This window comes from Akebia trifoliata, chromosome 16, assembly GCF_017979445.1.
Source record: "Akebia trifoliata isolate Shusen 1 chromosome 16, ASM1797944v1, whole genome shotgun sequence".
Taxonomy (NCBI): Eukaryota; Viridiplantae; Streptophyta; class Magnoliopsida; order Ranunculales; family Lardizabalaceae; genus Akebia; species Akebia trifoliata.
In genome coordinates, this window is record NC_141390.1 from 20,785,837 (window position 1) to 20,857,925 (window position 72,089).

The 72,089-nt window shown below is 35.9% G+C and overlaps 3 protein-coding genes across 9 annotated transcripts; all 3 read left to right on the top strand.

Annotated features, from left to right (window-relative positions):
• Nucleotides 1-20,962: 20,962 nt before the first annotated feature.
• LOC147382798 (inosine triphosphate pyrophosphatase-like) lies at nt 20,963-24,957 on the top strand. Of its 2 annotated transcripts, none has more exons than XM_086427980.1 (8): nt 20,963-21,177; nt 21,248-21,312; nt 21,407-21,503; nt 21,608-21,617; nt 23,211-23,242; nt 23,366-23,478; nt 24,390-24,466; nt 24,566-24,957. In XM_086427980.1, the coding sequence occupies exons 1-8, from the start codon at nt 21,048-21,050 to the stop codon at nt 24,684-24,686; spliced, it is 645 nt and encodes a 214-aa protein (XP_086284106.1). In that variant the 5' UTR covers nt 20,963-21,047; the 3' UTR covers nt 24,687-24,957. The 2 variants fall into 2 exon arrangements, with proteins under 2 accessions (XP_086284106.1, XP_086284107.1); XM_086427981.1 differs by having other exon boundaries at nt 21,440-21,503.
• A 2,967-nt stretch (nt 24,958-27,924) lies between these two features.
• On the top strand, nt 27,925-34,061 carry LOC147382799 (pavine N-methyltransferase-like). Of its 6 annotated transcripts, XM_086429059.1 has the most exons (10): nt 28,340-28,658; nt 29,258-29,360; nt 29,436-29,512; nt 30,258-30,482; nt 31,988-32,045; nt 32,273-32,330; nt 32,641-32,749; nt 32,864-32,937; nt 33,187-33,278; nt 33,366-34,061. In XM_086429059.1, the coding sequence occupies exons 3-5, from the start codon at nt 29,499-29,501 to the stop codon at nt 32,007-32,009; spliced, it is 261 nt and encodes an 86-aa protein (XP_086285185.1). In that variant the 5' UTR covers nt 28,340-28,658; nt 29,258-29,360; nt 29,436-29,498; the 3' UTR covers nt 32,010-32,045; nt 32,273-32,330; nt 32,641-32,749; nt 32,864-32,937; nt 33,187-33,278; nt 33,366-34,061. The 6 variants fall into 6 exon arrangements, with proteins under 6 accessions (XP_086285189.1, XP_086285185.1, XP_086285187.1 ...); XM_086429061.1 differs by lacking the exon at nt 28,340-28,658 and having other exon boundaries at nt 28,665-29,360; nt 32,273-32,391; nt 32,661-32,749; XM_086429058.1 differs by lacking the exon at nt 28,340-28,658 and having other exon boundaries at nt 28,665-29,360.
• Nucleotides 34,062-40,137: 6,076 nt separating this feature from the next.
• Nucleotides 40,138-42,523, top strand: LOC147382800 (uncharacterized). Its single transcript, XM_086428943.1, has 2 exons — nt 40,138-40,678; nt 40,895-42,523. The coding sequence occupies exons 1-2, from the start codon at nt 40,166-40,168 to the stop codon at nt 42,398-42,400; spliced, it is 2,019 nt and encodes a 672-aa protein (XP_086285069.1). The 5' UTR covers nt 40,138-40,165; the 3' UTR covers nt 42,401-42,523.
• Nucleotides 42,524-72,089: the final 29,566 nt, after the last annotated feature.

The following is a 72,089-nucleotide window of genomic DNA, read 5'->3' on the forward strand; positions in this document are numbered from 1 at the left end:
GAGCTTCTAAATCATAGACACGATAAGCTTTTTGGCCATATGGAAAATCAAGGAATATGCATGGACAAGATCGAGTATCAAATTTGTGGCGATAATGAATGCGATGAGAATAACAAAGGCAACAAAAAATTCTCAGATGAGGATATGATGGTGGTTTGTGAAATAAAAGTTCATAGGGACTCTTGCCTTCTAATAAGGAACTGGGTAAGCGATTAATCAAGTAGGCAACATGAAGCACAAAATGTCCCCAAAACTTAAGAGGTAAACTTTCTTGAAAATGAAGAGCTCGAGCTATTTTGAGTCCATGCCGATGTTTGCATTCTGCAACACCATCTTGTTATGGTGTTGCTACACAAGAATGTTGATGAATAACACCATTATCGTGAAAAAAAATTGAATTTCACATTGAAAAAATTCAGTTCCATTATCACTTCGAAAAACATTGGAACTGAGCCTTAACCATTATAGAGAAAAAGAAGACTTAAGATGTTTGGTTTCAGATTTATGATTCATAAAATAAACCCATGTAGAACGGGTAAAATCATCAACCAAAGTTAGAAAATATCCAGCACCAAAAATGGAAGGAGTGAAATATGCTCCCCATAAATCACACTGAATAAGTTGAAATGCAATAGTACTAGAAATTGAAGGTAGTCGAGTTTTCTTGGCCCGAGGACAAATACTACAATGACTAGGAGTAGAAAATTTCTTGAATCAATGCTAATTAAGGAGCGTAGCTTTGCAGTTGAAGGATGCTCCAAATGCCAATGCCCGAGATTTAGAGGAGGTGTTTGAAAAACTGAAGATGCATGGATGGGTGAAGTTGGTCCTGGAAAAAGGTATAAGCCACCGTGTTCCTCAGCCACTTCAATCATCTTCTTCGAGAAAAGGTCCTGAAAAATACATTTGTCAGGAAAAAATTTGACTGAGCATTGAAGATTCTTAGTGATTTGGCTAACACACATGATGTTATATTGAAAATAAAGGACATAAAAAACATTTTGTAAAGTTATTTTATCAAAAAGCATAACAGAACCAACAGAAGAAATGTTCGCAAAAAGATCAGTAGGACGCTTGACAGGATTAGCGGAAGTGGAAATAGAAGTAGATGATAAAAGAGATAATAGCTTGTGGAAATGTTCTGGTGTGAGTTGAGCGACAGTAGAAGAGGTAGAATCAACATTAGAAGATGAATGAGAAGGTTGCTGTTGCATGTTATTTGTCTTGGAGGAAGATTGTCTTGAGGGATAACCAATCGACTTTTGCAGCAGTCTTTGGTGTGCCAAAGCTTGTGACAGTAGGAGCATTGTTAGCTGGAACGGGCAGCAGAAAAAATAGTATCTTCTGGCAGTGGGATGATGGTATGGAGCTCGCGTTTTGTTTTGTTCTTGCAGAAGTAGAGCATAAGCTTTATTAATAGAGGGTAAGGGATGCATTAAGAAGATCTGACTTCTAACAGTGGTGAAGTAGTCATTCAAGCCCAAGAGAAATTGCATAAGGTGTTTTTGTTGTTGATATTATGTGAGATTCTTCAAAGCACCACAAGAGCAAGGAGTGAAAGATTGATAAGAGGCAAGCTTGTCCCAAATGTTCTTCATCTTGGTTAAGTAAGCAGAAACATAAATCTGTTATTGTGGAAAAGTAGCAATAAGCTTCTTTAATTGAAATATACGTGGAGCATTTTGCTGGGCATAACGATCTTTAAGATCATTCCAAACTTCACAAGCAGTAGTGCTGTAAACCACACTATTAGCAAGGTCTTTGGTTAAGGCATTCAATAGCCAAGAAAAAGACCATATTATTGCATCTATCCCATAAGGGAGAAGTATGATCAGATTGATTTGGGCGAGGAAGAGAGCTATCAACAAAATCAATTTTTTTTGGGCTCATAAAGCCATATATATAGCTCGTGACCAGGTTGCATAATTGTCGCCATTGAGGGGATGAGACACTATATAATTGAAAACATGAAATAGTCAGAAACATTTTATTTAATGTTATATTAATGTCAATTATAAATAACCATAAAATTCCATACAAACTAGAGTTTTCCCAAAAGTCCTATCCTGATGACATGTTCCGTATAGGTTTTGGATGATAACCCTTTTGTTAATGGATCTGCAATCATAAGTGTGGTTCAAACATTTTTAATTGACACTAATTGTTTTTGGACTCTTTTTCCGACAACAAAGTACTTGACCTCTATGTGTTTCGCACCATTCGAGTACTTGCCATTCTTGGAGAAGAAAATAGCTGCAGTGTCATCACAGTTTGATGTGCATATCCCACACCTTACTCACCGCTCCTACCTTTTGTGTATCATGCGGCTTTCATTCACATTAAAGTTGATGTGGTACAAGATACGCAATTTATTCCACTTCCTATATGATTTTAAAGGTTTTGTTTAGGTTACCACAATGCACATCTAACCAGAAGTTCATTGATACAACTCAAAAAAAATTTCCTCTTTAATTTGACTTTCATACTTTACGAACACAGCAACAAGATTTTTAATAGATTTGAATTTAATACAAATGAATCTTGATCTCGATGAAAAACATCTATGGTTCATATAAACACCTTTTCTCACCTTCCATTACATGTGTGGTCCTTGGTTCCTTCCTCTGTATGAAATTCCATCATATGAAACCTCCGACCCCATCACAGTGTGCACACCATTCCACCATTGTATATCATTTTTACAATGATACATGCCTTGTCCCATACTCCAATGGTGCCCTAGAAGGAAAATGATGACATTTTGTCTTTTTATAATAATTTGAGTGTTAAATACACTTTTTTATTGCATTATTGTAAAAACCTTATTTTTAATTAAATTACATAGCTTCCATGATTTTCTTTTTGGGATAAGACATTAAAAATGGTATCTAAATATCTCCTAATAAGAAAAACTCCATTGGTCAAAGAAAAAAATAAGAAATATCCTTATTACTCGTCAAACACGGGTCTTCCCATTACTCCAATACACGGGTAAGAAAAACTTCATTGGTCAAAAGATTAAAAATATATATATATCCTTATTACTCGTCAGACACGGGTCTTCCCATTACTCCGATAACGACCCCGAGTCTGATAGAAGATGATGACTTTTGTAGTCTTTAGAGTGTCAAGTACTCTATTTTATTGCATTATGAACATCCTTATTTTTCATTTAAATTACATAATTACAATTATTTTATTTGATTATTTAATATTTTTTAATTAGATATATCTTACTTTTATTAACTTTACCAATCTTAACATATTGGAGAACTAAAGTATCTTTTTTTTTTTATTAAAATAAAAATTATTGGAGAACTAAAGTATCTTCTTTTTTTTTTATTAAAATAAAAATTATTTTATTAATAATAAATAAATTTAAGCAAATCTATTAATGTTTGTTCCCTTATTCTTTTCAACTGTCATATTGATAAGTCTCATACTTTGACTCTAGAGCATTGAGAGTACCAAATTAGGCTTTCCATCAATTTTTGGTGGACCCAAATTCTAGTTTCCTAATGTAAGGTTAAGATTGGAAGATATTCCTCGATATTCTTCCTGAAGGGATCTTTATGAAACCTATAGTGATCTTTAGGAAACCTATTTTTCTTCCTTGTATCTGGGCTGTTTGCAATATAAAAGGGTGAGCCAACAAACATTTAAAGCTTTTATATATATATATATATATATATATATATATATATATATATATATATAATTTTTTTTTTCATTTTTAAGAAAAGGTAAGATACCTTTCCAAATTTACTTTTGTTGGAATGGACGACCCAAACCATTATTTATTTTAAAAATTCTTTAAGTCCTCAAAGAAAAAAAAATTATCTTTTATACGTGTTTAATACGGGCCTTATCCCATACTCCAATGGTGACCTAGAAAGAAAATGATGACATTTTGTATTTTGTATAATAATTTGAGTGTCAAATACACTTTTTTTATTGCATTATTGTAAAATCCTTATTTTTAATTAAATTACATAGCTTTCATGATTTACTTTTTGGGATGAGATATTAACGATGCTATCTAAATATCTCCTAGTTAGAAAAACTTCATTGGTCAAAGAAGAAAATAAGAAATATCTTTATTACTCGTCAAATATGGGTTTTCCCATTACTCCGATAACGACCCTGAGCCTGATAGAAGATGATGGCTTTAGTAATCTTTAGAGTGTCAAGTACTCTACTTTATTGTATTATGAACATTTTTATTTTTCATCTAAATTACATAATTACAATCATTTTACTTTATTATTAAATATTTTTTAATTAGATGTATCTTATATTTATTAACTTTACCAATCTTGACATGATGGAGACCTAGAGTATTTACAAAGACACAAGCCAACCATATTGCAATGGACGATCCAAACCATTATTTATTTTAAAAATTCTTTAAGTCCTTGAAAAAAAAATTAACATCTTTTTTACGTGTCTAATACGGGCCTTGTCCCATACTCCAATGGTGACCTAAAAAGAAAATGATGACATTTTGTACTTTTTATAATAATTTGAATGTCAAATACATCTTTTTATTGGATTATTGTAAAAATTTTATTTTTAATTAAATTACATAAATTCCATTATTTACTTTCTAGGTCACCAAGTAGTATATGTATTACCAACATCTTACTTTTATATGAATGAAAGAAATATAGGGGTAGTTATATAATTTCAATTTAAAGAACAAAGACTGGAAAAAAAGTTTTTGGCGTGAGAGACACGTTGTGCTCGCTCTGTTTTCTTGATGGGTACACATTGCTGTCTTCCATGTAATAATTTTATTATAAATATAAGATTATTTTTCACTGATAAGTCATCAAATAATATTAATTTTAATATGATGATGATGAAGAAAAAGAGTTTCTTCTTTGTCTCTCTGTTTTTTGCTTTTGTTCTTATAATAATTATACAACAAGAAGGATAATGCTCAAATGGAAAAAGAGTTTGATTTCTTTTAATTCGACCTTAATTCAAGTTAAACTCATATTGAGGGCTGGCAACCCAATTCAACCCGAACACAAGGCAATATAATAATCTACAAACATTTTTATATATTTTAATTATTAATTTTAAGATATAAATTGTAATTTATATTAATTGTATTTTTTAATTTAAATATAAAATTTCTCTTTTAATCAAAAGAAAGTTAGGTTTGTTTTCTAGCCATCCCCTCCCACTAATCCACCCACCCAACAAAAATTATCTAAATCGGACTAACCCAAATTCAATTTGAGTTTAAAAGTTGAGTTTGGGTTAACGAGTTCAAGCTCAATGTTTGAGTCAAAGGTTATGTTAGTTTATAACTTAAGTCGAATTTGGATCTATCCTCCAATATGATCAAAATTATAAGAGCAACTCCAACGCAAATAAACATATCTACTAGACATTTTATTATCGAGAGAGATTTTTTCTATTCAAGGGGATTACATTCCAATCCCACTAACTAAAATGACTCTCCACAAATTCAACAACAATAAAATATTTCATAATTATCATCATTTTTTATCGTTAATAGGTAGAGAAAGAGAGAAAGAGAGATCTCACTCTCTTATTTTATATCTCTCATTTTCTTTCACCCAGAATATTTCAAACTTGAGAATCAGAATCAGAATCAGAATCAGAGTCAGAGTCAAGTGCTTTCAGAGGACCCTAACTCTGTAAAATGATAGGTCGAAGATGATACAAAACCCGAACCCTAGTGCTTTAGAATTGGAGTTGGAGTTACGTTAAGTTAGTGAAATTTATTTTTCTTAGAATTCATATTGTAGTAAAAAATTAAGTCCCTCCAATCATAAAAGAAATCCAAAGATAATTCATCAGCAGCAGAAGCTTTGCTCAAATGGAAAAAGAGTTTGATTTCTCACTCTCACTCTCTTGATTCATGGTCTGATGATCTCACCAACACCACCACCACCACCACCTCTAGTACTCCTTGCAACTGGGCTGGAATTACATGCGACAACTCCTACCAGAGCATCATCAAGATCAACCTCGAAGATTTCAACCTCAACGGCACGCTTGATGAATTCGACTTCTCGGCCTTCCCCAATCTCACCTTCCTAGACCTCTCCGACAATCAATTGTCTGGAGAAATCCCAACTCAAATTGGGTCTCTTTCAAAACTCATTTCTCTTTATCTGAGTTTTAACTATTTCACAGGTATGATCCCTTCTGAGATAGGAAACCTCTTACATCTCCGATTTCTATCTCTTCAATTCAATGACCTAGCTGGTGCGATTCCACATGAGCTTAGTAATTTACAAAACTTACAGGGTCTCTATCTTGCTGTAAACCATCTAACGAATCCAGACCCTATTCAGTTTAAGGGCATGGCTTCATTGACTAATCTCTCCCTCTTTTATAACTCATTGGGACAAGAGGTTCCCCCATTCATCTTTCACTGCCCCAAACTCCAACGGCTGAGTCTGGAAATGAACAAGTTCAATGGCAAGATACCACACGAAATTGGTCTTCTAACTAACCTCACGTACCTTGATTCATCTAATAACCCGTTTACTAGTGGGCCCATACCATCTTGGATAGGTAACCTTAGGATGCTCTACTTCCTATATCTCTCAAATACAAGCTTGAATTCGAGCATTCCCCACGAAATTGGTCTTCTAACTAACCTCACAGCCCTTATTTTATCTAATAACCCGTTTACTAGTGGGCCCATACCATCTTGGATAGGTAACCTTAGGATGCTCCAGTACCTATATCTCTCGAATACAAACTTGAATTCCAGCATTCCCCACGAAATTGGTCTTCTAACTAACCTCACAGCCCTTGTTTTATCTAATAACCCGTTTACTAGTGGGACCATACCATCTTGGATGGGTAACCTTAGGATGCTTAGGATCCTAGATCTCTCGAATACAAGCTTGAATTCCAGGATTCCCCACGAAATTGGTCTTCTAACTAACCTCATAATCCTTGGTTTATCTAATAACCCGTTTACTAGTGGGACCATACCATCTTCCATAGGTAACCTTAGGATGCTCTCCTCCCTATCTCTCTCGAATACAAGCTTGAGTTCTAGCATTCCCAATGAGCTTGGATTTTGCACCAACCTTACTTTCCTCGACCTCTCATTCAACCACCTCTCTGGTCCTTTGCCTCTTTCCATGGTCTCCCTAACTCAACTCCGATCCTTGCAGCTTAATAATAACCAACTATCTGGTCAAATCTACCCACATTTTCTGTCCAATTGGACCCAACTCCTTGTCTTGCAACTCAATAACAATAGCTTCACTGGAATAATTCCTCATGAGATTGGCGATTGCAAAAACTTAACATTCTTGCAACTCAATGATAATGATTTAAATGGTGAAATTCCTGAATCAATATGCAATTTGAGTTCTCTGAATATCTTTCAAGCCTCTCGTAATCAATTGGTAGGATCTTTTCCAAGATGTTTGACTAATTTGAATAATCTAGAAACTCTAGACCTTGGAAACAATAAATTACATGATACCTTCCCCTTCTGGCTAGGGTCATTGCAATCATTGAAGGTCCTTATATTGAAATCCAACATATTTTATGGTCCCGTTGAAAATCCTCTAACCAATTCTAGTTTTCAAAAGTTGCATGTCCTTGATATTTCTTCCAATGGGTTTACGGGACCTTTGCCTACAAAATACTTTCAGAGTTGGAAAGCGATGATGACACCACAACAAAATGAACTTATGGCGGGGGAAATGTCCCCAACGTACATTGGAGAGCAACAAAGTCAATATTATAAGTTCTCAATTATCCTCTCGTACAAAGGACAAGAAAGGGCACTAGAGAAGATCTTGACTACCCTTGTCTCTGTAGATTTCTCCAACAACAGATTCCAAGGTGAAATTCCAAAAGTGATAGGAGATTTCAAATCACTTATTCTATTAAATTTGTCTCGCAATGACCTCATAGGTCCCATCCCATCCTCATTGGGGAACTTGAGACAACTTGAGTCATTGGATCTCTCGCAAAATAAGCTTTCAGGGGAGATTCCTCAGCAACTACTTCTTCTTACATTCCTTGCACTGTTGAACTTGACACAGAACCATCTTGAAGGAAGCATACCACGAGGTAAACAATTTGATACATTTTCAGATGCTTCCTATGAGGGTAATCCACGATTATGTGGAATTCCATTGTCAAAACTATGTCAAGATGTCAATGCGATTTCACCACCAACGACATTCCAACAACACAAGGATTCAACATCTGCAAGTGACCTTGATTGGAAAATATTTATGTTAATAGGATATGGATGTGGAGTGGTTATTGGCATTGCAATCGGATATACCATATTTTGGAATGAAAATGGATGGCTCACGAGGATGTTTGACGGGGAAAGATGCAGGCAAGTCAAAAGGTCAAAGAGGATCAATAGACTCCAAGTAAATCGAAGAGAATAAAGGTAGTCCAAAAAAACTTTAGTTTAAATATAAACAATGTTACCAATGTGTTTGATGAAAATTTGTATAAACTATTGTAATTGGTACCATATATCTATAAATAAAGTCATCTCATTTTTCAAATATTATCACTCCCAAGAAAACTAAGAGACAAATCTATTATAAAGAAGCAAGTCTATGTCTTCTAATCCTTCCAAAATGTCTAGTAGATTTTGATTTCATAGCATTAGATTCTAAAAGCATGTCACTCTTGCTTTTGACTAGAAGACCTTTGTCCAAATTTAACTCTTTCAAGTCTTAGAGAAAAAACTTTAAAAAAAAATGGCATGACTTTTACGACATTTATCAAGATAAATTAATGAAAGTATTAGAGTTTATTCCTTTCTTGAGGACCTATGCTTCCTCAGGCATGGTCCTATGCATTGTGTTCGTTTTGCAACTGTAATATATTCATTTTGTGTACCTTAAGAAGACCTATCCAATGGCGAGGTTGAAAGAAAAAAAATGAAAAATATGAATTGTAGAGGTTTTTTTATTCACCTCAAGATCTACAACTCTTATCAAGATACGCCAATAAATCATTAAAATAATTGAAAATACAAAAAAGAACACCAAAGAATTTTTTAAGTGGTTCGCAAACATGGCTACGTCCATAGGCTCGAAGAGCCGTTTCATTATGTTCTGAATCTCCCTGTTACATGAATATCCCCTTCACTAAATAACTCCAAACCTTCATATATAAAAGAAGTTCCGACCAAAGTCTTAAGTTAGACTTGGATCCCAAAAAGATCAAAAAATTTGATATATAAAATAACTAAGCTTGAACTTTTTTCTTTCACCTACTCTTGGAAAGAGTAGGAGCTCAGTTCCTTTAATGAACCGAGCTTAACCTTAGCCTTTTTTTCCTGTACCCCCTTGAGAATAAAGCTTGGATCATTAAATCAATCTTAACCTTTGCCGTTTGCCCTGTTTTCCCTCGAGAGTAAGGCTAAGTTCATTGAGCCATCCTTAACCCTTGCCTTTTGCCCTATTCCCCCTTCAGAGCAAGCTCGGTTTGTTGAACCGACCTTAAACTTACTTTTTGCCTTGCTCCCCCTCAATAGCAAGGCTCGGTTCCCTTATCGAACTAACCTGAAAATTTTGAACAAACAGAAGTCAATATGATTTATTGAAAGATACTTTTAAAAACACATGTTCATAAAATAATCTTGGTTTTCCTTCTAAATTTGAAAAGATATCAAGTACACTTTTTCTACCTTAATGAAATTTTTAAAGAAAACAATTCTTATTAAAATCTTAATGAAAATACACTTTTCTGTAACCTCGAGTCCAAGTCCTCAATTATACTTGGGCCGAAGAAAACATTCTTATTAAAATCTTAATGAAAATACATTTTTCTGTAACCTCGAGTCCGAGTCCTCAATTATACTTGGGCCGAGCTTCCAATAGAAATTAATCATTATACCCCCCCCCCTCCCCTCCCCCAAGTAGATCATGATGGGTTAGAAATTGATAAATAAATTGAACCTCTCGACTCAACGAAGTCCTTAGACTCGATCGAGTTGGGCACTAGATTAGTCCCCAACCTCATTTCTCAAGCCGACCCAACAAAAGAAAAAAATTAGCTTAAATTGATTAAGCCCCCGTGAAATTTAAATGACTCAGCAAGGTACACTAGTTGATCAAAATCTAGAGCAATAAACTTGACTTGACGGAGTCTTGGGACTCAACAAGTTTTTAATTTAAATAAAATATACCTTATTGTGTGGTAAGAGATTTTTTATTGAACTAATATTTTTATATGCAACTCGATAAGTTGGGTTCCATTAAACCCCCAATTTCTAACGTTTTACCCTATCAAACTCCTAATAAATAAATTTGACTAGCTTGAATCAGTCTTGAACTTAGCCTCTCCGTCACTTTTATGACGAGTTAATTCAAGTAACAATTGGGGGGTCGCGTGGAATCCTTATTATGGGCATGAGCTAAACCGCCAAGCAAAATAATAACTCCGTACAATAGTTGGTCCCTTATCATTTTTATAATTATACAAGTTCAAAATGTGGGTTTGGTTTACATTAAAATTATGCATGGGCATCGCATCAAAATGAATCATTTCACCCTTTTGTATACTTTTCCAATATACATCAATTATTGATACACCTCAAAACTTTTTTCCTCTTTAATTTGACTTTCATACTTTATGAACTCAACAACAAGATTTTTAATAGATTTGAATTTAATACAAATGAGTCTTGATCCCGATGAAAAACATCTATGGTTCATATACACTGTCACGTCAGGATGTGGGATGCAAGATACAATCTTGAGCTCACACTAGCATTATTCAATATAAACACCTTCTCTCACCTTCCATTCCATGTGTGGTCATTGGTTCCTTCTTCTGTATGAAATCACATCATACGAAACCTCTAACCCCATCATAGTATGCACACCATTCCACCATTGTATATGAAATTACATCATTTTACCTCGAATTATAAAACACATTCTCTGCCACACATACCTCATTATGACCCCTTTTTCCACCTTTGTCAGCATATCATAACCCTTTCGGGGCATCCTGTTTTGATGGAGACAAGCCTTGTTGTATCACTGCCTTAGGCCAGCATTAATGCTTGTTGTAATGACGCCCTCTATATATCCACTTTTTACCAACATCAAAATGGAAGTTTGTGTCAAACACTTGATTCCATATCTTTTTAAGTTCATACTTAATTTACAAGCATAAACAATGGGTTTTTAGTGTTTCGAGCTCCTAACAGTCCCAACTCTATTAAATTGACATTTTACCCTTACACCTTACTAAAAGATCAAAATACCCCTAAACCTTGTCAAGTTTGTCTTGGGAGTTGTTACCTAGACTTGAAATCTAGTACATAGTAGATGGTACGGATAATTTTACACTAAACTTCTTATTGAAGCTTACTTCATCATTTTTACACGTATCTTCCTTCTCCATGAAACTTCGACTGTAGGTATTTTGTTCTCTCTTTCATTTTTACACCTATAAGCTATTGATATATTGGTTGTCCCTCCATTTCTACACAAATAACAGCAACGAAGCTCTATTTTTACGTAACAAAGCTTCTGGTATTAGTTCCAACCTCAATACTTTATATCCATTTGTCTCATCTTCAACATAGTAAAAACTGTAATAATAAAAGGTAAATAAGTTTACGATACACATGACGCCTCAACATGGTACGGCGATATACAGATGTTGCCTTTATAAAGTCTGATATCATTAGATAATGTGTTACGTTACAAATAAATTACGTTATGGTACAAAGGTAATGCACTTAGTTATAAAGGCTCTTTGCAATTTTTCAGTTACACCTTCTTCATCATTTGAAATCTTGTTCTTCGTATCTGTGTTTTCAATCTTCTTATGAATTCTCTTTTCTGTCTGAAATATTCATCTTCATTTTCTTCAAGTATTCCGATAAAAGTTTCAACCAAAATGACAGTGACGTGAGAAAAATATAATATATCATGAAAAAGTGTAATAATTAAACCTCCAAAGAAAATAATTTCACATATGAAAAGATGTGTAACAACTTAGCATGGTGAGATGATATACACACAACGCCTTTATAATGTCTAATATCATTAGATAATGCACTGCATTACAAATAAATTACGCTACGGTACAAAGGTAATAAACTTTTTTACAGTGGCATTTTCCCATTTTTTAATTACATCTTCTCCATTTGAAATATTCTTCTTCTTTATATCTGTGTTTTTAATTTTCTTCTAAAACTTTTTATTTATCTGGAATTTTCTTATTCTTCATCTAGAATCTTCTTCTTCATCTTTTTCAACTATTCCGATGAAAACTTCAATGAAAATGGTGGAGAGGTAAGAGAAATATATTATATTATAAAAAAGTGTAATAATTCCACCAACAAAGGATGATAGTAGTAGGTTTAGCGTCAAATAAGAGTAAAGGGCATATTGGGCTTGAAAATATACTTTTTGTTGATGTTGCAACTTTTAAGGGTAAACTCTCAGTTCAGAAGAGAAACTTTTTAAAGTTAGGAGCACGAAACACTAAAAACCCCAAAAACAAAGGGTTTTCACACATCAAATATGATGTATAGACTATACATCAAATCTAACCCCTTTCTACCATGTTTGCCTTAATCAAAGTACATCAGCAAAAAAAAAAAAAAAACCTAATCAGATTGTCCTTACATGAGGCAAGATGGATAATTTCTTGATGAGCATGTTGTATCTAAATAAATTATTGAGGACTTTTTTATATTTGGATTTATTATTTTCATTGAAATTTCTTTAAAAGAATTAAGTTATTCCAAAGTTTTTTTTTTTTATACAAATAGTCATCAAGAAGATTTGTGAATCAGAGTAGAGTAGTATATAATAGAGAAAAGTTTCAATATGAGTGGTCTTCATGTTATTTTCTTTGCAATAAGAAAGTTTTGCAAAATCCATTACAATAAAATTTGTTGAAGGATATTGCAAGAAATCCCTCATATCTACTATATATTTTTTTCAAATAAAAAATGAGTAGTTTTAATGAAATTACTATGATGGTGCATTGTCGGATAGCCCTTTTATAATCTTTAGACTCAAATAAATACAAAAAAAAAAAAAAAAATGTGATTTTGTTAGAATTGTAAAATTATTATTAAAATATCTTTATATTAATAAAAAATGTCCACGTGCACGTGAACTTCCCTAGTTTAAAAAACGCCACTTCAAGTGGCATTTTTTCTAGCATCACAAATAACGCCACTTGAAGTGGCGTTTATTGAGGAGTAAATTAGTAAATATGAATAAATGCCACTTGAAGTGGCATTTTTGGTTTGTATTGGTAATTTTGACAAAATTAGTACCTTTTTGATAAATAATTATTCTCACTGTTTTTTTTGTTGTTGAAAATTTCCCCTTTGTTTTACAATGGTCCAAATGATATAAATATAGTAAATCCCTTTCCTTACTAATATAGTAAGATTTTGAGCCTTCGTAAGGGTTGTTTTGCTCAAATGGATTACCACATCACACCACCGCCTTTCAAGTTTCATCGAACAACTTAGATTAAAAACAAAAAAAAGAAGAATTCAAAAAATAATTTCTTTTGAACTAGATCCAAAGTTTTTAAAATGGACGGCTACCGAACTTCCATGCAATTCCCAAACTTAAAAATAAAATTCAGTTGTAAAAAATAACTTCTTCTTTTTTGAATTTTTTTTTCTCCCAAAATCCATATAATTTCATCCTCTACAACCCTGAAGCATTGATCATGTTTTTGGATGCCAAGAGGTGAGGCCAAGGACCCTTAATAAGGGTGAAATCCTTACTAATTTAGTAAGGTTAGGTTGGCTCATGAATAAATTAAAATGGTATGTTTGATTGTAGGGAATTCATTTTTAAGAAAATATGAATTCTTGGGAGATATGATCTGGGAAAATGAATCTTGTGGAAAAATGAATTCCACCATTTGATTGATTGCTCCTAGGAAAATATCAGAAAGAGAGTTGGTTTTCAGCATAATTTTATAATTTTTCGGGTCTAATTGGAACTCAACCAATTAGGTTCGACTCAATTGGAATTTGAGGTAATTCAATTCCAAAATGCCATGGAACTAACTCATCAAGTCAACTCAGAAAATATCGAGTCAACTTGTTAGCTCAACCAAATCAACTTGTTAGTTGGACCAAGTCAACTAAAAATTGAATGGAGTTCAAACAGAGACTTGAGCGAGTCATTTAACTATATTTAATACTAGAGTTTGTCTGTGCCTACATCATGTTCATTCTCTTTGGGGTTAAAGGGGTAAAAGAGGACAAATATTAAAGTTAGAGAGGTGTTGTTGAATGGAGTTAGAATAGGGACTTGAGCAAGTCATTCAACAATATATAATACTAGATTTTGCCTATAGCTACGACAATTTCATCATCTTTGGGGTTAAAGGGGGTAAAAGAGAAAATACCGAAAAGTTAGAGAGGTATTATTGAAAAAGGGGAAAAAAAGGAAATATGATAAAATTGGAGGGATATAATTGAAAGGAGAGGGAGAAAAGGAATACAATAAAGTTGAAGTGGGGTTGAAGAGAAAAGACAATAAAGAGGGCTAACGTGAACTCCACTCTACTGTAACTAGGGTGAAACCCACCGTTGTTTTTTTATTATATAGATTTTGTGAATAACAAAAATAAATATTTTACTTATATTAAATGATATTTAAAATTTAAAATTTTAATATATTTTTAGGGTCTATGTTTTGGTCAATATTAGAGATATCGCCTATGTTTTCAAACTGATGACATGCCCCCCTTGACCTAGGTTTTGTGTTTGAAACTAACCAAAAATTACTTAAATGCCATTGTCTTCCATCTCTAAATGATTTACTCCCCTAGACCTAGACCAGTCATGGTCAATTTAGATTTTCTCATAAAAATCAATCATATTCAATAGTTAATGTCTTTTACCCTTTTTGTCAAGCTTAAGATCATATTTTCTTGAACATTCAAGTTATAAGAATAAAACATGATATTTTGAAGATCAATGGAATTTTTCGAAAAAAAATCAAGGCAATCCAATCAAATGATGTTGTTGAATAGGTTGAAAAACAATGATTCTAGGGTTTAATAACTTGAACATTGAAGTTCTAAAAAAGGAGTATTGGATAAGTAGAAAGTCAATCGAATTTTGGGTTGAAAAATCAGGGTTTCCACATGGCATTGAAGAAGAGATTGAATAGGTAAAAAATAGTTAGCCTTAAAGGTTAATAGCTTTTAGATTGAAGATTTTCACTTTCTTCCTCAAACCTAAGAATGTATCTTCTTCAACCTTCAAACCCTAAGAATAAGATAGGCTTTCGGGAGGAGAATGACGAATTCTTGAGTAGAAAAATTAAGGAATTTTTGCAATTTATTGAAGAAATAGATTGAAGATGAGGTTAAATAAATTAAAACTAATCAACTTTGTAAAAGATGAGGTTTAGTAAGTTAAAAGTGACAGATTTTCCAAAAGAAAAATGAGCATTTTTTTGCTTGAGGTTGAAGACAATGGCATTTAGGTCATTTTTTGTTAGTTTCCAAGATAAAACCTTGGTCAATGGGGGCATATCATCAATTTGAAAACATAGGGGTATCTCTAATATCGACCAAAATGTGGGGAGCATGTCTAAATCACCTTTTTTTTTATATATATTATTCATTTGAGTCTTAACTTGAGTTGTCAACTTCAACTCGAATTATTGAATTCACTAGTTTTAAAAACTATGATTTTTTAAGTTGAGTGAGTAGGAGCAACTATGAACGAATAGCAATAGGACTTCCTCGTGAGGTGGGATGGGAATCCATTAGTTACGGATAGTTTGTTTTTTTTGCTATTGAGATTTGCAAAATAATTTGACCAATAATAATAATACATATCTCAATTCCACTCACATTCAAAGAACGACTTCATCTGAGTAACAATCATAATCTTGGAAAAGGGGATGAGAGTCGATTTATTGTACCAATTTACTATTGAAAAGGGTGGTGTATGTTCATCTAAAAAATATGAGTGTTGAATCAATGGATTCTTTATCATTGCTACTTGCAAGATATTGTGTAATTTCATCTCTTTTGACTTCATGCTTGATTGATCATTGTGATTGATGTTTTGCTTTGTTTATAGGGAATGACTTTGATCTATTTGTTCTATATATTTTTTTTTTTTATTTTGAGGTTGGTGCAGCTTTTCTTTTACTATGTTTCATGTTTTATCGATTGAAATATAGAACAATATTCTCTCAAGAAAGGTTTGAAAGGCTTTATCTTTCAATTTTAGTAGTTTTAGGCATCTTTTGGTAGATCCATACGACCATGATATTTAATTAGTGGACTAATGTATCTTGACTTTTTTTTTTTTTAAGGAAAAATTACTTAAAGGACCTTGGCGGAGGGACTTTTTTTGTATTAATAGGCTTCTCTTAATAGTCCATTTCGTAAAACTTTTCGTTCTAATCAGTCCTTGAACCTCATTCGTCACAATTCTTACGGTTGAAACATCGAATGTGTCTTAACCATTCGAACTCACCATTTTCATCCAAAAAATTAGATTTTAGGCATCCCAATTGAGTTTAGGAGACTCCATTTTTACATTAAGGATTTGAGAAGGAATAAGAAGCTATTTTTCAAGGGTTTTAAAGACGTATGTAGAAAACTAAGGTTTTTTCAGTTTTTTTTACTTTGTTTTTGGATGAAAACTGATCAAATATGGTTCTTTTTGTTTGAAATCATCTAGACAAGTCGTTATGTCAAGTTTTTAGTTGATCTTTTCATGTATTTTAGTCGAAAAATCTCGAAAAAAAATGAAAACAAGAGAGTTTTACAGCATCGATTTCGTCAATTTTAAAAATTGTCAATCTCAACAATAAAAAGCGGTGACCTCGACAATAAATAAAAAGTGTTGAGCTCGACATCAATACCAAGTGGTGAGTTCGATAAAAAAAATGTTGACCTCAACAATAAATAAAAAGTGGTGACCTTAACAACATTGAGAGGCCATTAAGAAAGAAAAGTTTACTAAATGGACTATCAAGCTACCACCCGGAATTTAAGGACTATTAAGAAAGAAAATCCTCCGCAAAGATCCTTTAAGTAATTTTTTCTTTTTTTAATCAATCCATCCTGGTGGGTTTACTCATCTTTTTTATGGGCCAATCCACGTAAATGAGTGTACGAGTCTAAGACCTGGTATTCATCCCTTGGACATGTAAAAACCATGAATGGTCTATTCAAAGCCTATGGGCCCCATTAATATATGTGATCTATCATCAATACTACAAACTTTCTCATTGTTCGCAAAAGGTATAGAAACCTTTTTACAATTTTGATATCTAAACAATCTTGATGACTGACATTTCCTAAAATAAGTTTTCATTTGCAATTAATTGGGAGTATATATAAATATATATGCACATACACATGAGTTTGCTTGGCATTGGGGTTAAGCTTAAAGGGGTAAAACAGAAAGAATAATGAAATTGGACATGTCTTCGTGGTTTCAAAACTCGTTCGAGACTGAGACGTATCACCCAAGTCGTCTCGGCATTAGACATGGACGAGATGGATGTACAAGTCAATTTTTCAGACGAGATATTGAACAACGGGAATTTTTCATTTTTTTGAACGAGACATCTCAAATATATCAGAAAACTCGCCCGAGACGACTCGATATCTGGCATGGACGAGATGAGACGTGAAACCAAGTTTTAAAACCATGGATGTATTAGGAAAAAAGAGAGAGAAGAGGAAAGACAAATAACATTGGTTGGGTAACATTGAAAAAAAGGTGGAAGAAGAAATGTAATAAAATGGGAAGTTATATCGACACGCCACTCACTTCTAAGGACATGCCAAAGTTAAAAACAAAACTTCAAAATTTTGATTTTAACATGGAGTGTCCAAAATAATATTTTAATTTTTAGAGATGCCCTTAAAAATACGAGGGCCTTATAATTGTTTGGCGTTTTAATAAAATTTTAGACGTATTTTTGAATTAAGGAATAAGAGAGAAGGAAAAAACCATAAAACTTCTCCTTATGGTTATAAATCTCGAGACAAAGAGAGTGGGATCAACTGTTGTTAAAATTTCTCCTTACATGGTGAGTGATTTTTTTATACTTATTTATAAATCAATTGTATCATACAAAAGATTGATCTTCAATTGTATTAAACAAAATATGAAGGTTGAATTAATGGATTCTTTATCATTGCTACTTGCAAGATATTGTGCAATTTCTTCTCTTTTGACTTCATGCTTGATTGATCATTGTGATTGATGTTTTGCTTTTTTTTTTTTATAGGGAATGACTTTGATCTATTAGTTCTATTTTTTGTTTTTTTTTTTGAGGTTGGTGCAGCTTTTCTTTTACTATGTATCATGTTTTATCGATTGAAAAATAGAACAATAATCTCTCAAGAAAGGTTTGCAAGACTTTATCTTTCAATTTTAGTAGTTTTAGGCGTCTTTTGGTAGATCCTACCCATCTCCTTGGATGTGGAGCATACGACCGTGATGTTTAATTGGTGGACCAATGTATCTTTGACTTATTGTTTTTAAGGATAAATTACTTAAAGGACCTTGACAGAGGGACTTTTTTCTAAATAGGCTTCTCTTAATAGTTCATTTAGTACAACTTTTCTTTCTAATCAGTCATTAAACCTCACTCCTCATAGTTCTCATGGTTGAAACGTTGCATGTGTCCTAACCATTTGAACTCACCATTTTCATCCAAAAAATTGGAGTTTAGGCATCCCAATTGAGTTTAGGAGACTCCATTTTGACATTAAGGATTTAAAAAGGAATAAGAAGTCATTTTCAAGGTTTTATGTAGAAAAAAAAGGTTTTTAAAATTTTTTTGCTTTGTTTTTTGATGAAAATTAATCAAATATGGTTCTTTTTGTTTGAAGTCATCTAGACAAGTTGATATGCCAAGTTTTTAGTCCATCTTTTCATGTATTTTAGTCGAAAAATCTCAAAAAAATGAAAACAAGCGAGTTTTACAGCATCAACTTAGTCAATTTTAAAAATTGTCCATCTCAACAGTACAAAACGGTGACCTCTACAATAAATAAGAAGTGCTGAGCTCGACATCAATACCAAGTGGTGAGTTCGACAATAAATAAAAATGCTGAGCTCGACATCAATACCAAGTGGTGAGTTCGACAATAAATAAAAAGTGGTGACCTTGACAATATCGAGGGGATATTAAGGAATTTTTTTTTTATTAAATGAACTAGCAAGCTACCACCCAAAATTCAAGGACTATTAAGAAAGAAAACCCATGGCGAAGGTCCTTTAAGTAATTTTTCCTTTTTTTAATCAATCCATTCTGCTGGGTTTACTCGTCTTTTTATGGGCCAATCCACGTAAATGAGCATACGAGTCTAAGACCTGGTATTCATCACTTGGACATGTACAAACCATGGATTTTATTTGTGCAAACCCAAGTTTAAGTCATGAATGTTCTATTCAAAGCCTATGGGCTCAGTTAATATATGTGATCAATCATCGATACTACAAACTTTCTTGTGATTTGCAAAAGGTGTAGAAACCTTTTTACAATTTTGATATCTAAACAATCTTAATGACTGACATTTCGTAAAATAAGTTAATTGAGAGTATATATACACACATACACGTGAGATTGCTCAGCTTTGTGGTTAAGCTTAAAGGGGTAAAAGAAGAAAAATAATAAAGTTGGAGGAGTATTCTTAACAATTCTTTAGGATTAAAGGGGTAAAATAGGAAAAATAATGAAATTGGAGATGTATTCATGGTTTCAAAACTCGCCCGAGACTGAAACGTATCGTCCGAGTTGTCTCGGTATCAGGCATGGACGAGACGAATAAACAAAGTTAATTTTTTGGACGAGATATTTAACCCATGTTCATTTTTCATTTTTTTTTAATGACACGTCTCAAACATATTGAAAAACTCGTTCGAGACGATTTGGTATCTGACATGGACGAGACGAGATGTGAACTCGAGTTTTAAAACCATAGATGTATCATGAAAAAAAGGGGGAGAAGAGGAAAGATAATAAAATTGGTTGGAAAACATTGAAAAAAAGGTGGAAGAAGAAATACAATAAAATGGAAAGTAATATTGACACACCACTCACTACTAAGGGTGGACCAAAGTTGAAAACAAAACTTCAAAGTTTTGATTTTAACATGGAGTGTCCAAAATAATATTTTAATTTTTAGAGGTGCCCTTAAAAGTATGAGGGCTCTTAGAATTTTTTGATGTTTTAATAAAATTTTAGAGGTATTTTTGAAAAGAGGAAAGACATAGAAGGTAAAAAATTGTAAAACTTCTCCTTATAAGTATAAATCTTGAGACAAAGAGAATGAGATCAACCGTTATAATTCTCAAATCTCAATTATTTATTTTGTCTTAGACTTAAAGGTTGATTGATATTTTTATACTTATTTATAAATCAATTGATCCATATTGGAGCAAGGAGGTTAAACCCAATGAATACCATTACTACTTCGTCTAGTCAAACTGGGAGACTTTGAGTCTCGAACCAAATTTTGCATGGGGTAGTGTTATAAGCACCCCAATTATTGTTAAATTACCCCACACCATAGTCAAATTATTTTGTCTTATATGAGTTAATAGTTTTTGAATGAACTGAGTTTTGATGGTGAGAAGATCATCCTCACTAAAAATCAGCCCATTGCAAAACTTCTAACTCCATTAAAGTAATTTGAAGAACCATAAATTATCCAATTCTTTTGTAAATCATTTTAATGGGATTAGAAGTTTCGGAACAGATTGACTTTTGATGAGTATGATTTACTCACAAAAAAATTGCCCATTCAGAAAGTTTTAACCCATATAAGAAAACAAAAATTGGCCATGGTGTGGGGGCGCCATTGGTAATAATTGGGGTGCCTTTTAACCCTACCCAATGTGAAATTTGAGTTAACTCGGATGAGTCAACTCAAATCAAGCCAAAGTACAAACCCTACTTAGTTTTATTCTGTTTTTAAGATAATCATGTGTGACGTTGGGTTTCATTTTACAAATCGAACTAGTGTTCTTAGTGATTCTGATTTTGTATTTTATTTTAGAGTTGATAATGGCTGCAACGAGGGGTCTGGTGGCTTTGGCGCGTCCAGTGACCTTCGTTACTAGTAACCCTAAAAAGCTGGAGGAAGTTCGCTCCATTTTCGGCCAATCCATACCCTTCCACTCTCTTAAACTCGACCGTAATCTCTCTCTCTCTCTTTCTGTGTGTGTGTGTGTAATAATTTTTCTTATTTGGTTTTTCTCTTGCAGTTCCAGAATTGCAAGGAGAGCCTGAAGAAATCAGCAAAGAAAAAGCTCGATTAGCTGCAATTCAGGTACCTTTTTTTTTATAAGAAAAAACTTTTTAATTACGATTTAAGACTTGTTTTTGTTTAAATTTTGAATTTTTCTTCCATAATTTTTTAAAAGAATGTTTTTTTTTTCCACCCCATTTTCTGGAAGAAAAATGGGCCTGTACTGGTTGAAGATACTTGCCTCTGTTTTAATGCCCTTAAAGGTCTCCCAGGTATCTTTCAAATCATTAATCCCCAATTATATGCTAATATTTGTTTTTTTATTTTTATTTTGTATAATAATCTTTGGGTTCTATTTTAAATGATTGCAATGCAGGACCTTACATGTAAGTACTCTTTCCATCTTGTTCTTCAGTATGAGGCGAAATTCTCTTTTTTGTTTGTTTGTTTGCAATTTATTTATTTTTGGTTCAAGAAGGAAAGAAGCAAGAAATAATAGATTGTTGGTCAATAACTTATTATTTTGTGGCGATACCCAACCCATATAAAACTTGCAGATTATGGTTCCATTTCTTTGTTTCTTACTCACAATTAATCTCCATGTAGACTGTTCTTGAACCCTTTGACCCATAAGTGATTTTTTCCTTTAGAATTTTTTTCTCTAATTTATAGATGTAAGAAGATTTCATTAAAGAATCAAATAATGTACATAGGCCTTAGATGTCGAGAAGAGCTACTAAAGCAATAGAAAAAAGAGAAAAGCAAGCATAACTATTGCTCAAATGTGAAAAGCATGCTTAGCAATTAGGCTAATACCCATTTTGAGGCACACCTCATCTTTTAGCAAGTTGGAGTTGTTTTGTGGATCACGTGTCTTAATGATGTGGAATAGTACCCGTAAATGTGGTCAGTGCTTCAAATGTAACACAAATCATGTTTTATTGGTTCCGTTCTAAAACATTCCATTTTGCTACCATATTCATTATTACCTTTGTTGCTGTTTTTAAAGTTAAACTTTGGCTTAGAAGAGACGGCAACATAACTTAGTCTCACTGTGGAGAATATAACTATTGGGGATACACATGTGATCCAGCTCAAATGAAGTTGTGATCCTACAAAACATGGTGCTAGGGTATTCATCTGAGATGCTTCTATAGGATGCCAATAATTACTATCATTAGATTGAAGGATGAATTTTAGGAGATCTCGTGTTCTATTTTCTCAAAATGCCCCCAAATTTTAGAGAAACAATGTATTAGGCTAATAATTTCCAATTACATGATTCAACAAAATCTTTCATGATCTTCAATATTCTAGTCCCAGATCGGTTGATCATCAAATGAACTGAACTTGAGTCTACTATTCATATCACCCAAGTTCCTTTTCTTCTACTTTTGCTTCTCATACTACTAAGCTTATCATTCATGTTTTTTTTTTTTCTTCCAAAGAATCAAAGTAAGAGGTCTGTTCCCAAGTTACAAATAGAGGATTGGAAGACTACAATTTTTGAGTATATAGGTTAATTTTAACTGTAATTGTGGTTAGTGAAGTTTTTAGCACTCTTTTTTCCTGGAAGAATTTGTAGAGTTCTTTTGGAGATAGCATCCTAGTCTAAATTTCTCCTCTCCATCACTTTTCCTAAATTAATCGTGCATGTTTTATATCATTATCTAGTTCTAGTTGGTTTTCACCATATGACCAGTCAGATGCCCAATTAGTTGTTTTCTTGTCGATGAATTAATTCTATAATAATCATGCCTGAAGTATCCAATGGAACTGAATAAATGGATTCAGTCCTGGTTCTCCTGTAGAATCACAAGCATTGAAAAGTTGCACATTAGCCATACAAATATGATCAGTATATATATGTATTTTCATATCTTCACCACTTTTCAGATACTTGTTAACATGTACTAATGTTTTCATTAATTTGCTGTCTCCAATGGCGACTATTCAACTGGAAATATGAAATAAACCAGCAAGTGGTTTTTGCAGAAGATTGGCCATGAAGGTTGTACTTTGCAATCTCTCTCTATTTTCTTTTTTAATCTTTTTTTTTTTTTTTTTCCGATTCTTTATCATCTGAAAATCTCCAAACTGCTACTTACTCTGATGCTTCCATGTCCCTTTTCAGGTCTGAATAATTTACTGATGGCTTATGAGGACAAATCAGCTTATGCTTTGTGTGTATTTTCCCTAGCTCTTGGGCCAAACGAGGAGCCAGTAACATTTCTTGGAAAAACTCTGGTGTGTTGTTCTAATATGCTTTCTACCCTATAAGAAATATCCGATTTTGTCATTTTAATATTCTGATAAGGAATGCTATTAATCTGTTTGAGCTGTGTGCAATTGACAAACAGCTTAGGTTCAAATTCATTGGCTGGTACTATATTGTTTAAACATAGTAAAACTCATGAAATAAAAAATGACTAATGATAATCTGACGCTCTTTTTTCAGACTCCCCCTGAGCTGGTATTTACATAAATCTTTTTATTGTGTATCCTGAAGCAAAGGGTCTACGGTTCTGAGATGGGGGTGTCTGAAAAAAGAGCGTCAGATTAGCATCTCATAAAAAATACCAAGTTTGGATGAGCTGCAACTTGCGGCATGAAAACCAATCACTTTGTTGGGCTCATGGTTCTTTCCCTATATGTATATGGGTAACACACTTTGATTTGTACCTCTGAAAATGGACCCGTACAAATATGTTGATGACACTAAATATACCTAAATTGATATTAATTCCCTCCTAATTTTGCTTCAAACTGAAGTGGATGCTGACACTTGAAATGCTTTTCTGATGATTTTTGATGGTAGTCTCTGCCCTAGATTCTTAAATAAGCTGTGGCATAGTGACATAGTACTTAACAAATATAACCTTATAATTGTGATCCTCTAGGCCTCTCGACATCCTTGATGTACTCAATTGGTTTGTTTGCACCTTATCTATACATTAAACATTAATGGAAAATCTCTGTGTAATCTTTCCTACTGTCTTCTACTTATCATGAATTGGAACTTCTATCAACCATTTATTCTCTACAATGCTACAATATCAATGGATAAAAGAAGAAATGAAAAGCACGTACCACACAACTTTATAAATTCATTAGTGTTCAAGCTAGTTGTTCTAACATGTTTGTGGCTGTTGTTTTAGGGGAAGATAGTTCCTTCAAGGGGGCCCACTGAGTTTGGATGGGATTCTATCTTTCAACCCGATGGCTCTGAGCAGACGTAAATCATTCTTTCTAATAACATTGGCTACGTTCATTTCTCCCTTCTATGCTTGGTGTCATAAAATCTCAGTTACATTGGGTTTAATGTGTCTTGCAGTTATGCAGAAATGCCCAAGGAAGAAAAGAACAAGATTTCCCACCGTTCTAAGGCTCTTGCCATGGTGAAGTCCCACTTTGCTGAGGTGGTGTATACGTTGGAGACACATCCATCTATCTGACGAGAGAGAATTATATACAGAATATACGCATTGACATGGTGGAACAAAGAGAAACTCGAATTCCTAACCAACATTCAAGCAAGAGATTAAGAAACTGGTGCAATTTTATGTTCAATGGAATTTTGTACTTCCTAAGTTCTATTTTTCCTCTTAATTATTTGAGTACATTGGCAAGTTGGGAATCATTATCAGAAGGAAGTAAATGTAGAAGTAAAGTTGTCAACATCTATTCCTAATATTGGAGAGTGTGATTGTGTATTTTTCTTGATAATCATTTTCCTTCCTAACGCAATTTTCCACTCTGGGAGGTAATGCATTTTTCCATCTCAACCCATTTGAAAATGATCTTTTCACCTCCTAATGTTATTTCTTGCATGTTCATACAGATGCCCAAAGATAAAAATCAACTAACATTGACATGTTCCTAAGAAAAACACTTGCCTTACTTTGTAAGGGGTAGTTGAGCTCAAATGGATTACCAAATTGGCAATCCAACACCACAGCCATCCAGCCCCCCTCACACACACACACAACCAAAAAAATAAAAATAAATCATATATATGAAAGCGTTCGGTGACCCTAGAGAGAGCTAAATATTTTTCAATACACGGGGTAGAATTTCAAAATGGTCTGATTATATATATTTATTTAGATTTATCCAAGGTTTTGAAAATGGATGATTATTGAACTCCCAAATTTAAAATTAAAATTTGACAGTGGAAAGAACTGTTTTTAAGCTATATAATAATAATAATTATTATTATTTAAGTTCATAGAATTTTGTCCTCTACATCCCTGTGGCGTCAAATCATGTTTTTAGACTCCACAAGGTGAGCTCAACGACCCTGAGGATGGAGGAATTTTCTAAGGAATTCATTTCCCTTGAAAATGAATTCTCTACCATCGTTCTGGTTGTTCTGCAAAGCAGCATGACGATCACAAGTGAAGTTTTTTTTCAAGGTCGATGGTTTGGAAGAGTGATGGACAGTGGAGAGTTGTTGTTGTCTGTTACCTTGGAAACCACGCTGCTGACTCCTAATCCTTCCTCTGCCATTTTAGCAGAGATAGTAAATATATTTACTGAAACAAAAGTTGATCAGAATATGTAAGACTGAAAAACTACTTGTTGGTTACTTTCGGTGTTTGAGAAACGACAACCAGATTCAAATGTTTCGAGTCGAGGTTTAAATTAATCTGGAACGCTGCTGCCCATATACTTTCATATTGTTTGTGTTGTGTATGTGGGGATCTCAACCGTAATATTACTATTTGTGCAGATTAATGCTTATATTTCTTAATTACTGGGTGTTTTACAGCATACCAATCGACATTTTAAAACAGTATTATTCTTATTATTATTTTAAAAAGGAGGGATTGTCTACTTAATTTCCCGTTACAAAATAATTAGCTCGACATTGAGAAGATTTCGGAGGTACTATGAAATGGAAGGCTGGACATTGAGAAGATTCGAAACAATATCAAAATTTTAGCTTGAGAAAAGATCATATAATATCATGTCCGTATATCAAAATTTCTTCACAATTGAATCTGTCAACAAATCAAAAAGTAAAAAAAAAAAAAAAAAAAAACCAAACAAAAAAGAAGCTATAATAAATAAAACTGAATTCTACAAATAAAGAATATATATATATATAAATACTGAAAGAGATTGGTTTGAGAATTGTAATTTTTTTCATCAATTTATTTGATAAATTTCTATGTTATGTAGAGAAGTGGTCCTAATTACACCTAGAATATATGTTTGCGAAACACAAATATATCGTACCGTGTTTGCAATACTATCGTGCATCTTAATTTCTAACCAATCATCGTACCGTACCTTCAATTATAAATAAAAAATAAATCAAATCATTCAAACATACCTTACACTCTATCATAGTCAAAATGGTGAGAGTTATTCCTTATTGGAGAATGAAAAGTAATCGATGCTTTTATTCTTTCTATTGATGATGCATTTATACAAACTAAATCCCTTGATAATAAGGATGGATACGACGAATAAGCAAATCAAATTTGGTTCACAACTGATTCGGATCAGATTTGGTCAAAATTACACTCGAATAAAATACTAGATTCCATTCTCCAATACTCCCTCTTAAGTTGGAGCGTGAATGTCAAGAATACCCAACTTGGATGTAAGATAAAGAAATTGATCCTTGCCAAGAGCTTTAGTGAATGTATCAGCCCTTTGATTATTCGTCGAAACATAAGGATTATGTATTTGACCTTGTTCGATTTTATCACAAACCAAGTGACAATCTAATTCAATGTGTTTTGTTTTCTCATGAAACAGCAGATTAGAAGCAATGTGAAAGGCAGCTTGATTGTCACAACTCACAATATAACGTCATTGGGGATGAATGAAAGATGCCAAAGTCGGCTAAAAGAAATTTTAGCAACAACCATTGAGTGGTATTCAGCTTTTGCCAAAGAGCTAGAAGCAGTCGTTTGCCTTTTGGTCTTCTAGCCCAATCAGAATCACAATAGGCAGATAAATGAAGTTTGCTAGTTGATGAAAGTAATATACCTTGACCAGGGGTACCCTTAAGATATCGAAGAACACAAATAGCAACATCTAAGTGCGGTTTGCGTGGTTGGCTCATAAATTGACTCAAAATGTGCACATCAAAAATAATTTCAAGCCTAGTGATGGTCAAGTAGATTAATCTACCAATCAATCAACGATAAGATGTTGCAACTTGAAGAAGAGGACCATCAGTATTGTTAAGCCCCAAGTTTTGTTCCATAGGGAATGTAACTGGTTGAGAACCAAGAAAACCCATATCTTGTAAGAATTCAAGGGTATACTTCCTTTGTGAAAGGAAAATGCCTTTGTTGGAATGGACAACCTCTATTCTCAAAAAATATTTAAGAGATTCCAAACCTTTATATTGAGCCGGTGATGTAGAAAGGATTTGAGAGATGAAACAGTAAAATCATCATTGCCAATGATAATAATGTCGTCTACATAGAAGCATGAAAGTTCGAGTTTGGCCTTGAATATGTGTAAACAAAGAATAATCTTCCTTGGATAGCTTATAGTCAACCTCCAAAAGAGTGGAAGAGAATTTAGCAAACCAATTCCTGGAGGCTTGTTTTAAGCCATAAAGAGATTTGTTAAGTTTACAAACGTGATTCTCCCCCTTACGAGAAAATCCAGGTGGAATGTGCATGTATACGTCTTGAACATCGAGTTAGTGTAAGGACCAACCATGGATGAAGCTATGGCAAGAAGACATCGCACAGTCACAAGCTTCGGAACTGGGGCAAAGGTTTCATGATAGTCAAGGCCTTCTTATTGAGTGAATCCCTTGGCAACAAGGTGGGATTTGTAGTGCTAAATATTACCATCAGATTTGTACTTAATTTTATAGACCCATCTACAACCAATGGGGTGCTTGCTAACGGGTAAAATAGTCAAGGTACAAGTATTCACTACGTCAAAAAAGCCTAAATTCTGCACTTATTTAGCGTTAATTTCGACAGCCCAAATCTCACGTTTATATTCACCGGCCCAAAACTAGTAATTAAGCCCACCAAAATAAATCAACAGCCCCAGCCCAATGAACCACCGGTTTTATTTTATTTTATTTTATAAATAAATTAAAATGAAAACTGTTTTGATTTTCTCTTAACAAATCCCTTTCGACTTTGAATTTCTTCTCAATCTCCCTCTTCGATCTACACTCACAAACTCTGAATTTCTTCTCAATCTCCCTCTTCGATCTACACTCACAATGTTTTGAGCATTCGAGCAGACTTTCGAGAAGCATTAGAGAACATTGAACACCGATCAAACCAGATATTCGAGAGGCATTCGAGAACATCGATCGATCAAACCAGAGCTAGCTCAAATCGAAGAACACCTAGCTCTTTTCACTTCATCGATGGAGTTTTGATCTGCTTCAAATCCAGAAATGTTCTTCCTGCCTCGTTTTAGCCTTTTAAAAGGTACATTTTATAATTGTCTCTGTAATTTCAGTTTAATCTAGTTGAAATTCTATTTTAGATGCTTTAATCTAGTTTACCGAACTTGTTTGTGCTAAAATGAACTTTTAATTGTAGAGTTATTAGTGGATTTTTTTGTAAAAACCCTAATTCATTTTTATTTTGAAGGTTGTCATATTCCAAGATGGAAAATATCTTAGTCTTAAGGAAGTTTTTGAGAGTTTGGCCTTGATAGGGTATACCTTTCAATGGTCTCATCGATCAATTTTCTGGAAAAAAAAATCTATTTTTAATGCCTCCCAATGACATTTGCAGATATGACCTGAATGTTGATTTGTTGGATGTGCATGCTGATAAGAATACCAAGTTGAATATGACATGCCGAGTTTACATGGTGTTTGTTAATTATTTATTCTTTATAAGAAATCTCAACTATCCATTTCAGAAATTTGAGTTCTACCACACTCACAGAGTCCAAAACAACTATCTCTTTTTAATTATGTTTTGGGATTATGCAGAATAAGGAGCAAGCATTTAACATCTCTTCATGCTAGAACCTTTTTCATGATTCCTTGATACCAATATATTCTTTTAACATGCAGCCCGCACCTGCTACCTATGATGACATGTTTAAATTGATATTTGATTACATTGATCATCTCTTCTCATTGGTTCGCCCAAGAAAGCTTCTTTATATGGCAATTGGTGAGCTCCATATCAGCTTCTTTGCATTTGCAACTTGCACCAGAATAGGTTTTAGCTTAATTCTAAATTTTGCAGATGGGGTTGCACCAAGGGCTAAAATGAATCAGCAGCGTTCACGGCGATTCAGAGCTGCAAAAGATGCTGCTGAGGCTGTAAGTGTTCTTCCATGTATCTCAAATTTACACCATATATTATAGGTCCATTAGTGACTACATCACATATATCATTGAGTATACTGGTTTCTTTTGTCTATGATAGTTGGAAGGTAATAATAACTCCATCTTGTTCTGCAGTTTCTCTTAAATGTCTTTATTCTGTTTTGTCACCTTGTTTTTGCACCACTTTATATTATTTTCATCAGCTATTATCACAATTTATTCTTTTGTATTTTTCTGACTTTGTTGCTCTATTTGTTGGATGGTTGATTTTCCTTGGACATGATCATTTTTCCTCAACTATACTTGTACCCATGTAGGGTGGCTCACTAAATGTCAAGTAGTCTTGGTTGGTTGGTAGGTATAAGAGAGATCAAAAGTATCAATAGCTCTCACAAAGGGAAGTTAGAAGTGTCCATTCAGTCTGGTTTTAGTTAGGGTGTCATCAGCAAGTCATGGACATCGTACACATTGAGTACATTTCTAATATGGTTCCTCACATTTTTTTTTTCTTTTCTGTCTTCTCATTTGGAAAGGCTATGATTTGATTCTTGGAGACAGGAAGGTTACTGTTTTGTGTGTGTGTGTGTGTGTGATCAATATGTTCTCAAGTCTGTGTGGGTAAAGTCCGAGAGATTAATTATGATATTGGTCGATGTTGAGTGAATTTGGTGTTTATTGGATTTAATTTTTGTAGTAGTAAAAAATAACGTTAAATTTTTTTTCTTTTCTTTTTTTACAGCTGTTCTTATTTCAAGGATGAAGTGATGTCGTTAGACGAGGCTGAGATAGCAATGATGGATTTGTACTTGGAGAGGGCTCAAATAAAAGATGGGCAGAGCATCCTCGATCTGGGGTGCGGGATGGGAGCTTTGACTTTACATATTGCACACAAGTACACAAGTTGTCATGTTACAGCGATTACCAACTCTGTGTCACAGAAAGAGTTCATGGAGGAGAAGTGCAAGTAAGTCTAATTTGGGAAGATGCCACCTTCATTATCATAATTAAGTTGTTTAAAGTCTTGGTATATTGATATCACGACCTAGTGTTAAATACTGTTGTTATTCTAATTGTAATGTGCTGGGACCTTTAAATATGCGAAATCGGTTGATAAAAATATATGTTGGTTAACCGATGTGTTCCATTTCTAGGCGTTCCTTAACCAACAGTAACACCGGTTTTCACTACAATTTTATTTTTCTGATATAGGGGATGACTCTGTTCTGGTTAACAGCAAATCTCCTACTTCAACTCAACTAGATGTGCTGTTCTTTTCATTTGGATTCATGTCGATCGGATCTGTGTGCGACTATCTCAAGCTCTAAATAAAAAATCAAATTAAACGTAAATAATACATGAACGATGTTCCATGACAGGACTTCACTTCGTTATTAGATTACACATGGCTATTGAAGTTCTTGGGTGGTTGATTATCTTCCCCTTTTCTCCTTTATTGCTGCCATTGTTATTAATAATGTGGATATACCTATAGTACTCTGTTATTGTTCTGCTGCATGGGTACTCTATTCCAACAACTTGCATTTTAGTAACTAAGTTGGGTATTAGAAGTCCAACATCATTAGATTAAGTACATTCAAAGTTTTCTATCTAAATGTTGATCACCACTCATTAGATTAAGCACAAGGACTCTATTAGAAGTCAACAGAGTTTCCCACACAAGTGGAAGTGGAGAGTGGATTGGGGATTCAGGAATGGATGCCCAGAAAAGTCTAAATTTCACAGTTGTAAATTTTCTTGTGTCTTCACTCTTCAGCAACAGCAGCAGAAGAAGAAAAGCACCAATCAACAAATTATATTTCTTTGGATTCTCATAATGTTTCCAAATATTTCAGTTGAGTAGTTTTGAAGAATTAAGGATAAATTATTCCTCTACATCCTAACAACTTTTAGACCAACTAATCTTTCAGGATTATATATATATATATATATATATATATGGGAAATGTTCAGCAACAAACATTTTGACAAACATTTTGGCAAAACATTTTTGAAAATATGGGTTACAGGTTTTGGAATGGGCTGATTTTTGGTGAGGATGATCTCTACAGGGAATAGATCATCATCACCAAAAATCAGCCCATTCCAAAACTTCTAACCCATCAAAAATGGTTTACAAAAAATGGACGGTTCACAATTTTTCAACCTGTTAACATGGGGCTAGAAGTTTTGGAATGGGCTGATTTTTGATGAGGATGATCTCCTCACCGTAGAGATCATCCTCACCAAAAATCAGCCCATTCCAAAACCTCTAACCCATGTTTTGAAAAATGTTTTGCCAAAATGTTTGTCAAAATGTTTGTCCCTGAAAGGGACCCTATATATATATATATATATATATATATATATATATATATATATATATATATATATATATATAGATATATATATATTTATTTATATAAATTGTGCTGTTTCTGACTAAGTCTATTACTGGTTATTGACAAACAGGCTAAAGATATCACTGATTTAGGTTCCTTGAAAGAGGCATCAAAAATTTTTGTTCCAGGTAAATTTAATTTTAACCATGCTTTTTCGCTAATCCTATAAAAAAATTATGCTTTTTTATTGAAAAAATTACGCTAATCCTATCAAATGTGCTGTTTGATATGTTTAACTTCTTTATGATAACAAGGGTTTTTAGCATTTTGTTTGCTACCTTTTGCTTTTTCAATTGGTGTAGCTTTTCAATACTTCAAAAAAGTTGTCTTACTTTTTGTTATACTGCAATTGCAGGTGGGGCAACCTTGAACTATGCATGCACCATAAAAATCAAAGAACCTGAAGGTTTCAGGTAATTTACTAACCTCAAGTGGAAGCTAGCATTGCAATTCATGTTGAATCAGACAATTAAGGTCCCCATACTGTTCATTTAGAAAAGATTATTTAGCAAAGCAATTTATGTCTGAGACGCAGAAATTTTATCTTCACCTTATCTAATTAAAGTTACATGAATTGCACTTATCACATAGGCCCTTAGCTTAGGCCATTTTCTTTGATTTTCAGATTCTAAGTTGAATGATCATATATCAAAGAATCATTTTTGTAATATAAGATTATTATGGAATGTGGGATATATGACCACTTTTGTTACTGTGCATCAGTAACATTGGTTGTAGTGCAGGTGGGCATGATATGGAAGAAAAGGCAGCTAAGGCTTATGATTTAGCTGCACTCAAGTACTAGGGTCTGTCAACTCATATAAATTTCCCTGTGAGTTGGTTTAGTTTTCTCATGTAAAGGTTCTTTATTCCTTTTGTAACTATAGAAGATCAACATGATCAAAATCAGCTTTTATATTTATTTAATTTTTCTTTTTATATTCAGCTGAGTACATATGAGAAAGAGCTTGAAGAGATGAAGAACATGACAAGGCAGGAATTTCTAACCAACTTAAGAAGGTATCCTCTCTCTCTCATAATGGACAATTCTTTGTTGGAGTTTGTTACGAGTATGTTGTTTTACTCATGAACTATTTAGATACACATTAATACATGATCTTTATTGTGAAGTGATGCCAGGCAATACCAGGAGGCTTTTTTTCCTTCACTTATCCCTTTAATTAGAATGAAAAAGAGATGTATAGTATTTATATGGAAATAAGTTGGGCGTAAAGGCTTTCGGACTGTTTATTTTATCTATTTTTTCAGATTTTGGACTGTTTAGATGGGTGAATTTTATCTATGAAATCAGCAATCATTATGGTAGCCTAGGTGGTGGTCACTACTCTGCATATGCAAATGTAAGAGACGTAAACCAGAATCTACTTTTATTTGGGATTTGTTGGTGTATGATTGAGAATTTGTAATTTGTTTTATCGAATGTGCAGCTACTTGAAGGGGACAGGTGGTACCATTTTGATGAGTCACGTTTCTCCTATTAGTGGAGGTGAAATCAAGACATCAAGAGCTTATGTGTTGTTCTATCGGAGAGTTAAAGTTGAATCAGATAAAGGAGCGGGTGAACAATCTCAGGTTCATTCTCCAAGCAATTAGAGCAGAGCACTAGATGGGATGATGAGAAGCAACTTCATGACAAGTACTTTGATGAAGTCAAGTTCAGCACTGATGCTTTCCAAGGAACTTGATCCGTTTTCATTTGGGAAAATGAAAACAACAATGCCAAGTTCTATGGGATCATCTTCATGGAGTCAAACAACATAAAACTTTGAGTTGGCCAACTAGAACCAATGTATTTTGAGTGTTTTTCGATCTCCAAAAGTTGAAGGTGAAGATCTAAAATTCTTTCATTTGTGGTACAAGGGGTTCCATTCTTTCATTTCGATGGCGAGAGGTCTTTCAAGTTACTGTAGATCTGAATTCAACGGAGAAAACACTCATTGTACATGATTGAACTTTGTTGTTTTAGGTCCATGCCATCAAGAGTGGATAGTAAAACCTTGTTTTAGGTTTTAGACTTCATTACATTGATGTATGTGAACATGATCTCAGGAATTCTTACAATATGTGATATTAAAATTTTGACTTATATAAGTAATATTTTTTTAAATCTTATTATTCTTTGATACTATGAATTGAATGCTTGAATGCAAATTGGTGTGGATGGGATGTGAATGTTGATATGGATGTGAATGTGTGATTTTTTTCGCAAGTATGGGTTGAAGACAAATGTACAAAAAAGAGTTTTCATTAGTCTTTAAATTAAGTCGACAGTCGTAAATATAGTATTCGACGGCCTAAAGCCGTCGAAATTCTGTTAAAAAAAATTCAAATTCGACACTTTTGGGCCGTCGAATTTAGTAATTCGACGGTTTTTGGCCGTCTAATTTATGAAATTCGACGGTTTTGGGCCGTCAAATTTTGTGTATTTTCATGTAGTGATTATTAGCCTCTAAAGCATTGATTTTTTTAAACAAAGCATCACACCAATGTGGGTCTTTCCTAGTTACTGCAAAGGTAGCAGGTTCTGAGGTAGTGAAGACAAGTGCAACAAAGGATTTATGGGAAGATGAAAGGTTAGAAAAAGAAACAACGGAGTTAAGAGGATAGGGATTACCTTTCCGTGAAGTTGACGATGAGGATGGAGAAGGAAGCACGGCATCACAATGGTAATCATGGAGATATGTAGGTGGGTGTTTTGCCCGGGATGAACGACATGTTGAGGGGACTGTGTTGATGGAAGGGACAATAGTGGGTTCAGTTTTGGTCATGGGTTAGGAATGAGAAATAGGTAAGGGAGGTGAGGTATGTGATGAATGAGAAGAAGAAGTAGGACATATAGTGGGAATGTCTGGGATAGGAAGATGTAGGACAATTGTGGATTAAGTAGATAGTTGAGGGTTAACAACAAATCGGAAGATAGTTTCATGAAATAGAACATCACAACTTGTGAAAAAGGCATGAGCTTCTAAATCATAGACACGATAAGCTTTTTGGTCATATGGAAAATCAAGGAATATGCATGGACGAGATCTAGTATCAAATTTGTGGCGATAATGAATGTGATGAGCATAACAAAGGCAACAAAAAATTCTCAGATGAGGATATGATGGTGGTTTGTGAAATAAAAGTTCATAGGGACTCTTGCCGGCCTTTTAATACGGAACTGGGTAAGCAATTAATCAAGTAGGCAACATGTAGCACAAAATGTCCCCAAAAATTAAGAGGTAAGCTTTCTTGAAAATGAAGAGCTCGAGCTATTTTGAGTCCATGCCGATGTTTGCATTCTGCAACACCATCTTGTTATGGTGTTGCTACACAAGAATGTTGATGAATAACACCATTATCGTGAAAAAAAAATTGAATTTCACGTTGAAAAAATTCAGTTCCATTATCACTTCAAAAAACATTGGAACTGAGCCTTAACCATTATAAAGAAAAAGAAGACTTAAGATGTTTGGTTTCAGATTTATGATTCATAAAATAAACCCATGTAGAACGGGTAAAATCATCAACCAAAGTTAGAAAATATCCAGCACCAAAAATGGAAGGAGTGAAATATGCTCCCCATAAATCACAATGAATAAGTTGAAATGCAATAGTACTAGAAATTGAAGGTAGTCGAGTATTCTTGGCCCGAGGACAAATACTACAATGACTAGGAGTAGAAAATTTCTTGAATCAATGCTAATTAAGGAGCGCAGCTTTGCAGTTGAAGGATGCTCCAAATGCCAATGCCCGAGATTTAGAGGAGGTGTTTGAAAAACTGAAGATGCATGGATGGGTGAAGTTGGTCAGCCACTTCAATGATCTTCTTCGAGAAAAGGTCCTGAAAAATACATTTGTCAGGAAAAAATTTGACTGAGCATTGAAGATTCTTAGTGATTTGGTTAAGAGACATGATGTTATATTGAAAATAAAGGACATAAAAAACATTATGTAAAGTTATTTTATCAAAAAGCATAACAGAACCAGCAGAAGAAATGTTCGCAAAAAGATCAGTAGGAAGCTTGACAAGATTAGAGGAAGTGGAAATAGAAGTAGATGATAAAAGAGATAATAGCTTGCGGACATGTTCTGTTGTGAGTTGAGCGACAATAGAAGAGGTAGAGTCAACATTAGAAGATGAACGAGAAGGTTGCTGTTGCATGTTGTTTGTCTTGGAGGAAGATTGTCTTGAGGGATAACCAATCGACTTTTGCAGCTGTCTTTGGTGTGCCAAAGCTTGTGACAGTAGGAGCATTGTTGGCTGGAACGTGCAGCAGAAAAAATAGTATCTTCTGCCAGTGGGATGATGGTATGGAGCTCGCGTTTTGTTTTCTTCTTGCAGAAGTAGAGCATAAGCTTTATTAATAGAGGGTAAGGGATCCATTAAGAAGATCTGACTTCTAACAGTGGTGAAGGAGTCATTCAAGCCCAAGAGAAATTGCATAAGGTGTTTTTGTCGTTGATATTATGTGAGATTCTTCAGGGCACCACAAGAGCAAGGAGTGAAAGATTGATAAGAGGCAAGCTTGTCCCAAATGTTCTTCATCTTGGTTAAGTAAGCAGAAACATAAATCTGTTATTGTGGAAAAGTAGCAATAAGCTTCTTTAATTGAAATATACGTGGGGCATTTTGCTGGGCATAACGATCTTTAAGATCATTCCAAACTTCACAAGCAGTAGTGCTGTAAACTACACTATTAGGAAGGTCTTTGGTTAAGTCATTCAATAGCCAAGAAAAAGACCATATTATTGCATCTATCCCATAAGGGAGAAGTATGATCAGATTGATTTGGGCGAGGAAGAGAGCTATCAACAAAATCAAATTTGTTTGGGCGCATAAAGCCATATACATAGCTCATGACCAGGTTGCATAATTGTCGCCATTGAGGGGATGTGACACTATATAATTGAAAACATGAAATAGTCAGAAACATTTTATTTAATATTATATTAATGTCAATTATAAATAACCATAAAATTCCATACAAACTAGAGTTTTCTCAAAAGTCCTATCCTGATGACATGTTCCGTATAGGTTTTGGATGATAACCCTTTTGTTAATGGATCTGCAATTATAAGTGTGATTCTGACATTTTCAATTGGCACTAATTATTTTTGGACTTTTTTTCCCACATCAAAGTACTTGACCTCTATGTGTTTCGCATCATTCGAGTACTAGCCATTCTTTGAGAAGAAAATAACTGCAGTGTCATCACAATTTGATGTGCATATCCCACACCTTACTCACCCCTCCTACCTTTTGTGTATCATGTGGCTTTCATTCACATTAAAGTTGATGTGGTACAAGATACGCAATTTATTCCACTTCCTATATGATTCTAAAGGTTTTGTTTAGGTTACCACAATGCACATCTATCCAGAAGTCATTGATACAACTCAAAAAAAATTTCCTCTTTAATTTGACTTTCATACTTAACAAACACAGCAACAAGATTTTTAATAGATTTGAATTTAATACAAATGAATCTTGATCTCGATGAAAAACATCTATGGTTCATATACACTTTCACGTCAGGATGTGAGATGTGAGGTATAATCTTGAGCTCACTCAAGCATTATTCAATATAAACACCTTTTCTCACCTTCCATTACATGTGTGGTCATTGGTTCCTTCCTCTGTATGAAATTCCATCATATGAAACCTCCGACCCCATCACAGTGTGCACACCATTCCACCATTGTATATCATTTTTACAATGATACAGGCCTTGTCCCATACTCCAATGGTGCCCTAGAAAGAAAATGATGACATTTTGTCTTTTTATAATAATTTGAGTGTCAAATACACTTTTTTATCGCATTATTGTAAAAACCTTATTTTTAATTAAATTACATAGCTTCCATGATTTTCTTTTTGGGATAAGACATTAACAATGCTATCTAAATATCTCCTAATAAGAAAAACTTCATTGGTCAAAGAAAAAAATAAGAAATATCCTCATTACTCATTAAACACGGGTCTTTCCATTACTCCAATACACGGGTAAGAAAAACTTCATTGGTCAAAAGATTAAAAATATAAATATATATATATATATATATCCTTATTACTTGTCAAACACGGGTCTTCCCATTACTCCGATAACGACCCTGAGTCTGATAAGAAGATGATGACTTTTGTAGTCTTTAGAGTATCAATTACTCTACTTTATTGCATTGTGAACATCCTTATTTTTCATCTAAATTACATAATTACAATTATTTTATTTGATTATTTAATATTTTTTAATTAGATATATCTTAATTTTATTAACTTTACCAATCTTAACATATTGGTGAACTAAAGTATCTTTTTTTTATTAAAATAAAAATTATTTTATTAATAATAAATAAATTTAAGCAAATCTATTAATGTTTGTTTCCTTATTCTTTTCAACTGTCATATTGATAAGTCTCATACTTTGACTCTAGAGCATTGAGAGTACCAAATTAGGCTTTCCATCAATTTTTGGTGGACCCAAATTCTAGTTTCCTAATGTAAGGTTAAGATTGGAAGATATTCCTCGATATTCTTCCTGAAGGGAATTTTATGAAACCTATTTTTCTTCCTTGTATCTGGGCTGTTTGCAATATAAATGGGTGAGCCAACAAACATTTAAAGCTTTTATCTATATATATATATAGAGGGAAATGTTCAGCAATAAACATTTTGACAAACATTTTGGCAAAACATTTTTTAAAACATGGGTTAGAGATTTTGGAATGGGCTGATTTTTGGTGAGGATGATCTCTACGGTGAGGAGATCATCATCACCAAAAATCAGCGAATTCCAAAACTTCTAACCCCATCAAAAATGGTTTACAAAAAATGGACGGTCCACGATTTTTCAACTTGTAAACTGCGGCTAGAAGTTTTGGAATGGGCTGATTTTTGGTGAGGATGATCTCCTCACCGTAGAGATCATCCTCACTAAAAATCAGCCCATTCCAAAAGCTCTAACCCATGTTTTGAAAAATGTTTTTTCAAAATGCTTATCAAAATGTTTGTTGCTGAACAGGACCTATATGTATATAAATTTTTTTTTTTTTCATTTTTAAGAAAAGGTAAGATACCTTTCCAAATTTACTTTTGTTGTAATGGACGACCCAAACCATTATTTATTTTAAAAATTCTTTAAGTCTTCGAAGAAAAAAAAAAAAAAAAAAATATATATATATATATATATATATATATATATATATATATATATATATATATATCTTTTATATGTACCTAATACGGGCCTTGTCCCACACTCCAATGGTGACTTAGAAAGAAAATGATTGACATTTTGTACTTTTTATAATAATTTGAGTGTCAAATACATTTTTATTATTACATTATTGTAAAATCGTTATTTTTAATTAAATTACATAGTTTTTATGATTTACTTTTTGGGATAAGACATTAACAATGCTATCTAAATATCTCTTACTTAGAAAAACTTCATTAGTTAAAGAAGAAAATAAAAAATATATTTATTACTCGTCAAACACGAGTCTTCACATTACTCTGATACCGACCCTGAGCTTGATAGAAGATGATGGCTTTTGTAGTCTTTAAAGTGTCAAGTACTCTACTTTATTGTATTATGAACATTCTTATTTTTCATCTAAATTACATAATTACAATTATTTTATTTTATTATTAAATATTTTTTAATTAGATATATCTTACTTTTATTAACTTTACCGATCTTAGACATGATGAAGACCTAGAATATTTACAAAGACACAAGCCAACTATGTTGCAATGGATGATCCAAACCATTATTTATTTTAAAAATTCTTTAAATCCTCCCAGAAAAAAATAATATCTTTTTTACATGCCTAATACGGGGCCTTGTCCCATACTCCAATGGTGACCTAGAAGGAAAATGATGACATTTTATATTTTTTATAATAAGTTGAGTGTCAAATACATATTTTTACTTGATTATTGTAAAATCCTTATTTTTAATTAAATTATATTACTTTCATTATTTACTTTTGGGATAAGACATTAACGTTATAGTAGAATGAGAGCAGTCAAACATGAGAGACACGTTGTAAGTCCAGTCAAACGTGAGAGACACGTGCAGTCAAACATGAGAGACACGTAGTGCTCACTCTGTTTTCTTGATGGGGTACACATTGCTGTCTGCCATTCCATTCCATGTAATAATTTTACTATAAATATAAGATGATTTTTCACTGATTAGTCAACAAATAACATTAGTTTTAATAAAGAAAAGAAAAGAAGATGATGATGAAGAACAAGAGTTTCTTCTTTGTCTCTCTGTTTTTTGCTTTTGTTCTTATAATAATAATACAACAAGAAGGAGCATCAGCATCAGCATCAGTAGCAGCAGAAGCTTTGGTGACATGGAAAAAGAGTTTGATCTCTCACTCTCACTCTCTTGATTCATGGTCTTATGATCTCACCAACACCACCACCACCTCCAGTACTTGCAATTGGACTGGAATTACATGCGACAACTCCTACCAGAGCATCATCGAGATCAATCTCCAATATTTTCAACTCAATGGAACTCTTGATGAATTCAACTTCTCGGCCTTCCCCAATCTCACCTCCCTAGACCTCTCCTTCAACCAATTGTCTGGAGAAATCCCAACTCAAATTGGGTCTCTTTCAAAACTCATTTCTCTTTATCTAAGGTTCAACTATTTCACAGGTATGATCCCTTCTGAGATAGGAAACCTCTTAGATCTCCAATCTCTGCATCTTGTATACAATAACCTAGCTGCTGCGATTCCACATGAGCTTAGTAATTTACAAAACTTACAGGATCTCTATCTTGGTGGAAACCATCTAACGAATCCAGACCCTATTCAGTTTAAGGGCATGGCATCACTGACAGAGCTCTCACTCTTTCGTAACTCATTGGGACGTGAGGTTCCCCCATTCATCTTTCACTGCCCCAAACTCCAAGAGCTGGATCTGGGAATGAACAAGATCAATGGCAAGATACCCCACGAAATTGGTCTTCTAACTAACCTCACATACCTTGATTTATCTAATAACCCGTTTACTAGTGGGCCCATACCATCTTCCATAGGTAACCTTAGGATGCTCCAGTACCTATATCTCTCGAATACAAGCTTGAATTCCAGCATTCCCAATGAGCTTGGATTTTGCACCGACCTTACTTCCCTCGACCTATCATTCAACAACCTCTCTGGTCCTTTGCCTCTTTCCATGCCCTCTCTAACTCACCTAATATACTTGCAACTCAATGATAACCAACTATCTGGTCAAATCTACCCACATTTTCTGTCCAATTGGACCCAACTCCTTGTCTTGCAACTCAATAACAATAACTTCACTGGAATAATTCCTCATGAGATTGGCGATTGCAAAAACTTAACATTCTTGCAACTCAATGATAATGATTTAAATGGTGAAATTCCTGAATCAATTTACAATTTGAGTTCTCTAAATATCTTTCAAGCCTCCCGTAATCAATTGCAAGGATCTTTTCCAAGATGTTTGACTAATTCTAGTCATCTAGAAATTCTAGACCTTGGAAACAATAAATTACATGATACCTTCCCCTTCTGGCTAGAGTCATTGCAATCATTGAAGGTCCTTATATTGAAATCCAACATATTCTATGGTCCCGTTGAAAATCCTCTAACCAATTCTGGTTTTCAAAAGTTGCATGTCCTTGATATTTCTTCCAATGGGTTTTCGGGACCTTTGCCTACAAAATACTTTCAGAGTTGGAAAGCGATGATGACACCACAACAAAATGAACTTATGGTGAGGGAAAAGTCCCCAATGTATATTGGAGAGCAACAAAATCAATATTATAATCTCTCAATTATCCTCTCGTACAAAGGACAAGAAAGGGTATTAGAGAAGATCTTGACCACCCTTATCTCTGTAGATCTCTCCAACAACAGATTCCAAGGTGAAATTCCAAAAGTGATAGGAGATCTCAAATCTCTTATTCTACTAAATTTGTCTCGCAATGACCTCATAGGTCCCATCCCATCCTCATTGGGGAACTTGAGACAGCTCGAGTCATTGGATCTCTCGCAAAATAAGCTTTCAGGGGAGATTCCTCAGCAACTACTTCTTCTTACATTCCTTGCAGTGTTGAACCTTACACAAAACCGTCTTGAAGGAAGCATACCACGAGGTAAACAATTTGATACGTTTTCAGATGCTTCTTATGAGGGTAATTCACGATTATGTGGAATTCCATTATTAAGACTATGTCCAGATGTCAATGCGATTTCACCACCAACGACATTCCAACAACACAAGGATTCAACATCTACAAGTGACCCTGATTGGAAAATATTTATGTTGATAGGATATGGATGTGGAGTGGTAATTGGCATTGCAATTGGATATACCATATTTTGGAATGAAAATGGATGGCTCACGAGGATGTTTGACGGGGAAAGATGCAGGCAAGTCAAAAGGTCGAAGAGGATCAATAGACTCCAAGTAAATCGAAGAGAATAAAGGTAGTCCAAAAAAACTTTAGTTTAAATATAAACAATGTTACCAATGTTTTTGATGAAAATTTGTATAAACTATTGTAATTGGTACCATATATCTATAAATAAAGTCATCTCATTTTTCAAATATTATCACTCCCAAGAAAACTAAGAGACAAATCTATTATAAAGAAGCAAGTCTATGTCTTCTAATCCTTCCAAAATGTCTAGTAGATTTTGATTTCATTGCATTAGATTCTAAAAGCATGTCACTCTTGCTTTTGACTAGAAGACCTTTGTCCAAATTTAACTCTATCAAGTCCTAGAGAAAAAACTTAAAAAAAAAAAAATGGCATGACTTTTACGACATTTATCAAGATAAATTAATGAAAGTATTAGAGTTTATTCCTTTCTTGAGGACCTATGCTTCCTCAGGCATGGTCCTATGCATTGTGTTCGTTTTGCAACTGTAATATATTCATTTTGTGTACCTTAAGAAGACCTATCAAATGGCGAGGTTGAAAGAAAAAAAATGAAAAATATGAATTGTAGAGGTTTTTTTATTCATCTCAAGATCTACAACTCCTATCAAGATACGCCAATAAATCATTAAAATAATTGAAAATACAAAAAAGAACGCCAAAGAATTTTTTAAGTGGTTCGCAAACATGCCTACATCCATAGGCTCGAAGAGCCGTTTCATTATGTTCTGAATCTCCCTGTTACATGAATATCCCCTTCACTAAATAACTCCAAACCTTCATATATAAAAGAAGTTCCGACCAAAGTCTTAAGTTAGACTTGGATCCCAAAAAGATCCAAGAATTTGATATATAAAATAATTAAGCTTGAACTTTTTTCTTTCACCTACTCTTGGAAAGAGTAGGAGCTCAGTTCCTTTAATGAACCGAGCTTAACCTTAGCCTGTTTTTCCTGCACCCTCTTGAGAATAAAGCTTGGATCATTAAATCGATCTTAACCTTTGCCGTTTGCCTTGTTTTCCCTCAAGAGTAAGGCTAAGTTCATTGAGCCATCCTTAACCCTTGCCTTTTGCCCTATTCCCCCTTCAGAGCAAGCTCGGTTTGTTGAACCGACCTTAACCTTACTTTTTGCCTTGCTCCCCCTCAATAGCAAGGCTCGGTTCCCTTATCGAACTAACCTGAAAATTTTGAACAAACAGAAGTCAATATGATTTATTGAAAGATACTTTTAAAAACACATGTTCATAAAATAATCTTGGTTATCCTTCTAAATTTGAAAAGATATCAAGTACACTTTTTCTACCTTAATGAAATTTTTAAAGAAAACAATTCTTATTAAAATCTTAATGAAAATACATTTTTCTATAACCTTGAGTCCGAGTCCTCAATTATACTTGGGCCGAGCTCCCAATAGAAATTAATCATTATACCCCCCCCCCCTCCTCTCCTCCCCTCCCCTCCCCTCCCCTCCCCCAAGTAGATCATGATGGGTTAGAAATTGATAAATAAATTGAACCTCTCAACTCAACGAAGTCCTTAGACTCGATCGAGTTGGGCACTAGATTAGTCCCCAACCTCATTTCTCAAGCCGACCTAACAAAAGAAAAAAATTAGCTTAAATTGATTAAGCCCCTGTGAAATTTAAATGACTCAGTAAGGTACACTAGTTGATCAAAATCTAGAGCAATAAACTTGATTCGACGGAGTCTTGGGACTCGACAAGTTTTTTATTTAAATAAAATATACCTTATTGTGTGGTAAGAGATTTTTTATTGAACTAATATTTTTATATGCAATTCGATAAGTTGGGTTCCATTAAACCCCCAATTTCTAGCGTTTTACCCTGTCAAACTCCTAATAAATAAATTTGACTAGCTTGAATCAGTCTTGAACTTAGCCTCTCCGTCACTTTTATGACGAGTTAATTCAAGTAACAATTGGGGGGTCACGTGGAATCCTTATTATGGGCATGAGCTAAACCGCCAAGCAAAATAGTAACTCCGTACAATAGTTGGTCCCTTATCATTTTTATAATTATACAAGTTCAAAATATGGGTTTGGTTTACATTAAAATTATGCATGGGCATCGCATCAAAATGAATCATTTCACCCTTTTGTATACTTTTCCAATATACATCAATTATTGATACACCTCAAAACTTTTTTCCTCTTTAATTTGACTTTCATACTTTATGAACACAACAACAAGATTTTTAATAGATTTGAATTTAATACAAATGAGTCTTGATCTCGATGAAAAACATCTATGGTTCATATACACTGTCACGTCAGGATGTGGGATGCAAGATACAATCTTGAGCTCACTCTAGCATTATTCAATATAAACACCTTCTCTCACCTTCCATTCCATGTGTGGTCATTGGTTCCTTCCTCTGTATGAAATCACATCATACGAAACCTCTAACCCCATCACAGTATGCACACCATTCCACCATTGTATATGAAATTACATCATTTTACCTCGAATTATAAAACACATTCTCTGCCACATATACCTCATTATAACCCCTTTTTCCACCTTTGTCAGCATATCATAACCCTTTGGGGGTATCCTGTTTTGATGGAGACAAGCCTTGTTGTATCACTGCCTTAGGCCAGGATTAATGCTTGTTGTAATGACGCCCTCTATATATCCACTTTTTACTAACATCAAAATGGAAGTTTGTGTCAAACACTTGATTCCATATCTTTTCAAGTTCATACTTAATTTACAAAAATAAATAATGGGTTTTTAGTGTTTCGAGCTCCTAACTTTTACAAGTTAGGACAGTCCCAACTCTATTAAATTGACATTTTACCCTTACACCTTACTAAAAGATCAAAATACCCCTAAACCTTGTCAAGTTTGTCTTGGGAGTTGTTACCTAGACTTGAAATCTAGTACATAGTAGATGGTACGGATAATTTTACACAAAACTTCTTATTGAAGCTTACTTCATCATTTTTACACGTATCTTCCTTCTCCATGAAACTTCGACTATAGGTATTTTGTTCTCTCTTTCATTTTTACACGTATAAGCTATTGATATATTGGTTGTCCCTCCATTTTTACACAAATAACAGCAACGAAGCTCTATTTTTACGTAACAAAACTTCTGGTATTAGTTTTGTGGACATGGGATTTTCAATATTTTTGAAACATCCCACCACTTTGGGGTGTTTTGGAGTCGCCACCATTCAAATTGGTAAGATGGTGTGAATGGTCACTCGATGTCTCATTTTTGAAAATCATATCATTTTTTATGTGATGACTCTCGTAGGATAATGCATGTGGTCTAACCTTTGATTCAAGGTAAGGGGGTCCATTTATGGAGTAGGGAAGGTGTTAAGCACCTTACTCCATCCACGTAATGTGGTAACCTCGGATTCAGTTTTTTTGAAATAAAAAGAAAATGAAAATCGATGTGTGCCCTCAAGTGTAAGGGGCTTTCGATATCGGTTCAAATCATTAAGGGCACCCTTATGAAGAAGGGGCCCTTTGGCGATTTAGACCATAGTGGTGTGTGTGTAAATGTGTAGAGAAAGGGAGAGTAGAAGAGGGAAGTTGGGGGGTGTGCCTTTTTTCCAACCCACCTTGTTCCTTCCTTGACTTTCCTTGACTTCTTTTTTCCTTGCTTGATTTGTTTGAGAGAAGGTTGAAAGTTGAGATGAGTTGAGAGTTGGGTGTTGAGAGTAGAGTATGAGTAGAGAGTTGAGATGAGTTGTGATTTTTTTAGAGTTTTTTGTCAAATTTTCATTAGTTTGGATATGGGATTTTTTATTAGGGATTGAGAGTTGAGAGTGATGGGGTTTTTATAGAGGTTGTGGGATTATTTTAGGGGTATAATGGGGTAAAGGATTGGGAAGTGGTAGAATGATATGGGGTTTAAGAGAAGGATGGGTGTAATTTGATGGGGATTGAAGGGTATTTGTGTAAGAAGGTTAAATGGGTGAGTTTTGACCTAAATGGTTTGGATCCAACCCAACCCATTTGGATTGAGTGTTTGGTAAGGTGAGTTTAAGATGGTGGTTGTGATTAAATGGTATTTGGTTTAAGAGAGTGGAGGATTTAATGGGGTGATTGATGATATTTTGGGAGGGTGAGGGAGATGATGACATGTGTCAAAGTGGGTGAAAATGAAGGGTTGAGATGAGTTGATGGGAAATGATGAGTGTTTGATTTGAGAGGATGAGTGTAGGTTTAGATTGTAGATGTAGGTTTTGTAGGAAATGATGGGAGTAGATTAAGGGAGGGTGATAGGTTATAAGTATTTGATTTGAGAGAATAGATAGGATAGGTTAGGGTAGGGTTATGGGTTGAATTAATTTTTGGAAAGAAGTAATGAAGTTGGTTGGTTGATTAGATGAGGGAGGTGGAAGGGGGTAATGACATGTGTCATATTAGGTGATTGGTTGTGATGTTGGGCTTGGGTAGAGAATTGGACTTGGGTAATGTGTTGAGTTAAAAAATGGTTGGATTTTAGGTTGTAGGTTGGGCTTTGGTGTTTTGATGGGTAGGGTTAATTTAGATGGGCTTAGGTGATGGGTTTAGTTTGGATTGGGTTGAATAGGCTTGGACTTGGGTTGAGTTGGGTTTAGAAGGATGGGAAGGGATTTGGTCCATGGGCCACGTGAGAGGCCTTGGGCCGTTTATTGAAAATAGGATGACAAAACACGTTGTATTTTTGCAGGTTTGGGCCTCGGAACCCATTCCAATTTTTACGATTTTTGGGGCATTTTGTGTCGAGGGCCCGGTCAAATTTGGGTGTCTACAGCTGCCCCTCTTTGCAGAAATTGCGTGCAAAGAACTGCAAAGAATAGACGAAACCCTGATTTGTACGGACCCGAGGATTTTGCTCAGACAAGTTTGAAAACACTAATTTGATTTGATAAATTTGATGGTAAGAAGTGGCTACCCTAGCACGGGGTCTGACAGGGTGAGCCTTTTGATTTCCTTGACCTCGTGGCGCGGAGTTTATGTGAAGTCTCGGATTTGTGATAGTTTGGAGAAAAACTTTGAAACGGGAGTTTTCTAACAAGTCTTGGACAAATGAGTTGAGCTTTTGCAAAAATGCTGTTTTTCAACTTTTTTGATTTTTTTGAGATTTTTCTTCTTTTTTTTTCTTTTTTTTATTCTTTTATTTTTTTTTATTTTTTTTTAATTTTTTTGATTTTTTGATTTTTTGATTTTTTTTTTATTTTTGATTTTTTTTTTTTTGTAATGGTGCATTTGATTCTCAATGGTACAAGCAATATGGTTGTTAACCGTTGCCACAGATCCAAGAGAGAGTTTTGTCGTTGATGCACAAGCAATATGGTTGTTAACAGCTGTCACTGATCCAAGAGAGAGTTTTGCTGTTGTTGGACCACATGCAATATGGTTGTTAACAGCTGTCACTGATCCAAGAGAGTTTTGCTGTCGTACCACGTACAATATGGTTGTTAACAGCTGTCACTGATCCAAGAGAGAGTTTTGCTGTTGTTGGATCACAAGCTAATCCCCTCGGCATGTTGTTTACAATACCTTACAAAGAAACTCTCTCAAGTCGAAATCAGAGGTGGAGGGACTTGAAATTCTGCTATCATCACTTGAAGGGCTCCATTATAGTTTTCTACTAGCTTGTTGGTGCGACCTCAAGAGTCATTGCTCTTGAAACAATGTTAGAAAACACGGTGGGCCACTGATTCACATCCATAAGGATCTTAACAAGGTTAATGTGATTCATGATAACAACGGCAGTTTCTCGAGAAGCTTCTGATTTCAATCCAAATGGTTTTGGCCCAATTCCCTTCGGAAATGTTTGTATGTACTCATCTTCACTTAGAGTCTCATAAGCATGATCAAGGTTATGAACCCACCATTGTTCCCCTCAGTAGGCCCGGAGAGTGATCTTAGGAGAGGCTTGCTCAGGGTTCCGGTTTTGATGCCTTCACGTCTTACCTGGTGAGTCATGATGTTTTGGACGCTGAGGTAGTGATGATGGGGAAAGCTGCCCAAATTTGTGCCTTGGAAGAGAGATTTGATTATTTCTTCATTTCTCGTCGAGATGCATGATTAGCACAAAAAAAAAAAAAAAATTTTAATTGGTTTTTTTTTTATGAAAAGAAAATAGGTTTTTTACTTACTTGGCCTCAGGTGTATCTATTGCTTTGAAAACATGATGTTTGAATAAGTCCTAGATTTTTCATCATCGGCCAAAATAGTAGTTTTGAAAACATTTGAATTTTTGGTGATTTATCTTTGTCGAATTGGTATTGTAGATCCAAAATATGAAGACTTTTGAAAAATCTTTGTTATCTCGATGATATTTGTGTTTTTGCCAACTACTGAGGACATAGATGTCAGCAGTTCTCAGGCTCTTTTTAGAGTCATCCCCAGTACCCCAGTACTGGGTGAATATCGATTGAACATGGGACTTGGGATTTTGGGAAATTTTCGCCGTTCACAGTTTATACTCATGCGGGCCAGGAGTTCTTCTTTTTGTTGTTTTTTTTTTTTTTTTGTTTTTTTTTTGCTTGTCCCTTTATTGCCCCTAATGCCAGTTACGGTTTTCACCAGACCCGGTTTTCACATTTTTGCGCATCGATGCCTTTTTGGGTTTTCATCGTGCCGGTGGCTTTGATCTTACCATAGTTTGATTTTTTTACTCATAGCGCCCTTTCAGGTTTTCACTATGCCCTTTCAGACTATGCTTGTATTTTTTGGATTTTTACATTACAAATCTTGTTTGGAGCCTCTGTGTCTTTGTGGCTTGGTGACTCAAGTTGAGCTGCGAAATCGGCGACTCTACTCTTGTAGTGGCGCTCTTTCTTGAGTAACAGATCTAGATTCCCCTCTCGAGTTTACTGACGACTATTCGTGGTTCGGCAACTCAAGTTGAGCCGCAAGATCGGCTACTCTACACTTCGAGTACTCTTTTTTTTCGAATATCCGATCTGGACTCCCCTCTCGCGTCTTCCAACGACTAATAAGACTTGAGGTCCGGATCAAGCTGCCAGATCATTGGTGCTACCACCGTCATTATGATGCCTTAGAACATTCCCTGATCCGAAAGGACTTTTGATGGGACGAAGTGTTGGCTAAGGTTAAGTTTAGTGGAAAGATACAAAAAAGGTTAAGGTAGGTTCGTCTAGAGTGGGTTGGACTTGGGGGTTCGTCTATTTTTATTTCGAAAGGTGATCTATGTCTCCTTACAGCGTCTCTCGAACTTGTTTAGGTTGGAAATTTGGGTCGAGCTCAGATCAAGTGTCCAAGTTTTTTTTTGAATTTTTTTGGTATTTTAGTCGTTCACAGTTTATCCTCATACGGGCCAGGAGTACTTGATGCTTTGACTTTCTGATTTTTTTTTGTTTTTATTTTTGTAACGTTGACTTGCCCTAGTCTTGGGTTAAGAAATGAATGTGATGGCTCAAAGGGGTCGACTAGGGTTAGATAGTTGTTTTCAGACTAGCAAAGATGGCCTTTCGTCATCTCAGGGTCAGATCTCAAGTGTAATATTTTTTGACAGTGTCAGCATTGATTGGTTGAGGAAAAACTTGTCCGTCCATCTCTGTAAGGATCAAAGCTCCTCCTGTCATCACCTTTTGCACAATGAATGGTCCCTCGTAATTTGGTCTGAATTTTCCCCTAGCATCTTCTTGTATCGGTAAAATCTTTTTCAAGACAAGGTCTCCTGGTGAGAAATTTCGGGGTTTGACTTTCTTATTGTAGGCTCGAGCTATTCGTTTCTGATAGATCTGTCCGTGGCAAATGGCTGCAAGGCGCTTCTCTTCAATCAGATTTAGTTGATCAAACCGAGCTTGAACCCATTCTGTTTCATCAAACTCTGTTTCTTTTAAGATCCGGAGGGAGGGAATCTCGACCTCAACGGGTAAGACTACTTCCATCCCATATACCAATGAATACGGAGTTGCCCCAGTTGAGGTTCGAAATGAAGTCCGGTAAGTATGAAGGGCGAAGGGCAACATGTCGTGCCAATCCTTATAAGTGACTGCCATTTTCTCGATGATTCTTTTGATGTTTTTGTTGGCAACCTCAACTGCTCCGTTCATTTTGGGTCTATACGGTACAGAGTTGTGATGAGTGATTTGAAAGTCCTCGCACATCTTGATCATATCCTTGTTTTTGAAGTTCTTGGCGTTATCTGTCACTAACCCGCTGGGAAGTCCATATCTGCAAATAATATTGTTCTTGACAAATTTTAGAACGCTGCTCTTGGTGACATTAGCATAAGAAGCTGCTTCTACCCACTTTGTAAAGTAATCGATAGCGACTAGGATGAAGCGGTGCCCATTTGAAGCTTTTGGCGAAATCTGTCCAATAACGTCCATGCCCCAGAGTGAGAAGGGCCAAGGAGTAGTCATATTGTGCAATTCCGAAGGTGGCGCGTTGATCTTGTTGGCATAGATCTGGTAGAGATGGCATTTATGGACGTGTTGATAACAATCACTTTCCATTGTTGTCCAGTAATATCTCATTCTCATGATCTTTTTAGCAAGCATGTGACCATTCATGTGGGGTCCGCAGACTCCACCATGCACGATTTCGATCAGTCGTTTTGCTTCTAGTTCTGCCACACATCGGAGTAACATTTCATGATGTGATTTCTTGTACAAAATGCCATTGCTCAGGAAGAATTGACTTGCTAGCTTCTGGATAGTCCTTCGATCGTTGGACGTTACGTCCGATGGGAGAGTTCTATCTTCGAGGTAGGTTTTGATATCGAAATACCAACTTTTCTTCAGATTCTTCGACTTCGACGGGTAGGCAGTAAGCTGGCTCGTCTTGAAGTCCAATCTCAATAGGGTCAATGATTAAGTCCTCCGAAATACTGATCATAGAAGCAAGCGTAGCTAGTGCATCAGCAAATTGATTCTTAGCTCTCGGCATATATGTGAATGAAATCCTGTTGAAGCTTGAGCTTAATTCTTCGAGGTACTCGTGGTAAGGGATCAATCTCTGCTCTCGAGTCTTCCATTCTCCGGTCGTCTGATAGACTACTAGGCTTGAATCTCCGAAAACATCGATTTCATCTACCACGAGATCCAATGCTGCTTTCAACCCTGTTATACATGCTTCGTATTCAGCCTCGTTATTAGAACATTGGAATTTCAATCTGATTGCAATTGGCATGTGGGACCCATCTGGTTTGATCAAGACTGCCCCTATTCCGTTCCCCTTTTGATTTGCTGCTCCGTCAAAGTACATTTTACAGCCTAGTTCTTCGTCATCATCCTCGATCTCAGTGAGTAATATGGCTTCGTCAAGAAAGTTTGTCTTCAATGGCTCATAATCAGGCAGTGGATGCTCAGCTAAGTGGTCGGCAATGGCCTGCCCCTTGATGGCCTTTTGAGTGACATAGGTGATGTCAAACTCAGATAATAGTAATTGCCATTTCGCAGTACGACCCGTTAGTGCTGGCTTCTCGAAGAGGTACTTGAGAGGGTCCATTCGAGCGATGAGCATAGTCGAGTAGCTGAGGAGATATTGGCGTAGTCGTTGAGATGCCCATACTAGTGTGCAGCAAGTCTTCTCGAGTGCCGAATACTTTGCGTCATAATCAGTGAACTTTTTGCTGAGATAGTAAATGGCTTGCTCTTTTCTACCTAACTCATCGTGTTGCCCCAGTACACAGCCCATAGACGTTTCTTGCACCGAGATAAACATCAGTAAGGGTCGTCCTGGCGTAGGAGGAACCAAGACTGGTGGATTGAGCAAATATTTCTTTATCTTGTCGAAGGTTTTTTGACAGTCTTCGTTCCTGAAAGCGCCCCTCGATCCGCGGGGTGCGCGGATCCGCTTTTGACCCTTGAGGTTTGGGAGTCGCCACCTAGTTATTACGGTCTAGGAACCAAATTGACCCTACAATGGATAAAAAGAACTAATCTACTATAGAAATCTGAATCCGGGGATCATGTTACGGGGTTGGAAGGTGTTAGGCACCAACCCCGCCCGGCCAATGCCGGTCTCTACTTATCCCAAATAGATCTACATTGCTAATGATAAAACCTAGATTAAAAAAAAAATTATAATAATAATAAAAAAACTTACCTTCGATCTGCAAAAGCACTATTCCCTCAGATTTGAAAAACAGTTCCTTGTACCGTACTCCTTGCTTCGCTTTGTCTCCGGATCTGATTTCTGATCTCCGAGGCAAGGTATCTCTTTCTTGGATCTGGATGCTTCGAATTTGTGATGGATTTTTGGGGTGTTTTTGAAAGGTTTTTGGGTGTTTTTTAGGCTAAAATCGGAGTAGGGGTGTTAGGGAAGGAGTTGGGGCTCCAAAATTAGGGTTTTGGAGGGGTTATGGAGGCTTCTTCACCTACTTTTTCTAGGGTTTTTTCTTTGATACGAAAATAGGGTGTGGAGGCTCCTATTTATAAAGTTTTTAGAAGCATTAGGGTTTGATTAGGGTTTCTTTTAGGGTTTCAATTAAGGTTTTGACTTAGTCTTTAGGGTTTTAGGGTTTTGACTTTAGTCTTATGAGATTGACTTGATTAGGGTTTTGATTTAGGGTTTTGACCTTGGTCTTATGAGATTGACTTGATTAGATTTGGGTTTTGATTTGGGGTTTTGACCTTAGTCTTATGAGATTGACTCGATTAGTTTAGATTAGGGTTTTGATTTAGGGTTTTGACTTTAGTCTTATGAGATTGACTTTAATACTTGACTCTAGTCTTGCTTAATTGACTTTAATTTTGACTTTGGTCTTATTTGATTGACTTTAATATCTTGACTTTAGTCTTGCTTGATTGATTTTAAATTTTTGGAGAACCCCTTTCTATTATATCTTTAATTCTTTGGACCCCCAAATGGAGGGGTCCTTAAAGAAATATCCCACGAACCCTCAACAATTTTGCCTAAGAGTCCAATTAATCGATTTTTTAGGTTCAAAATTTTAAATTAATTTCATTAATGTTTCACTTTAATTATTTAATATTTTATTTATTAATTTCGAATTTTTTAATTATGAAAATTGTGAAATTACCGTTTTGCCCCCAGAGAGGACTTTTCAAGTTTCAAGTCGGTTTTTAATGTTCTAGGATGTTTTAGAATCAGTTTTTCGTAAGGAATTCAATGAGAATGTTGGTTTGTGTCATTTATGAAAAATTTTATGTGAAATTATTGTGAACTTTATGAGGGGCATTTTCGTAATTTTGTCAAATTCTGTTAAAATTGGTGAAATGATTTATTTGATTTCGATTTATTATTTTATGTGTTCGAGAGAGTTTTCCTAAGCGTAACGTAGGCTCTAGGGTTGTTTTGAGGTTAGGGGTATTTTGGTAATTTAATCATTTTTAGTGATTTTTATCGTGAAGCTTCTTTTTGGTTTGCAAGATGATGATTTCTATGTTTCTGGGGTCGTATTTTCCTAGCGTAGCGTGGTTTCTAAGTTTTGTCAATTCGAGATACCTCATCCGGATTTTTGAAACATATCTGGTAACAAAATAAAGCATTGGAATAGACATCCATCATTGGGAACCTTTGCGATCGGGTTGACGACTTGATTAATCAGGCGGATGCAAAAATGGGGTGTCTACAGTTCCATGCTTTCGGCATATCTTTCCTGAGTAGCTTAAATACTGGTTCGCAAATAGGCGTGAGTTGCGCGATGAATCTGCTGATATACTGTATTCTACCCAGAAATGCTCGGACGTCCTTTTCTGATACCGGTGCTTTCATTTCGAGAATGTACTTGATCTTTGCCGGATCTATCTCAATGCCTCTTCTACTGACGATGAAGCCTAGCAGTTTGCCTGATGTTGCCCCGAAGACACATTTTGTCGGGTTGAGCCTTAAGCTGTATTTTCTTAATCGATCGAATAATTTTTTCAGATTTACCAGATGGTCTTCTTCTATACCAGATTTAGCGATCATATCATCTACGTAGACTTCCATTTCTTTATGGATCATGTCGTGGAATAAAGTCGTCATTGCACGTTGATAGGTTGCCCCTGCGTTTTTAAGCCCAAACGGCATGACTTTGTAATGAAAAGTACCCCAGGGTGTAATGAATGCTGTCTTCTCTTGGTCTTCTTCTGCCATTTTTATCTGATTGTACCCAGAGAACCCATCCATGAATGAGAACATACCATGTCCTGCTGTGCTATCGACTAGAGTGTCGATGTGAGGTAATGGAAAATCATCCTTAGGACTGGCTCTGTTCAGATCCCGATAGTCGACGCACATTCGTACTTTCCCATCTTTCTTCGGTACCGGAACGACATTGGCTAGCCATTCGGGGTACATAGAGACTGCGAGAAATCCTGTTTGAAACTGTTTCATCACTTCGTCTTTGACTTTGAGTGTCCATTCTGGCTTAAGTCTTCTTAACTTTTGCTTGATCGGCTTATTCCCAGGTGCGATTGGTAGCTTATGAACAACAAGATCCGTGTCCAAACCGGGCATATCTTTGTAGGACCAGGCGAAGATGTCTTGATAGTTACGCAATAGTTCAATCATTTCTTCTTTCTGCTGAGGGGTTAACAAGGCTCCGATTTTTACAACACGTGGGTCATCTTCAGTGCCGAGATTAACTGAGTCTGTATCCTCAATGTTTGGCTGAACACTCTTTTCATGTCGTTCTAACAGGTCCTTGATTTCTTTAGGAGGGTATTCCACTTCGTCCTCAGACTCTTCTTCAATTCCCATGAGATCGAAGTCGAGTTCAAGATCGAAGTCATACTCGTCTTTTTCATATTCTGTTCTGTCCAAAGGTCCATTCGATTGAGACAAATCCCTTAAATTCTAGGAAAACTCTTTTTTTGATTTTTGAAATATATCTATTTTTTTGAGATTTTGAAAACTTTTTGATTTTTTGATTTTTGTAAACTTTTTGATTTTTTTGGTTTTTGAGTGCTATTTTTCGAACATTTGAAATAAAAAGAGCAGTCATGCATTAGTAAAGATAGGGAGCCCTCAAAACAGTCTTTACCCGAGGACGAGGGCTCGTTACTATCCTCGGGCAAACTGATGTTGCCTAACGGCATTTTTTTTTGAGGATATGGTAGCCTCAAGGGTTAGAGGAAATTCTTCCCAGTTGTGCAGTGTCTCCCCTTCTCTGAGGGGGCGGATGAGATGTGAAAGTGATGTGTTGGGTGATTTGGTTGATGGTTCGAAGATAACCATGATCTCCGAATGAATGACTTCGGTGGGATGACGACTAATGCCCAGTCAATGCCCTTTGGAAAGGGTGATTTGTTCCCATGGCCAGTAGTGATTTCTACTTTGATAGATTTTGGAACGGTCTCCGATGGACTTTCCTCGGAATCCCCATTGAACAAAATGTCAATGTCTTCTACGAAGGATGATTGGGACTCGACGATTGGGTCTTTGTGCAGTGGTGCGATATTTACCTTTTTTGGCCTTTTTGCCAATGGTGGTTCTGATAAGTCATCAGGTCTGATATGGGATTTCGGGAAGTTAACACTGATGTGAGGGACTCGACCCGGATTCCAGATGTTCAGCTTGCGATTTTGCTTTCTCGCTAGTCGAAGCTCTCTTTTCTTGTCGTTCATTTCTGCGATATCCCTTTTTGTGGGTCTGAATCTAAGACCGAAATAAGGAGTATGTTTGCTTGCTTCGACCGGTGTAGCTCTTCCTCTTCCTCCTGGTCCCAACCCTTGCTTGGGTCGGTAACCTCCCCTTTTCATGATCCGACCAATCATAAGGTTCGCTCTTGATAGCTTCGCCCTTACCTTTTCCTTCCCCTTCTCGATGTGGTTGATAGCCGCGAATTGGTACGAATGGTAGAGTGCCTTGTCTTCCGTCATCTCTATATCAATGAATGGCACATCTGGGGCTCTCCCAGCTGGAATAAGGTTCTCTGCCAATACTGATATCATCCTTTGCCCCATGATAAATTTGACTCTTTGGTGTAACGAGGAAGGCACAGCCTCGGCAGTATGGATCCAAGGTCTGCCCAGTAACAAGTTGAAGGTCGTTGGTATTTCCATGACTTCAAACGTCACTTCAAAGGTGCAAGGTCCTATTGCGATTGGTAGGTTTACTTCACCCAGCGAGTCCCTTCTCGAACTATCGAACCCTCGAACAACCTTATTGTTGGGTTTTACATACAACCAATCGGCGTTCAGCTTTCGGAAGGTCTCAAGTGGACAAACATTAAGCGCTGAGCCGTTGTCAATCAGCACCCTGGCAACCATCATGCCCTTGCATATGACCATAATGTTTAGTGGCTCGACGTGCCCCATTCCTTCAGGTGTAAACTCATTTTCTGTGAAAATAATGGGATTGGGGGCCATGATTTGGCCAACTGTTAGCTCTAACTGCGCTGGTGTCGTGGTCGAAGGTACATGTGATCTCCCTAGGACTTTTATCAATGCCTTTTGGTGCTCTTTCGATTTTTGCATTAGTCCTAGGATGCTGACTTGGTCTGGCTGCTTGTTCAATCTGTTTATTATGTTATGCTCTCTCTTAAGGATGAGCTTAATAAAGTCTGTGGCTTCTTTGTCTGTCACTTTCGCTTCAGCTTCTTTATCCGTCGCTTTCACCTCCTCTTTTTTCTGGTCACTCTCGCCCATTTTGCCCTTTCCTTTTACCTTTCTCTTTTCCTCATCTATTATCCCTTGTGTCGTTTCTTCAGTCTTTTCCTTGATGCTTACCCCCTTTGTTGGTATTTTTTTGCATCTCCCTACCTTTGTCATATTACCGATATCGGCCACCATTGCCTTCTTCATAGTTTCAACCCCGGCGGTTGTGGTGATGGTTGTCTCGTAACTCTAGGGAACTGCCTGGATAGAGTTATAGGGGAATGGTTTGGGTGAGTGTATGGTCATGGGGGGTGGATCGGGTTTCATATTGAGAATGAGAGGAGGTGGTGGTGATTTGGATGTAGTGGTAGCGGGAGGGGTTGATGAAGTGTATGGGATAATGATTGGTGGACGTGAAGATGCAGTGTATGGTATGTGAAGAGGAGGTCGGATTGATCCTTGAGAAGTTGGCGGTGTGTACGGTATGACAAGAGGGGGTCGGGTCGAATTTTGATGATAGGGTGATCCATAAGGTATGACTAAAGGTGGTCGGGTGGTAGCATTTTGATGAGTGGGATGGATGGTGAGGTCGGCCAATCCGAGTGGTGGTAAAGAACTTTGGGATGAATTTGTTGTATAATGGTTGATTGTACTGACTGTTGGCGCTTCTGGTCCCTGAGTTAAATGTACCCTAATTTTGGACCCGACAGGTGCTATCAAGACAGACGGATTGAAATCGAGTTCCTTATGAATGACATTCACCCTGTGTCCACTTCCCTCCCCATTATGAGTAGGCAGGGGGTTTTGATTAATATTTTGTTGTTGGGGCGGGTTGGCAGGCCCACCCAATATGATGGCTTTTCGATCAATCAGATTCTGCACTTGGTGCTTGAGCTGCCAACACTGATCAGTAGAGTGCCCTGGTGCACCCATATGAAACTCACAGAAGAGGTTGGGATTGTACCCCACCCCTTTAGAAGCTTCTGGGTTCGGTGGTCTCTTAATAAGATACTCTCCCTGTAATAATGTGGGAAGTAGTTCTGACAACGTTATCAGTAACTTTGTGAACACTCTATTAACCCTGTTTGGTCTTGCTTGTTGATTCTGCCCATACTGTTGCGCTGGCTGTGCTGGCATGGCTTGTGGAGGAACCATCCGGAATGGATTTTGCGGCGCCGGAGCCCAGGCGGCTCGAGGTACTGGTGTCCAAGGGACTTGTGGTGCTTGTGGCCTTTGAACTGGTGCTTGAATAAAGATAGGTTGGCTAGGTTGTACATTGTTGACTTGAGGCTCATCTTTTTTCCTGACTAACGGCATTGGTTTCTTCATTGTCGATGTCCCTGCTGCTGCGCTTAGGGCTGTGAAGTCAAATATCAGACCGGTTCGGATCCCGTCCTCGACCCGGTCTGCCACTTGAACCAAATTGGAGAAAGTGCCCGTGGTATGCCCTACCAGATGGGTGTAGAATGAATGCCCTAATGTAGAGATAAACGTGGTGTTCATCTCTTGTTCTGTCATGGCTGGTCGTACTTGGGAAGCTGACTCTCGCCACCTCTGGGCATATTCTTTCACTGTTTCTTTGTGTTTCCTCTTCATTCGTGCCATGTCATTTCTATCCAAACCAACATCTGTATTAAACCTGTAGTTGTGCCAGAACATTTCAGTCAAGTCCTGCCAGTTCTTGATAAGTGAGTGGTCCAACCCCGAGAACCATTTGAGTGCCGGTCCTGTTAAACTTCTCTGAAATAACTGTACTAGCAATCTGTCGTCCTCGCCATATTGGCACATCGATCCACAATACAATTTTAGGTGCGACAAAGGACACCCAACCCCGTTGTACTTTTCAAATTTCGGGCATTTGAACTTAACCGGCAACTGTGCGTTAGGATAGAAGCACAGGTCCCTAAATCTTGTCCCTCCTAAAGTATTTGTACCCTTCATTCGTCTCATTTCTTCTTGGAGAGACTCGATTTGTTGGGCCATTTTGTCATCGGTAGAACTTTTGGCTTCGGGAACCCTGAAGTTGCACTCATCGTCTGGGATCACCACCGAAGGTGGTTGATTCTGTGGGATGTAGAGTGGAGGGCCCTGGTATACTGGTACAGCAGGAGGCAGGGTGGCCTGTTGATCTAGTCATGTTTGTTCAGGGAGTTCAGGGTTTGACCCAGATGCTTGGTGTTGAGCTGCCTGTGCTTGCAGAAAATTAGTGCTACTTAAAACGGCCGTCAAGATTTGTTCTTGCCTTTTCGTTGTTTCCAACAGTTTTGCTATCATAGCATTAACCTCGGCCAGTTCATTCGGAACGGGCTGTGGGTCATCCGAGTTACTCATTGTTGATGAAGATGATCGAAGAAAGTATGGAGGCTTCTCAGGATGTTTGTACTTTTTTCGTTTGGCCACTTGTGGGTACAGAAGACCAAGCGTTATTATCTTACTTATCAAAAAGGAAAATGCATGATGTTTTATTACGTCTGGTAATTATTAAGGATGGTACTTAAAAGTGAAATTTAGTTAGGTGAATTTGAAAACGTGGTTTGTCAGCACGAAGCTGGATCGTTTGGGAGAAAAGAATTACATCAGCACGACGCTGGCATCGGCATGGAGTCGGTAAAACAGTTGAAAAGAAATTACATCAGCGCGGAGCTGGCATCGACACGGAGTCGGAAGAACATTTGAAAAGAAATTACATCAGCACGGAGCTGGCATCGACACGGAGTCGGAAGAACATTTTGAAAAGAAATTACTTCAGCACGGAGCTGGCATTGACACAGAGTCGGAAGAACATTTTGAAAAGAAATTACTTCAGCACGGAGCTGGCATCGACACGGAGTCGGTAAAATAGTTTGAAGAGAAATTACATCAGCACGGAGCTGGCATCGACACGGAGTCAGTAAAACATTTTGAAAAGAAATTACATCAGCACGGAGCTGGCATCGACACGGAGTCGGTAAAACATTTTGAAAAGAAATTACATCAGCACAGAGCTGGCGTCGACACGGAGTCGGTAAAATATTTTGAAAAGAAATTACTTCAGCACGGAGCTGGCATCGATAAAGAGTCGGAAGAACATTTTGAAAAGAAATTACTTCAGCACGGAGCTGGCATCGACACGGAGTCGGTAAAACAGTTTGAAGAGAAATTACATCAGCACAGAGCTGGCATCGACACGGAGCCGGTAAAACATTTTGAAAAGAAATTACATCAGCACGGAGCTAGCATCGACACGGAGTCAGTAAAACATTTAGAAAAGAAATTTTCCTCAGCACGGAACTGGCATCGACACGGAGTCGGGAAAATATTTTGAAGAGTAGTTTTCTGAGATAAATCGAGTTAAAATAACCCATAGTTTTTGGTAGCCTCCAATTCAGTTCTCTGAAATCATCGTTGGCCAGGCCGATCTCCAAGGAAGAGGCAGCGCACAATGGCACTCTTAAATCACCTTGTTCCCTGAATAGACATAGTCTATCCCCCTCGTATCTGTAGACACCCCATTTTTTGCATCCGCCTGATTAATCAACTCGTCAACCCGATCGCAAGGATTCCCAATGATGGATGTGTATTCCATTGCTTTACTTTGTTACCAGATTTGTTTCAGAAATCCGGATGAGGTATCTCGAATTGACAAAACCTTAGAAACCACGCTACGCTAGGAAAATACGACCCAGAAACATAGAAACCATCATCTTGCAGATCAAAAAGAAATTTCACGATAAAAATCATTAAAAATTGACCAAATTACCAAAATACCCCGAACATCAAAACAACCCTAGAGCCTACGTTACGCTTAGGAAAACTCTCTCAAACACATAAAATAACAAATAAAAAACAAATAAATCATTTCGCCAATTTTAACAGAATTTGACAAAATTACAAAAATGCCCCTCATAAAGTTTACAATCATTTCACACAAAAAAACTTAATAAATGACACAAACTAATATTTCCATTGAATTCCTTACGAAAAATCGATTCTAAAACATCCTGGAACATAAAAAACCGACTTAAAACGTGAAAAGTCCTCTCCGGGGGCAAAACGGTAATTTCACAATTTTCATGATAAAAAATTCCGAAATTAATAAATAAAATATTAAATAATTAAATTTAAACATTAATGAAATTAATTTAAAATTTTGAACCTTAAAAATCGATTAATCGGACTCTCAGGCAAAATTGTTGAGGGTTCGTGGGATATTTCTTTAAGGACCCCTCCATTTGGGGGTCCAAAGAATTAAAGAAATAATGGAAGGGGGTTCTCCAAAAATTAAAAGTAAATCAAGCAAGACTGAAGTCAAGGTATTAAAGTCAATCAAGTGAGACTGAAGTCAAAATTAAAGTCAATTAAGCAAGACTGAAGTCAAGATATTAAAAGTCAATCAATTAAGACTAAAGTCAAAACATTAAAAGTCAATCAAATAAGACCAAAAGTCATAATAGAACTCTAATTAAATAATAACTCTATCTAATAGAGTTCTAACTTAAAAACAATTCTACCTAAAACAATTCTAATTAAAACACAATTCTACCTAAAACAATTTAAACTAAAACACAACTCTAATTAAAAGATCTCTAATTAAACACTAACTCTATCCAAATCCACCCCTAAAAACATCTATAAATAGAGGTGCTCACACCCTATTTTCGTATCAAATCATAAACCCTAGGAGAAGTAGGTCTAGAAGCTCCCCTAACCTCCCATAAACCCTAGTTTTGGAGTCCCAACTCCTTACCCAACATCCCTCCTTCAATTTTAGTCTAGAAAACACCTAAAATCCCTCCAAAAAATCCCAAAAATCCACAACAAATTGAAGACCCAGATCCAAGAAGGAGATACCTTACCTCGGAGATCCGAAATTCAAATCCGGAGATAGAACGAAGTGAGGAATACGGTACAAGGAGCCTTTTTGTCAGATCTGAGGGAATATCACTTTTGTAGATCGAAGGTAAGATTTTTCATTATTTTTTAATCTAGGTTTGTCATTAGCGATATAGCTTTATTTGGGATAAGTAGAGACCGGCTTTGGCCGGGCGGGGTTGGTGCCTAACACCTTCCAACCCCGTAACATGATCCCCGGATTCAGATTTTCTATAGTAGATTAGTTCATTATCCGTTTTAGAGTAAGTTTGGTTCCTAGACCATAATAACTAGGAGGCGACTCCCAAACCTCAAGGGTCAAAAGCGGATCCGCGCACCCCGCCGATCGAGGGCGCTTTCAGTGGCGACTCCACTGGGGACTATTGAGGATCAAACTTGAAAAACCCCAAGTATGAGAGCATTGCCAAGATGACCTAGTTTTTTTATTATTTAGTTGGATTTATTTTATTTATTTTTTTCTTTTTCTTTTTTTTTTTATCTTGATTGTAGATGATTTTGGGTATTGCATTTTTTTTCCAATTAAGGATCACTTTTTGATGACTCCTAAATAATGAAAGATTCAAATTAACTTATGAAAATGATGGAATGATGGCGGTTGGACAGAAATATTAAAACGTTTTTAGAGAATATTCTAGCGAGAATTAAGTCTGGGAGCCTCTTAATAAAATATAGATCTCGTCGAGTAGATTAATTTAGAATCTGAGTTCACTCAATTTCGTTATCGGAAGCCTTAGATATCATTGATGCAAGTTCAATCTGTAAATCTGAAATTATTTCTGAATGAAAGTTGGGACAGCAACGTTAAAACTTTTTTACAGAATATTCTAGTGAGAACTAAGTCTGGGAACCTCTTAATAAAACGTAGATCTCGTCGGAGTAGATTAATTTAGAATCTGAGTTCACTCAATTTCGTTATCGGAAGCCTTAGATATCATCGATGCAAGTTCAATTGTAAATCTGGAATTATTTCTGAATGAAAGTTGGGACAGCAACGTTAAAACTTTTTTACAGAATATTCTAGTAAGAATTAAGTCTGGGAACCTATTAATAAAATGTAGATCTCGTCGAGTAGATTAATTTAAAATCTGAGTTCACTCAATTTCGTTATCGGAAGCCTTAGATATCATCGATGCAAGTTCAATCTGTAAATCTGGAATTATTTCTGAATGAAAGTTGGGACAGCAACGTTAAAAAATTTTTTACAGAACATTCTGGTGAGAATTAAGTCTAGGCACCTATTAATAAAATGTAGATCTCATCGAGTAGATTAATTTAGAACTTGAGTTCACTCGATTTCGTTATCGGGAGCCTTAGATATCATCGATGCAAGTTCAGATTGTATTTTCCAAATTTACAGAAAATCTGAATTTATCTAATGTTGGCACAATTAATGTTCTTGAGAGTCTCATCTCAACCATTGTCATTCTATCATCAATGTAACACCTATTGGAATCTCGATTTATTTTGGATCACCCAAAAGCGATCATTGATTGGACCTTAAAAATTATAAAAATTATGCATATTGCAATGTTTGTTTGATCATTATCATATGCCATATTTATTGATTAATTTACCATGATCTTGCTTGAAATACATGATTGATGTTGATCGTAATGTTAATGTGCTTATGTGATGGGAATAATGTGATCTTAATTGAATATTCATATGATTTGAATGATTTTAGTTTTGATTAAATGTATGATTGGTTTGATTGGATCCATGGGCCCATTTGTTTGAAAAATATCCCGGGCACACCCCACCCTGTTTTGCACACACCACATGCACGTTTACTGTTTTACTCACTTACACGTCCCATTTAGCCAACGTGGCACTAGTGCGTGGCCCGGTCTTTTCGGAGATGCGACGTCATTCATGAAACCCACAACTCCAGTCACGTACCTTAAGGTATATCAAACTAGGGGCATCGATACCATCTGATCAGGTGATTCTGAGAAGTATATTGATGCACCCAGGCTGGGGCAACCTGAGCCTTTGTCCTATTGTAAGCCACACAGTCACATGTCTCGATTGCCAACGTAGTACTAATACGTGGTCGGTCCCCTCGTGGGATGCCAAACCATTTATGAAAGCTACAACTCTTGACTCGTACCCGTAGGTATAAAAGATAATCTAAGTATATCAATTGCACTTCTTGGTCAAAATCGGTGCCTAAGCAAGATCTTGCCCCGCTGTACCCTACTGTACGAGGGGGATAGACTACATCTATTCTAGACGAGAGGTATTTAAGTGGGCCCTTGCTCAGCATTGTGCGCCACCTCTCAACTGGAGATCGAACTGACTGTTTTTGGCTTCAGAGAAGTGAATTGAGGTTTAGATTATCACCAATATGGTATATCAAACCAAGTCACCACGTATCGAAAGGTATATAGGTATGCTTGGGCAAGGGTGGCTAAATAAAAATGCATTGCACGTAGTAAACCTAGAGTCTAGCCTTCCTATAGGTCACGACCCGAATTGACTATGGGTGTTCCTGGGTTGCTTTATTCAATCCAACCAACAAGTAGGTGGGCAAACCGATCCAGAATAATCAAACAAAACCCACAATATCGGTCCGACCCAATTCGTGAAATGTACCGATTAATTTGAACCACTTAAACCAGTTGACCCAATGGACAAATGGATCAAACTGATCAATACCAAATCAGTTGGACTAATTGGTTTCACTTTTAAAGATCCAGACCACTTTATATAGAAAGATTCGATCTTAGGATCAAATTAATTTGTCTGATCAAAGGTTCAATCCCAATCAGGGGTAGACCCGTGCCTAATCTTTCTCACTTTCTTGGTCACCATAGACTTATAGTGCATTTGGATTCGATATTTTCCATCGAACTTGGACTATTCTATATCGAAACTTTAATCATGTGGTTAAGAGGCAAATCTTTAGAGTCAATGGTTAACCTTGGTTTACTTCCAATCGGGTGATAATTGGTCCCAAATATTTTAAATCCTCATCTATGTCATTTTGGGTCCGTCAAAAGAGTCGTCTAGTCAAAGTACCAATGTTAAGTTCAAGTAGTCCATCCACCCAAAATGACCTTTTCTCTTTGTAGATAATTGTCCATGAGTTTTCTTTGAGTTTCAATCTAATTTTTGTCATTCTTTAAATCCAGTAGTCGAGTTTGTCAATCAATGTTTTTCAATTCCAATAAAATATAGAAGCTTCTGATTAACATACGTGTAATAATGATTTGAGCATAATATTTAACATGAGGATTGACTTAGAGCTCACTAATCAAACTTAATAAATATTGGAATTAAAGAGTACACTTAAGAAGTGCAAATTGGTACTACATTTTCCTTAGCAGAACATGAGAAGAATAATAAATTTACTTGAGAAATTCAACAACGTTCTTGCATGATCTCATAAGGATATATGGATGAATTACACAAAAACATAGATCAAGTCAAGAGTGATTTCAAAGTCAAAGATTATCGGTCAAAGATGATATAGCTGAAAGCATCAACAAAGATGCTAAGACTTACAAGTGGATCTACCATGTTTTTCACTCAAGTGAAGAAAGTTCTCATTCATAAAAGAATATGAGATTTCTTTTGAAGTTTGGAAATAGTTGAACGAGTCAATGTCAAATACAAAGAACTCAGTCTTACTCAACTCCGTAGAAGAAGACTGAAGATTACTCTTTCTCAGAAGAAGACTGAAGAATATTCATTCTCCAAAAGGAAATCTTAGTTGACAGAGTAATCCAGATATCGAATTCCTAAAACTTTGACCGAGTTAAGCAGCATTCACAAAAGGAGGCCTTCATTGGTCGAACCATTTTCCTGTCTTACCAAGAAAAAGATAATCGTTTTTAGCCCCTCGCAGCCTAAAAAAAAAATCAATAGCCTCTTCTTTCTAAACTATGCCGACCAACCTTGGGAGGGAATCTTAGTATGAACTACGTTTTGACCTGATCCCAAAAGGAAAAGAAGAAATATTTGGGGTACGTAGGCAACCTGAGAAGTTACTTCAGGCCCGGTCATTAAAAGAAAAATGTATTCTCTTAAGGAAAGTGTCATCCAAAAGAGAAATCTACTATTGAAATGTTCAAAAGAAAAGAATGCCAAACTAAGGGCATTAGAAAAAAGAATTAGAAGAATTGATAAAAAGAAAAGAATGCCAAACTAGGGGCATTTAGAAAAAAAAAATCAAAATAATTGATAGAAAAGAGAGAATATCAAACTAGGGGCATTTTGGGAAGTTGAGCCTTATACCTTTTCTTTCTAAACCATATCCTAAGCCCACCTATTAAGTCCTCCTGAAGGCTAATTGACTCGGTTAAGGTGCAGGAAACTGAGAAATCGTCGATTTGGTTACACAAGATCATCAAGAAAAAAAAGAGAAGCCCGCTAAGTCGAAAACCTGAAAAGGCGGCTTAGGCAAAATTTAGGGCATAACCATAAAAAAGAAAGCCTGCTAGGTTGAAAACCTGAAAAGGCGACCTAGGCAAAAATCAAGGTATCATCAGAAAAAGAAAGAGCAAAGCCCGCTAGATTGAAAACCTAAAGAGGCGATCTAGGCAAAAATTAGGGCATCATCAAATGGGAGGAAAGGTCCCGTCAAGAAGAAAAATTCAGAAGGAAGCTTGTGCAGAAACTGCAGAACCATTCAAGCCACGATATTTGTCTTTTAGCCAAGAGCTCACATCCGACAAAGACAATATTGAAGTCGAAAAAAATCAGAAGTCATCTTGAACATTGTAGGATCTTCAAAAGTATGTTTACTTGTTCAAGTGTTCGCTAATGGAAGATGTAGAATCATCAACCACTTTGAAGAGGAAGATCTTTTATTCTAATATTTATCAAGATTTTTTAAGTCCAGCTCAAGCATTTTTCAAAAGAAATTCGAAAGAAAATGATCAATTCTTTATTGCACATATGATAATCTTAAGAGTCTTAAATTTAAGAGAATGTCAGTTCTTCTATCTATCATACATCAGAGTCCATATTTTTCAAGCGTAATCCATTCCATCAGTCTCGTAGTCAAGTCCCAATTAAAGCCAACCTTGAAACTAGGGGCATTTTTGAAGGTCATTTAATTCCAAAATTTTTGTTCTTAATCACATGATAAAAAGAAAATCATACAAAAGCTTAAAAGTCCGGCGAAACCCAATGATAATTACGAATCCAGATGCATGATAAGCCAATAAAGGCCTGATCTTTCAAACTTTGAGCTCGATTTTGAATCATATAATCAATTAATAGGATTGTTTAAGTTCCTATAAATTAAGCCCGAGAAACGTGGCTTAGTAAGTTCGAGTCCGAGAAACGAGACTCCAACTTTTTTGAATCATAGAATGAATGGGCTTGTTGAAGTGCCTATAAACCTAAGTTCGAGTCCGAGAAACGAGACTCCAACTTGTTGAATCATAGAATGAATAGGCTTTTTGAAGTGCCTACAAACCTAAGTTCGAGTCCGAGAAACGAGACTCCAACTTGTTGAATCATAGAATGAATAGGCTTTTTGAATGCCTACAAACCTAAGTTCGAGTCCGAGAAACGAGACTCCAACTTGTTGAATCATAGAATGAATAGGCTTTTTGAAGTGCCTACAAACCTAAGTTCGAGTCCGAGAAACGAGACTCCAACTTTTGAATCATAGAATGAATAGGCTTTTTGAAGTGCCTACAAACCTAAGTTTGAGTCCGAGAAACGAGACTCCAACTTTTTGAATAATATATAGGCTTTTTGAAGTGCCTATAAACCTAAGTTCGAGTCCGAGAAACGAGACTCCAACTTTTTGAATAATATATAGGCTTTTTGAAGTGCCTATAAACCTAAGTTCGAGTCCGAGAAACGAGACTCCAACGTTTTGAATCATAGGCTTTTTGAAGTGCCTATTAACCTTAGTTCGAGTCCGAGAAACGAGACTTCAATTTTAATAGGATTGTTTAAGTTCCTGCAAACCTTAGCCAGAGTCCGAGAAACAGACTCCAGCTTTGTTTGAAATCATATTGAATTAATAGATTGTTTAAGTTCCTTAGCCTGAGAAGCTTGGCTACAATAGGCTCCAGTCCGATAAATGAGACTCAAACTTTTTCGAACTCTAAAAAGAATTTCAAATAGGATTTAACGAAGTTCCTACAATGTTATAACTCCAATTACCTTTGTTAAACCTTGCTATGATTGTTTTCGTTGCATAAGTGCATCTCAATTTTGAATCATTATTGTCAGTGAGAGAAGATCTCTAGGACCTGGCACATTTTTACTTAGTTTCACACAGCATCACACCATTGCACACACGTGCACTTTTGCATCAGTCAGGGAAATCTTCTAAAATTCGAGGATCTGACATCGTCAGTGAGAGTTCAAGCTCGAGGACCTGACAACCTTTTAGTTCGGGAAGAGTTTTACGCTCAAGGATCCGAACACCCTGACGAATTGCTAAATCAGGCTGCAAAATGAACTGTCACTAGCTTTGGCATTCGGATATCGCACTATCTACCAAAATAGATTTGCTATCTAGTTTGCTTCAACCCTCTGCCAAAGAGGGGCATCTGTAGACACCCCATTTTTGCATCCGCCTGATTAATCAACTCGTCAACCCGATCGCAATGATTCCCAATGATGGATGTGTATTCCATTGCTTTATTTTGTTACCAGATATGTTTCAGAAATCCGGATGAGGTATCTCGAATTGACAAAACCTTAGAAACCACGCTACGCTAGGAAAATACGACCCAGAAACATAGAAATCATCATCTTGCAGACCAAAAAGAAATTTCACGATAAAAATCACTAAAAATTGACCAAATTACCAAAATACCCCTAACCTCAAAACAACCCTAGAGCCTACGTTACGCTTAGGAAAACTCTCTCAAACACATAAAATAACAAATAAAAACCAAATAAATCATTTCGCCAATTTTAACAGAATTTGACAAAATTACGAAAATGCCCCTCATAAAGTTTACAATCATTTCACACAAAAAAACTTCATAAATGACACAAACTAATATTTCCATTGAATTCCTTTCGAAAAATCAATTCTAAAACATCCTGGAACATTAAAAATCGACTTAAAACGTGAAAAGTCCTCTCCGGGGGCAAAACGGTAATTTCACAATTTTCATAATAAAAAATTCCGAAATTAATAAATAAAATATTAAATAATTAAATTGAAACATTAATGAAATTAATTTAAAATTTTGAACCTTAAAAAATCGATAATCGGACTCTCAGGCAAAATTGTTGAGGGTTCGTGGGATATTTCTTTAAGGACCCCTCCATTTGGGGGTCCAAAGAATTAAAGAAATAATGGAAGGGGGTTCTCCAAAAATTAAAAGTAAATCAAGCAAGACTGAAGTCAAGGTATTAAAGTCAATCAAGTGAGACTGAAGTCAAAATTAAAGTCAATTAAGCAAGACTGAAGTCAAGATATTAAAAGTCAATCAATTAAGACTAAAGTCAAAACATTAAAAGTCAATCAAATAAGACCAAAAGTCATAATAGAATTCTAATTAAATAATAACTCTATCTAATAGAGTTCTAACTTAAAAACAATTCTACCTAAAACAATTCTAATTAAAACACAATTCTACCTAAAACAATTTTAACTAAAACACAACTCTAATTAAAAGATCTCTAATTAAACACTAACTCTATCCAAATCAACCCCTAAAAACATCTATAAATAGAGGTGCTCACACCCTATTTTCGTATCAAATCATAAACCCTAGGAGAAGTAGGTCTAGAAGCTCCCCTATCCCCCCATAAACCCTAGTTTTGGAGCCCCAACTCCTTACCTAACATCCCTCCTTCAATTTTAGTCTAGAAAACACCTAAAATCCCTCCAAAAACATCCCAAAATCCACAACAAATTGAAGAGTTCAGATCCAAGAAGGAGATACCTTGCCTCGGAGATCCGAAGTCAAATCCGGAGACAGAACGAAGTGCAAGGAGTACGGTACAAGGAGCTCTTTTTGTCAGATCTGAGGGAAATCACTTTTGTAGATCGAAAGGTAAGATTTTTATTATTTTTTAATCTAGGTTTTTTAGCAATGTGATTTATTTGGGATTAGTAGAGACCGGCTTTGGCCGGGCGGGGTTGGTGCCTAACACCTTCCAACCCCGTAACATGATCCCCGAATTCAGATTTTTTATGGTAGATTAGTTCTTTATCCGTTTTAGAGTCAGTTTGGTTCCTAGACCACAATAACTAGGTGGCGACTCCCAAACCTCAAGGGTCAAAAGCGGATCCGCGCACCCCGCGGATCGAGGGCGCTTTCAGTGGCGACTCCACTGGGGACTATTGAGGATCAAACTTGAAAAACCCCAAGTATGGGAGCATTGCCAAGATGACCTAGTTTTTTTATTATTTAGTTGGATTTATTTTATTTATTTTTTCTTTTTATTTTTTTTTTATCTTGATTGTAGATGATTTTGGGTATTGCATTTTTTTTTCCAATTAAGGATCACTTTTTGATGACTCCTAAATAATGAAAGATTCAAATTAACCTATGAAAATGATGGAATGATGGAGGTTGGACAGAAATATTAAAACGTTTTTAGAGAATATTCTAGCGAGAATTAAGTCTGGGAGCCTCTTAATAAAATATAGATCTCGTCGAGTAGATTAATTTAGAATCTGAGTTCACTCAATTTCGTTATCGGAAGCCTTAGATATCATCGATGCAAGTTCAATCTGTAAATCTGAAATTATTTCTGAATGAAAGTTGGGACAGCAACGTTAAAACTTTTTTACAGAATATTCTAGTGAGAACTAAGTCTGGGAACCTCTTAATAAAACGTAGATCTCGTCGAGTAGATTAATTTAGAATCTGAGTTCACTCAATTTCGTTATCGGAAGCCTTAGATATCATCGATGCAAGTTCAATCTGTAAATCTGGAATTATTTCTGAATGAAAGTTGGGACAGCAACGTTAAAACTTTTTTACAGAATATTCTAGTGAGAATTAAGTCTGGGAACCTATTAATAAAATGTAGATCTCGTCGAGTAGATTAATTTAGAATCTGAGTTCACTCAATTTCGTTATCGGAAGCCTTAGATATCATCGATGCAAGTTCAATCTGTAAATCTGGAATTATTTCTGAATGAAAGTTGGGACAGCAACGTTAAAACTTTTTTACAGAACATTCTGGTGAGAATTAAGTCTAGGCACCTATTAATAAAATGTAGATCTCATCGAGTAGATTAATTTAGAACTTGAGTTCACTCGATTTCGTTATCGGGAGCCTTAGATATCATCGATGCAAGTTCAGATTGTATTTTCCTAATTTACAGAAAATCTGAATTTATCTAATGTTGGCACAATTAATGTTCTTGAGAGTGAGCTCATCTCAACCATTGTCATTCTATCATCAATGTAACACCTATTGGAATCTCGATTTATTTTGGATCACCCAAAAGTGATCATTGATTGGACCTTAAAAATTATAAAAATTATGCCTATTGCAATGTTTGTTTGATCATTATCATATGCCATATTTATTGATTAATTTACCATGATCTTGCTTGAAATACATGATTGATGTTGATCGTAATGTTAATGTGCTTATGTGATGGGAATAATGTGATCTTAATTGAATATTCATATGATTTGAATGATTTTGGTTTTGATTAAATGTATGATTGGTTTGATTGGATCCATGGGCCCATTTGTTTGAAAAAGGTCCCGGGCACACCCCACCCTGTTTTGCACACACCACATGCACGTTTACTGTTTTACTCACTTACACGTCCCATTTAGCCAACGTGGCACTAGTGCGTGGCCCGGTCTCTTCGGAGATGCGACGTCATTCATGAAACCCACAACTCCAGTCACGTACCTTAGGGTATATCAAACTGGGGGCATCAATACCATCTGATCAGGTGATTCTGAGAAGTATATTGATGCACCCAGGCTGGGGCAACCTGAGCCTTTGTCCTATTGTAAGCCACACAGTCACATGTCCCGATTGCCAACGTAGTACTAGTACGTGGTCGGTCCCCTCGTGGGATGCCAAACCATTTATGAAAGCTACAACTCTTGACTCGTACCCGTAGGTATAAAAGATAATCTAAGTATATCAATTGCACTTCTTGGTCAAAATCGGTGCCTAAGCAAGATCTTGCCCCGCTGTACCCTACTGTACGAGGGGGATAGACTACGTCTATTCTAGACGAGAGGTATTTAAGTGGGCCCTTGCTCAGCATTGTGCGCCACCTCTCAACTGGAGATCGAACTGGCTGTTTTTGGCTTCAGAGAAGTGAATTGAGGTTTTAGATTATCACCTATACGGTATATCAAACCAAGTCACCACGTATCGAAAGGTATATAGGTGTGCTTGGGCAAGGGTGGCTAGATAAAAATGCATTGCACGTAGTAAACCTAGAGTCTAGCCTTC

What these genes read in the sequence shown, in the direction of transcription:
- LOC147382798 (XM_086427980.1), top strand. Translation starts at nt 21,048, where the DNA reads ATGGCTGCAACGAGGGGTCTGGTGGCTTTGGCGCGTCCAGTGACCTTC. An exon ending in CCACTCTCTTAAACTCGACC is followed by an intron (nt 21,178 to 21,247) that starts GTAATCTCTCTC and finishes TTTCTCTTGCAG; the next exon opens with TTCCAGAATTGCAAGGAGAG. An exon ending in CCCGATGGCTCTGAGCAGAC is followed by an intron (nt 24,467 to 24,565) that starts GTAAATCATTCT and finishes TGTGTCTTGCAG; the next exon opens with TTATGCAGAAATGCCCAAGG.
- LOC147382799 (XM_086429059.1), top strand. An exon ending in TTCATGGAGGAGAAGTGCAA is followed by an intron (nt 30,483 to 31,987) that starts GTAAGTCTAATT and finishes ATTGACAAACAG; the next exon opens with GCTAAAGATATCACTGATTT.
- LOC147382800 (XM_086428943.1), top strand. Translation starts at nt 40,166, where the DNA reads ATGATGATGAAGAACAAGAGTTTCTTCTTTGTCTCTCTGTTTTTTGCT. An exon ending in ATAACCTAGCTGCTGCGATT is followed by an intron (nt 40,679 to 40,894) that starts CCACATGAGCTT and finishes AATGGCAAGATA; the next exon opens with CCCCACGAAATTGGTCTTCT.